Source organism: Canis lupus, chromosome 16, assembly GCF_003254725.2.
Source record: "Canis lupus dingo isolate Sandy chromosome 16, ASM325472v2, whole genome shotgun sequence".
NCBI classification, from domain to species: Eukaryota; Metazoa; Chordata; class Mammalia; order Carnivora; family Canidae; genus Canis; species Canis lupus.
In genome coordinates, this window is record NC_064258.1 from 37,130,086 (window position 1) to 37,202,174 (window position 72,089).

The 72,089-nt window shown below is 41.2% G+C and overlaps 1 long non-coding RNA gene and 2 pseudogenes across 1 annotated transcript; all 3 read left to right on the forward strand.

Moving 5' to 3' along the window:
• The first annotated feature begins 6,328 nt into the window (after positions 1-6,328).
• Positions 6,329-10,692, forward strand: LOC125752611 (60S ribosomal protein L21-like; annotated as a pseudogene).
• Positions 10,693-21,349: 10,657 nt separating this feature from the next.
• On the forward strand, positions 21,350-23,093 carry LOC112671088 (aspartate aminotransferase, mitochondrial-like; annotated as a pseudogene).
• A 13,555-nt stretch (positions 23,094-36,648) lies between these two features.
• On the forward strand, positions 36,649-45,769 carry LOC125752612 (uncharacterized). The gene is made up of 2 exons (XR_007402563.1): positions 36,649-37,788; positions 43,933-45,769. It is a non-coding gene; the product is annotated as an uncharacterized LOC125752612 (long non-coding RNA).
• Positions 45,770-72,089: the final 26,320 nt, after the last annotated feature.

A 72,089-nucleotide genomic window follows, 5' to 3' on the forward strand; every position in this document is an offset into this window, starting at 1 on the left:
CTTGCGGGGTAAATGCAAATATTTGTGTACATAGGCACATTTGAATGACAGCGGCGGATGGTTACCTTTTCCAGAATTAATTATTTCCGTGTTCGTAATGCTTGAGTGCCTATCTAATTGCTGGGTGGAGGGAGAGCAGCGGGATTGTAGCAGCTCCTTCATTCACGAGGAGCCAATGGGTTTGGACCTCGCACATGGTTTGTGTATGCACAGCTTATGTAAAGTTATAGTTTTGAGTGTGAGGGTGTGACTAAGCCTTTCAAAACTATTTAGCTTGCCTTGGATTTCTTTGATTCTCCAAAATCTGACGTTTTCTGCAGATGGAATTCAAGTAGTAACCTTTGTTGCAACGTCATTTCCTCACACATGTGCCAGCTCTTCCGCTAGGCAGACCTCTTGCCCTGGTAAGAAATGCTAGTGATATGGTAACAGCAACCAAATAAAAGATTAGGCGCTGCTGGGGAAAGAATATTACTCATAACTCGGTATACATCCTGTCAATTATTCTGCCCTGATGAGTAGTGTGTGACGGGAAACTAGGAAGTGATAAAAGACCTCTCAACCCCATCTCCTTGAAGAGAAGGTGGAGCGTTGAGTGATTGCACACCAGGCACCTTGCCACACATACCGCAGAGCAGGGACTGAGCTCATCCATCACCCAGACCACTGTAGACAGCCTCTGGCTGTTATAAAGTATAGGTATAAAAGGGTTTGACATTCAGATCTGAGTAGATAAGTCAATAGTATAAAGGGCCCAAGAGGAACGTCTCATCCCAAACCAAAATATTAATTAAGAGTGAGGGGAGAAGCATAATCATGCAAGCAAAAGGGTAGCTTTGCCTAGAAAATACATCTTTTGTCCAATTTCTCCTTCCAGTTTATAAACCATGTGATCTAATCCATGTGCCGTGATTGAAACAAAATTTGTCACATCTCTGAGCATGTCAATGGGTAAGTAAGTAGCTTAATTTTAGAAAAGCAGACCCAGAATTGCAGGTATCCTGGTGGTCTTGACATTGAAGTTCTCATGCAGTGAAGGGACTCCAGGAGTACTCTGGAGAATAACCCACATCCAGTTAGTCCTTGGACATCACCGGTATTGTGGACAAATCACAATTTAAGCAGACACACCATTCTGTTTTCAGATAGTTCTAATTCTTAGGGAAGCTCTGATGTGATAGGTTGGGGTGAGGTAGTGGATACTTTTCAAAGTTTGCTTGTCCCTCACCAAGTATCCATGTGCATGAAGTCATATGATTAGGAACTTGTTTTGATCAAAAAGAGGGGGTAGAGAGAATAAAGACTACACAGGGTTTCCTCCCTAGCCCTTTGGCCTGGTTGGAGCTCCAGTGGAAAAAAAGAATTAAGAGCCAGAAAATGAAGGACCCCTGCATGAGTGGAAGCTCTGCTGTGGAAGCCAGGGACCAACTGGGGCCCCAGAGAGCCTTTGTCTGTGGTTCTCCACGGAGCCCAGCTCGGCTGCAGCCCCCAAGGATGGACAGCTGGGGGAGCAGAGGGGGAAGGAGGGAGACACTTCCTATGGCCATGGAGCCTTATGTGTCGCTCATTCAGCTGTAGCAAGAATGTGGCTCCCTCGGGTACCTGGGCCTGCAGCCCACACAGAAAAGGGAGAGGCAGAGAACCGAAGCAGAATGCAGCAGATGTCTCTGGAGGTACTCTGTGGACAAGCTGGCTATTGGGAAAGTCCTGGAAGCGTTTTGGTTGGGAGGAAACAGGAAGGAGATCTTCTTGCAGGGAGCTAGCTGCCTGTGCGGGGGAAGTGTGGGCGGTTAGGTTGCCCGTTCCTAAGGCTGAAGTATACGCAGGCTGGTGAGCCCAGCAACATTTGGGCTGCATTTATGCCGAACCATGGTCCCTTCCTTTGTGACAGGGGCTCATTAAATTACTCCTCATTTCTCCAGATTGTGAGGATCAAATGTGTGACCGACTTTCTGAGCAGTTTAAGTCACAGCTTGCTCTTGTCAATAGGAATAATGAATGACTCCTATTTTTTTCACAATAGAAAACATATTTGAATCCTCAGTGATGGGGGTGGTGAGAAGCGCTGCAGAAAGAGTAAAAGTGTCCCTTAAAGGAAGAGTGGCTGTGTCATGTATCAGCCAAACCAGGACACTCTTGAGAGTTAAGACAATGTTATTAGTTGTTGTGCTGGGACGAGAGACAAATAACAGGGACTGTTAGGATAAACTGTGCCACACGGGTACCCTACCTGAGGGTACTTGGTAAGACATACCCAGGCACAAAAAAAAAAAAAAAAGAAGACATACCCAGGCACTAAAATCTAGTGGCAATACCTGTGTTTCTCCAACAACCCAGAATGCAGCCTGAGTAGAGCTGAACCACTTTGAAGCCTACTTCTGCTAACACCAACCCTCCCTGACAATAACAAGGGGGTGGCGGTGGTGCAGACTCTTCCAGAAACCTCAAAGGGTATATACAGATATTTCTTACAGATTTTCTTGAAAGAGGGGTTTCAGAGCACACTGCCAGGCATCCAAAAAGACTTTCTCCCCCTTAGGCTCCCTGGAGTCTCCACGGCACCAGCCTCCCTGTCACCCCCACCATGGCCTACCCCCCTCCACAAAAGCGTCTCACAACTGTTCTTCACTATAGCTTTCTCCTCTGTCCCCTCAAACCTGTCCCCTCCCCTTCTGCCCATTTCTCCCTGCCGTTGAACATGTGTAGTGGGGGAAAGCGGGAGATCGTGAACATGCATGCATTAATTTGTTGTGTGTGTTCATCACACTTTTTAGAGCCTCATTACAATAAAAATAAACATTTGTGTTAGGGAAAGAGATGACCGCCGTATGGAACATGCTGGCGGACTGGAACTCAGATGGAAGGAAAAGAAACACAGGAACTAACAACTGCTGAGCACAGGCCAGGGTTGGGGGCTTTGTTCACACAGTGTGAAAATGGGTACTTCCTGTCTTGGTTTGTCTGACACAGGAAGTCAGTAGACACCATGTGTCAGGAGATATATGAGATATACAATCCCATGGAATTTGTAAACTATGTCAGACAGTTCACCTATGCCAAGGGTCAAAAGAGTTGTGTGGATGGGGATTGACGGGATGTGTGCAGATTATTTATTTGGAGATTGCTGCCAGTGTGTCATAAGTTTTGCCCATGCCTCTTACCTCAAGCAGAAGGGGGGGGGGGGTGCTTCAAAGGACCACTTAGAAACCTTGTGTCCTAGCACTAGATAGAGTGGATTTGGATTTGACTAGCGACCAAGGAATGTAAGGTCTTGAAGTGCCAGCTCCCTATTCTGATGGCAGAGTGAAGGAGATTGCCAGGTTGGGGCCTGGCCAACTCAACTTTCTGGGTAGGCAAATAATTCGTGAGCCTTTCTTATTGACCTCATCTGATGAGCCCATGATGCAGAGAAGGAATGAAGTCTTGTCTTTGAATCCCTTCAGGGGGCCTCTAGAAAAGCACCAGCCTTCAGGAGAGGAGAACCTGGAGCTGCTCTCCTCTTTCCACAGGCTTGAGAGGGAACTGAGCAACAAAATAAATTCCATTTGCCCAGGGCGAGGGAACCCAACATGGGAGCTGGTCCTGGTTGGAGAGCCTGGGGATTGGCAACCGATGGCCAGTAGGCTGTACATATTTACAGGGACAGAAACACACTCTTTCCTTGATGTCTTGTCCATGGCAGAGTTGAGTAGCCATGACAGAGACTGTACCTGCAAATCCTGATACATTTACTACCTGGCCTTTTATAGGAAACATTTGCTGATAGTTGAGAAAGATTCTCAGAAGAGTCTCAGAAATGCCCCAGTAAGGGGAAGAGTCAGACTTCCACTGCTCTGGCACTCGGCGAATAACCATCTTAAAACTTCCCACTGCCTCTTCTTGCTCTCCCCACATTGGCCTGATGAGGTCAGAAACCCCTGTGGCAGAAGTGGGATGGACCCGGCCCTCCTTTCCCATTGCGAGGGATCAGCCCTCAGCAGCCTGGGCTTGGGCGTGTGCAGGGAAGGATTAGGCAGCGTGAGACTTTTACTCTTGAGTCAGATTTGAAATTTTGCTTATTACAGAGGCCCGGGCACTATAGATGACTAAACTTGAGAACATGCTGATGACAAGTAAATGTATTTTTCATTCAGAGGTGAGGAAGGAACTTCCACCACTGAGCAAATATACAGGAACAGTGGGAGACAAAAAAAAAAAAAATTCAACTTAGCTTTAAGCTAACAGCCCAAGAGCACAGCCTGTTTAATATATTTCCTGGTTTCACATATATGTCTTCAGAGAGGAAAGCCAGATTCTAGATGAAACTCTCCCACTATTTATGTGATACAGAGCAGTGCTTGTCTTTTCCAGAATTCAGTTTTCTCATCTGCAAAGTAAGGGTTGGACCAACACTAGATGAATCCTTCCCATACTGATGATCTGTGATCGCAGAGCTCGGTGGACATCCTTTGAGATGGATGATGTCTCTTTGGGACTCTTACAATGGTACACGTGACAATCGCTGTCGCCTATGGGTTACTTGCATTTAAATGCTGGGGAAATAGTGCAGTGTGTCCCTACCCTCACCTCTTAAGTCAGTCCTTGAGTGCTTCTTGACTACCCGAGCCTCTTCCATGCTTTTATGGGATAAAAGGAGCTGGAGTACAGAGGTCTTCATGTAAGACCTTATGTTTTTCTGGCCAGGAATTTGGCCTTGTTTGTTGTTTGCTAGAGGTGTGGTGTCTGAGGCTAAAAATTCCTTAAGTGTCCTTGCTTCTGGAGCCCTTGTTGTCTTTCAGGTTTTCTAAAAACTCTTAAATAGGGTCTGAGGCTTGTAGTTTTTTAGCAATATTCCCCTGTTACGGTACAGGAGCCCTCCTGGTGTGGTGGCGACATGTGGGGACAGGGGAGGTGTTTCTAATCCTGTGATTAGGTCTCAATCTGTCCGTGAGGGAGCTGGAGTGGGTGAGGCTGGTGGGTGAGGCTTTGGTAAAATAATTTCCCTCTGGGCAGTCTTTGTTAAGGAGAACAAGAAGCTCTGGGTATATTTCAAAATACTCTGCCAGAAACACAGGGGATTTTTCTTCCATCTTCACAGGAGAACCTGGCAGAGCTCTTGGCAGTCAAATTCATGAAAGTGTGGGGGTCCAGTCCTAGGGGGAGTTTCTAACTCTTAGAGTAAACTGTGGTTCTCTCCACCTACTCATCTGTTTCTCCAGTTTTAGGGGCAACAGTTGAGTTAGGACCTCAGTTCTCTGCTGGGTCTAAGAAGAGTTGTTGATCTTTATTTTGCTCAGTCTTTTTTATCTTGTAATGACAGGAGTGATGAGTTTCAAGGTCTTCACATGTGTGACCCAGAACCAGAAGTCTTCTCACTAATATAGGAAACTATATGAAATCATGAAGGTCTACAATTTTTGTCCAACAAAATGGCCATTTCATAGGCTCAATCAGACTGGAGCAGATGAAGAAGATTCATAGAGTGCAGGGAGACTGACAAACTTGAGATTCGGAGTGCGTTGTTATAGGTACCCCTGAAATTGTTTTAAAGATTTATTTTGATGTTTTGTATTACAATTCCACTTTGGAAATTCAGTTATGTAAATCTCTAAAGCAATTTTCTGAGTACTGTTTCATAGGGAATTCTTACTCCAAGTCCTTCAAACAATACCTGACACATATTTTATTTTAAAATTATAATCACTTTTAGCACTTTTTACTTTACACAGATGTTCACATACCTTTTCTCAAAGGTGGGTAGAAGCTCAGAGGTGGATGTCTTTGTCTCAAAAACTTCAAGACTTCCTTATGGCAGTGGGGCCGGTATAGTGCTGTTATTTTATGACAGATACTCACAGAAGACACGCGTTTGCCAACCGAAATTCACGTACACCAGAAATGTAACCATTTCCTTGACTTAGAGTAATTCTGATTTGGGATTCCCATTCTGAGAAGACCAGTAGAAAATTCTGTTTCTATCATTACCAATGTCACTTTCTCCTCTCTGGTGCACCAAGATCCCAGAAAGCCTGCATGGTACTCAAGAGAGAAGGACCTACATGTGTTTTGAGCTCATCTTGGCTCCCCCCTGGGCCTGTGACCCCTAGATAGGGGCACACTCTCAGCTCAAAAAGAGCTTCTTCCTGCTTTGCCACGAAACACAGGTGTCTCATTACACCACACAGATCCACGCCCACCCCCACCCCGAGGTACCACCAAAGTCGGAGTGTGGGTCTTGAATACATCTGTACTTTATGATCTCACTATAGAAGAAAGAAAGAAAGAAAGAAAGAAAGAAAGAAAGAAAGAAAGAAAGAAAGAAAGAAAGAAAGAAAGAAAGAAAGAAAGAAAGAAAGAAAGGAAAAGAAAAAAAGAAAAGAAAAGAAAGAAAAGAAAAGAAAAAGAGAAAGAAGAAAGAAGAGGAAGGAAAAGGAAAAGGAAGGAAGGAAGGAGACAAACAACAGAAAGAGTTTCTCCCTCCCTGGGACACAAAATACATTGAATTCAGTGAGCTCCAACTTTTGTAAAAGGCCGGTTGCCCTCCATTAGCTTCTGCTTTCTGCCTGGCCAGAAGCACCTGTGGCAAGGGCCAGTTTCCAGAAGATGGAAACAGGAAGAAGAAACACATTTCGATCTTTCAGTGAATTCTCCTGCCACACAACCAACCATTTGGTTAAAAAACCAAAACCTATCCACAATAATTTCTTAATCTGACTTGAGGCAATTTAACTCCTGGAAATTCTTTCTTTCATCTCCTAGATTTGAATATTCATGATAGAAGGCATGTGATGGAATGACACAACACAAATGAGTCTGCGAGGTGACACCAAGTAACACTCAGAGAAAGATAAGTCAGTTTCCTCTGAGCAAAGGCGTCCAAAGACAAGCACATTATAACACGTGATTTAAGAAAGGGAAGAATGTAGTCAATATTGCCTTGAAATTAAGACAGATCTGCACACATAGAGGTTTAACAAGTAGATGACACAATTAACTTGATAAAAAAAAAAAAGACTCAGAGTTGGCTTCCAACAGAAAATTAGAATACTGGGAACAAACAAGATGGAAATGAATAAGGAATAAAGAGGATGGAATGAAGCCTTACATGTAGTTCAAACAATAACTGTATTAAAGAAATTATTGATATTATGTTTTGTCATTGCGTGATTGTCTATAGGAGTTGAAAAATGTTTCCTTAGTCGAGAGAGTGGCACACCTAGACAGAGGATCCTTTTCATTACTTAAAACATACTTCAAATGACCTTACCTGGAGTGTAATTTCAAAGTTATATAATACATATCACAACTGATTATTAATGGTCGATATCCCAGTGTTCTCTAAGACATAGAGATGTCTATGTTTTTAGGTTACTGACATGTACCTACCTTTTTTCTCTTTTTTTCCATGCCTTCCTTTCTGAATATTACAGGCATTCATTAGTATAATCATTAAGTTACTTGGTAGCCCAGAAATTCACTGAAGCATGTGGTTCTCATTTTATATTTCCACTGGAGAACAGCCTCTGAATTCTTGCCACTGGATATGACAAAAATCCGGCCAAAGCAAGAATCTATCTTAGATGTTTTCAGGGTCTCAGGAGAAGGTAGAAGGGGGTATGAGGGTGAGGCACTTCACTTAAGACACTGAAATCATTCAAGCAGTAGGGTAAGGCCCTATGAAGTGTTAGATTTTCTTGAGCAAGCCATCAAATATGCACCTGCACACACACACACACACACACACACACACACACTCACACTCACAGAAGACTAGTTATGTTTCTGGAAATAAAGCAGAAAGATATTCAGATAAACCTCTTTAAGTATAACTCATCTAAAAATCCTAGATGTATATTTATATAAACATGAATATGGGTAGATGATGATGATGATGATGATAGGTAGATAGATGATAGATAGATAGATGTTGTGTGGCTTAGCTGGTAGAGTAAGGAAATTCTCTAGTGTCCTGAAGTGACATGAGATCTTGAATCCACAAGGCATGCACTGGCATTGGAGTTGTCTCTGGACGTATCTTGGTGGCCTGGTGACAGAGAGCCTGAAATTTAACAATCCACACAGGGGGATTGGGAGACAAAGCCCAGAGCCAGAACAATGTGAGACATCATGTATGAGACACCCTTCATGAAACTGTACTTCCATGAGTAGCATGCTCAATTTGAAGGGAGAACTTACTTTGGAGAGGAAGATAGTGAGTAGAACTGCCTAAATACTGTTTTTGATTGCTATTTGACTAGAGAAAGGTAGGGAAAAACTCTTTGTGGGCATTTCTAATCTCAAGACTATACTACAAGTATTTAAAGCAGAATTCCTTCCTTTCGGCTGGAAGGAATTATCTTTCAGTAATTCGCCAAAATGACCAACACAAAGGGAAAGAGGAGAGGTACCCACTATATGATCTCAAGCCTTTTAGAAAACATGGAGTTGTTCCTTTGGCCACATACATGCAAATCTATAAAAAAGCTGATACTGTGGACATCAAGGGAATGGGCACTGTTCAAAAAGGAATGCCCCACAAATGTTACCATGGCAAAACTCAAAGATTCTACAGTGTTACTCAGCATGCTGTTGGCATTGCTGTAAACAAACAAGTTAAGGGCAAGATTCTTGCCAAGAGAATTAATATACACATTGAGCATATTAAACACTCAAAGAGCCGAGATAACTTCCTGAAGTGTGTAAAGGAAAATGATCAGAAAAAGAAGGAAGCCAAAGAGAAAGGTACTTGGGTCCAACTGAAGCACCAGCCTGCCCCACCCAGAGAAGCACACTTTGTGAGAACCAATGGAAAGGAGCCTGAACTGCTGGAACCCATTCCCTATGAATTCGTGGCATGATAAATGTAAAGAAAATAAATGACCTCAGGATTATAAAAAAAATTAAATTTAATTAAAAAAATTAAGCAGAATTCCTTAAGGGAGTGCCCTTGAGGGAATTATGTTCCCAGACCCTTGGAGGAACACCCTCTAAAAGCAGACCTCCCTCCCACAGATGAGGAAGGAGGATGTAGGCTGTGACCAGGAAGATTCAGCAGAGACAGGAAGCTGTAGAGTCAGATGTGCAAAGTTGATAACTACTGGAATTATCAAAGAATATAAAGCAAATATGCTTAGTAGTATGTGTAAAGAGGACAAAAAGGCAAATTGAGAGAATGACAATGTAATAAGAGATTATGAAAATTGACCAGATTGATGTGAAAAAAAAAACCCAAATGAATACATTCAGATGAAAAACTGGAGATTGGAAATGTAATGACTGGATACATTGTCAACAATGGGGAAATAGAGCTGGTGACATATCCCAGATGACAGCTGAGACAGACATGGAAATGGAAAATCTGAGCCATTAAGAGATATGGAGAGTGGAGCAAAAATGGCCACTGTTAAAACACATCTGATGTTACCTAAAGGAAAAACCAGAGAAGGAGGAAAGAAGCATTCCAAAAGACAGTAAATGGGAATTTTCCAGGACTGGTGGACAAACTATGTCTTGGGGTTCCATAACCGCAACCAATCCCAAGCAGAGTCAACAACAGGAAATTCAACACTAAGATATATAATAAAACTGAAGACCACTGTAGATAAAGACTATCTTAAAAGTAGCCAGAGGGAAAGGATAGATTGCCCATTAATTGGCCACCTATGTAATTTATTATCCAAAGCAAGATACTTTTAAGAAGGAAAGGGGATGCTAACCAAATAGGATACCAGGGTAACAGGCATAGTCTGGGCCTGCAACAGGCAAAAGAGAATGCCTGGTCCACCAAATTTATAAAAAATAACAATTTAATTGACAGCAAGGACAAGGAGAGCCAGGAAGACATCAGATAATATCTTCAAAGTGTTAAACAAATTATTCAATTGGAATTGCATATCAGCAAAGTCTCTTTTAATAATAAGGATTGGGGTGCCTGGGTGACATAGTTGGTTAAGCATCTGCCTTCATCTCAGGTCATGTTCCCAGAGTCCTGGGATGGAGCCCCACCATCAAGCTCCCTGCTCAGTGGGGTGTCTGCTTGTCCCTCTCCCTCTGCCCCTCCACCCTGCTCGTGCTCTCTCTCTCAAATAAATATATAAAATCTTAAAAAAGAAACAAGGGTCAAAAAAAGACGTGTTTGGATAAGTAAAAACAGAGAGGTCATGATCAATAGTCCCTCTCAAAAGTAACTTCCTTGTAAGAGAAGGAAAATGAGCCCAGAAAGGGTCTGAGACACAAAGAAGTCAACAAAGAAAATTGAAATTAACATTGACTGATTAAATAATAATAATAATAATAATAGTAATAGTAGTAATGCCTAATGTATAAGGCTACAAAATTAAGCTAGATCTAAATTTCTGTACAAGTATAGCAAAGAAGTCCAGAGGGGAGGTAAATTTTTTAAAAAGCTAATTAAGACTCTCAACGCTTTTGGAGGAAGGTAATGCTATTGATTAATTTTGCATGTTGTTAAATTAAATATCCATGTTATATTTTCTGGGTCACTACTAAAAAGTGTATTACTTAGAAAATACTAGAAAGACAATATTAAGGAATGAAACAGACATGTAATCCAAAGGAGGGCAAGAAAAACATAAGAGGGAGATAAACTTAGAAGAGTGGGGTAGGGGGAGAACAATTAGAAAGTATGAAATAGGGGATCCCTGGGTGACTCAGCGGTTTCACGCCTGCCTTTGGCCCAGGGCGCGATCCTGGAGTCCTGGGATCGAGTCCCGCGTTGGGCTCCTGCATGGAGCCTGCTTCTTCCTCTGCCTGTGTCTCTGCCTCTCTCTCTCTCTCTCTATGTCTATCATAAATAAATAAAAATAAATCTTTAAAAAAGAAAGTATGAAATAATAAACACATTAATTATAAGTGCACTAATATCTCCAGTTCAAAGATAAAGATAGACCAGATTTTTTTTAGAAATCTTATCTATAGGGGCACCTGGTGGCTCAGTCAGTTAAACATCCAACTCTTGATTTCAGCCCAGGTCATGATCTTAGGGTCAAGAGATCAAGCCCCTCATGGGGCTCTGCACTCAGCAAGGTGTCTACTTGGTATTCTCTCTCTCCCTCTGCCCCTCCCCCTACTCGTGGCATGTGCATTCTCTCTCTCTCCCTCTCTCTCAGATAAATCTTTTTTTTTAAGGTTTTATTTATTCATGACAGACACAGAGAGAGGCAAAGACATAGGCAGAGGGAGAAGCAGGCTCCCTGCATGGGATGCAGGACTCAATCCCAGGACTCGAGGATCACGCCTTGAGCCAAAGGCAGATGCTCAACCACTAAACCACCCAGACATCTGAATAAATAAATATTTTTTTGAAAAAGAAAGAAATCCAGCTATATTCTGTTTACAAGAAACAAACTTAGCACTTCAGAGCACAGTAAGGTTAAATAAAAGATAAGGGAAGGTAATATGGAGCAAATACTTACAAAGACATAGGTAGGATGGCTATTTTAATCTTAAAAGAAAGAAACCTTAAACAAAACGCACTAATGATAAATGAAGAAGATCACTATATATTGATAAAAATTTCAACTCATAAGGAAGGTTACAGCAATTCTAAATTTGTATAGAATTCAATAAAAATAACCTCAAAATATATAAAGCAAAATTTAGAAGAATTACAAGAAGAAATTTACATATTAAATTTACATATCATGATAGTTGGAGGTTCCAATATACCCCTGTAGCAATTGATAGATCAAGCAGGCAAGAAAAAGCAAGCTTGATCAAAAGGTCATTATATCTAAAAATCATATTTGGGGCCATAAAGCCACTATCAACCAAATAATTTTTTAAATCTACATGATAGAGATGATCATCTCTGACCACAACACTATTCAATTAGATGCCAATACCAGAAAGGTAATCCCTCACTGCATCCCTCAGAGAGCCCGGTTTTGGGGAAATAAGAATAAATAATCAGTGGGTCAAAAGAAGTCCCAACTTCCTAGAAAACAGAATTACAAAGTAGGGTAAATGCTACATGTCATTGCAGTCAAAGCTGTACTGAGCAAAAGGGGGGAAAACCTTTAAATGCTTGCATTTTCAGAAAAGAAAGAAATATATGCACTAGAATCTAATTTAAGAAGGTAGATGAGTGCCAGAAAAAAGCCAAATAATGCAGAAGAAAGGAAAACACTATTCCTTCCCTGTTACATTATAGTTTTCATTTAATATTGTTGCTCCTCGTTTTCCTTTCTTACTTTTATTGGTCTGATCATAGCACTTTGTGCTCCATGTTCATCCTGTTAATTTAGGAGTTTTACCATCATGTGCCATTCGCATGATGACCTGCCTTTTCCCTGCTCTGGAAAGCAGACCGAGTGTGTCTGTTGCCCTATTATTTCAAAGCTGTTTCTCCCACTGAGACCCGCTCTTTCCCTACTGATTTCCTCTTTCTGATTTCATCATGTTTTGCTCACAGCCCTAATGGAATGAAATCTTTAGAATTCTTTCATTTTCCCCCTTTCTCCTCCATCCAGACGTCTCTTGCCCCCTAATTAAACCCTGGGATGTTTTCGCTTCCTCTTGCACTCTGAAGTCTGAGGTTTTGCTGAACTAGTTGGACACAATTTTACTTAATATTTGTTTTGTGTGTTTGTCTTCGGGGTCCATGTGCAGGATTGACATTACACGTTATATTCTTATCCATTAATATTTAATGATGTATTTCTAAAATCGATGCATTATTCATCTCTAATTGTTTCCTGCTTTCCCTTTCCCCATCTTGAAGTCTCTGTTCCAGTTCATTGGTCTCTGGAAAGATCTTTTTCTCAAGTATTTACCTCAGATGGGGCATTCTGTGATTTATTCTCTGAATTAATGCATGTCCTTAGATATCTTCCACTCATTTTAACAGGTAAACAACTGCAAAAGCCTAGTGTAGGATTCTGGGGGTTCCTTTCAATCTCCTCTAGATTCCAGTGTTGCAGATAAAAAGTCCAGCAACAGTCAAAAAAGGAAAAGCCTGGAAACTTGTTTTACCCAGCTAACGCCTCAGCATGTGTTTGCCTCATCAATCTAACCAAAAATTCTGAACCTTTTTACCCTGTACACTCATCTTTCTTTGGCTTAGGAAAATTTTCTCCTAAGTGATTTAAAATGATTTCTTCTGCTTCCTATGTTCTTTCTTCTTTTAGAATGTCTATGAGTCAAATGGCTGGTGTCCTGCACCCATTTCCCAAATTCTTGGGAAAGAATTGGGAGAGCCTGTCCCTTGTGATTTCCAGTGTGTGACATGTTTCACTCTGTGGTTCATGATGTGGATGGTCCCCTCTCTTGCAGGCCACTAACACAAATCTCACCAGTCATCATCTACCCTCTGCATTCATGCATTGAATTGGTAAGGTTTTTAAAAGCTCTAGGAAATCTTTATATTTTATTTGTTATTCTGTAGTTCTGTTCCTAAGTGCTTCTTTTACTTTTTTTTTTTTTTATTTAAATATGAGAACTGATTTGTCTGATTCAGCAGGTCTCTTCCCTGGGTGTACAATGTGATTGTCGAATCTATTTGTCCTCTTTGGCTTCTGGACGTCTTTAGGTCCTTGATTTTTTTTTTTTTTTTTCCTCCATTGGCCAACTGGAGTTCAGGCCTAATTTTTTAGAGCTACTCTTAAAAATCAGGAAACTCTCAGGCCAAGAGGTCTCACTCCTGTGAGCCTAGTATAGAGGCAGACAGTCCCCTCTGAGGCACCTAGGAGGCATCCCTGCTCTTAGGTCACCCTGGGCTCTCCCAACACCCATGGCAGGAAAGACATGCCCAAACTTTTGTGTATGTCCATGGGGAATCTTGACACACTCAAGTAAGAGAGGATGGACACTCCATCCCTGGAGTCTACATCTTGATTCATTAGCCCTATCCCTTTCTCTGAGCTCAGCTGGCTCAGCACTGCTTCCTTCTTTGAGAGTCCAAAGCCTCATTTACATACACAGTAGATGCTGGTTCTTGAGAGACAAATTTTTTGGATTAGGAAATGGAAGGGGAATCTCATTTAGGTCGCCATAGTATGAAAATCCTCTACCCAGGGCTTTCTTCTGTAAAATGAGAAAATTTAGACTAGTGTTAGATAATACTTAAGAGCTCTTTCAGCATAAAAAATCTACAAAACAGATTAAATAAGAAGAATTCATGACTGATAATTTATGGGACTAGTGTTTGCATAAAAAATAGTTTAGGGAAAAAATAGTTTAGGGCAAGTGTTTTTTTTTTTTTAATGTTTATTTATTTGTTTTAGAGAGAGAATGTGTGAGCATGGGGAGGGACAGAGGGAGAGAGAGAGAGAATCCTCAAGCAGAACCCCCACTGAATGTGGAACCTGCATGGGGCTTAATCCAAAGATCCTGAGATCATGACCTGAGCCAAAATCAAGAGTCAACCACTTAACTGACTGAACCACCCAGGCACTCCTTTAGGGTAAAAGTTTTTAAGAAAAGAATAGTTTTTGAGCTGTAATGCTTTTATGAAAACCTAGATAACATGGTGACAGGAGATCTAGCTTGGAACTAGATGGTAAGATCCTCTGAGTAGTCTTCAAATCTGCTAATTCTGATCATTTATAAACATAAAATGTTTTTCCATAACTTAGAACAGTGCTTCTCAAACTTCCCTGCACCCACAAATTGTCTGTCAATATTACAATGTAGGTTCTGACTCGATAGGTCTGGGGGATGACCAGAGAGTCTGTATTTCTTACCAGTTGGTTTGTCCATACTGCTTGTCTGTGGCTCACATTTCAGCAGCAAGGCCTGGAGTATTTGTAGTAGTGAGTAGACCTCTGGTGGCCATAGGAGAAATATGCCATCATTTTGTCATGCAGCTATAAATTCTTTTTCTGGGAATGTTAAAAAAATATCCCCCACAAAAGCCAGCAACTGATATATCTCTGATATGATATAGATAAAGCCAACATAGTTTATTAGTTTGGATGCTGTTAGTCTAGAATTTGGTGTCATTCCAGACAGACTACATTGCTAGTGATCATCAAAGATGGGATATGTTTATTCAGTGCTAAAGGAAATGCATTAAAAAAGAAAATGGAAACCAACCTAGTGGTAGCCTTTGTATACAAGTAATGAGTGAACTTCAAATGATTAGTCTTTATTTAATTAAATAGTTTTGTCATTCTTTAAGGCTTTTAATGTAATTCTCTTATCCCTGTGAAGGGTGGCCATAATTTAGTTTTTTTATGAAACATTCCCTGATTCAGGCCCATTTCTGAATCAGAAGAGCCTACTCTTTAATTATGAAAAATGAGGGCAGTTTTATAGTAGGTTTAAATTTCTCAGTCTTTTGGCTCCTTTCAGTCTGTGCTTCTCAAACAGAAAATAAAACGTGCTATGCCATTTGACTAACTCCTGTCAGTGTTTCAAATTAAACAATCTATAAACCCTATAAAGGTGTTCAGTTTTGGGAACTATTTTTTTCCATTTTTTTCCCTAGCTGCAAATATGTCTTTTATTTTGAATGTCAATAGATATATTTCCTGGCTTTGCCATGGTAAACAGATTAAATGTTCCAGAAATCATCCATTTTTTTGAGATAACCAAATTAGTATCACTTTAGGAAGGAAGATAAACATCCTACACCAAGAATGTGCTATTTCTCAAACTGGAAGCCTGTCTAATGGAAACAAACTTGCATATTGGTATCGATATCAACTTGAGAGTGGTATAAACTTCGTCCTTCTGTGCAACTCCCTTTTGCCAGTCCTGAGCAGTTTCCAGAAAATGGTTCATTGGCTCATGGAAACTTTCTTGACTTCGGTCATGTTCCAGTGTCCGTGCATATGATCGATAAATCAGACCCCAAAGCAGGTTTCTTTCCTTTGCTGGCTTCCCCAGTATCATCATAGACATTTATGTTATGAGAATTACACAGATCTTATATGTTGTGGGAAGTTCTGGGAGTCTATTCAAACCTCTAATTAGTCAGCTCTAGAGAAACATCCGGAATTATTATGACCACTGACCCGGACATGGCAGTTACCAAAAGAAGGATTTGTGTAGATCATTTCAGAGGTTCCTGTTCTGGTGTTTAAGTAGAGGTTTGGTGAGAAGTGCAGGTAAACGGTTAATTACAGATATATATTTTTCTATCTTTAGAGTCTCCAGAATCACACAAAATTTCACATGCATTTCTGACTCAGGAATTGACAGGTGGTTCATGTGTACAATTGGACATCACCTGGTAACGGCCCTGATACCCATTAGTTACTAAATGAAAGGAAGAACTCTATTCCTCTACTCTGCACTCACAACACTTCTGACACCAGATGCGTGGGGTTTTTCTCCCATCGACCAATCCTCTGACACCAGCTGAGTGCCCTACAACTCAGCAGAAGACCCTATGGGTTAAGGGCTCACTTTCACAAGACAACCCCACTTCGGATGCCAGCTGAAGGTAGAGTGTCCCGGGTCATCTACCCTCCATTCCGATTTGGCCACAACAAATCAGGGGTTCCAGTGACCACCCCACCCCAACTCAGGTTCAATAATTTGCTAGTATGTCTCACTGAGCTCAGGGAAACACTTACATTTACCAGTTTATTATATAATAAAGAATATGATAGGGCACCTGGGTGGCTCAGAGGCTGAGCATCTACTTTTGGCTCAGGTTGTGACCCCGGAGTCCTGGGATCGAGTTCCGTATCGGGCTTCCCACAAGGAGCCTGCTTCTCCCTCTGCCTGTGTCTCTGCCTCTCTCCGTGTCTCTCATGAATGAATGAATGAATGAATGAATGAATGAATAATAAATAAATAAATAAATAAATAAATAAATAAATAACTTTAAAAAAAGAGAGAATATGATAAGGACACTAATGAAGAGATACATAGGATAGTCCAAAAGAGTCCCAAGCACAGAAGTTTCTGCCCCCATGCAGTTAGGATGTGCCACCTTCCCAACACATGAACGTGTTCACCAACTCAGGAGCTCTAGAACACTTTACAGATGTTTACAGAGGGTTCATCACGTCGATGTGATTAATTATCAACTTGTTTTCTGGTCTCTCTTCCCTCCCTTGAGAATAGGGAGTGGAGATGAAAGTTCTGAGATGCTAATCATGGCGTGATCTTTGTGGTGACCAACCCCCATCGTGAAGCTGTCCAGGAACCACCCAGAGTCTCCTCATTTGAACCAAAGACACTCCCAACACCTGGGAAATTGCAAGTGCCATGAATTGGAGTCAAAGGACACATTCGTTGGTTTCAGTTATAGCCGGTAGCCGGTCAACCAAGGTCAGGAAGCAGATGGTTCTCCTTCTGATGTATTGTCAGAAGATCAAGATGGCTTAATGCTGCATCACAATGCCTATGTCACTCACCTCGCTTCAATTAGTCACACAGGCATTTTATCATCTCACATCACCACAAGAAGAAGGATGAGTGCAGTACAGTAAGATATTTGAGAGAGAGACCACATTCACAAAACTTTTATTATAGCATATTGTAATAATCGTCCATTGTAAATATTGCATAATTGTTCTTTTATATTAGTAGTTGCTGTTGTTAATCTCTTACTGTGCCTAACTGATAAATTAAATTTTATTATAAGTATATGTATATAGGAAAAAGCATACTATATATAGGGCATGGTAGCAGCCACGGTTGCAGACACCACTGTTCTTGGAACAAATCCTCCACAGACAAGGCAGGGGACCACTGTACCAAAATTCAAGACACAATTCAAGTACTTATTTTACACTTTAAAGCCCAACTTATTCCTTCCTTAAGATTATTCCCCTTCTTGCCTTTCATCCTGTGGAGCTCTTCTATTAAGTGAGACAGAACAACACAAAGGTAATAATCAGAGTGACTATTCAAGCTAGAATGGGAAGTAGCTCCAGATGGCAAGTCACACACAGAAACACTGAGTGTATTTTCCCTTATCTGTGTACCCACTGTGACAACCATAGAAGTCGTTTGAGAAACTGAGACACTTATGGGTTCTGTGATTTCAGCAGTTGAATAAGAGATGTGAAAATAAGAGGCAGCTGAGGGTAGACTTGGGGAGATTTCACCTCCCAGGAAGAAGTGACTTATAAGCTTGAAACTTCTTATATCCCCAGTATTGAATACTTTGTGTTATTACCTTTGTTTACCTCTAAAAACTAGAAATAGGGCACCTCGGAGCACTCAGTCAGTTAAGCAGCCAGCTCTTGGTTTTGGCTCAGGTCATGACCTCAGGGTTGTGAGATGGAGCCCTGCATCGGGCTCTCACCGGGCAGTGGCACCTGCTTACGATTCTCTCCCTCTCCCTCTGCTGCTCTTCTAAAATAATAAATAATTAAATAAATAAATAAATAAATAAATAAATAACATTAAAAAAAATAAAGCCCAGAAATATGCTTAAAACAGAAGCTTAGGGGAATCCCTGGGTGGCTCAGCAGTTGAGCACCTGCCTTCGGCCCCGGGCATTTTCCTGGAGACCCGGGATCGAGTCCCACATCGGGCTCCCTGCATGGAGCCTGCTTCTCCCTCTGCCTGCGTCTCTGCCTCTCTCTCTGTATCTCTCATGAATGGATAAATAAAATCTTAAAAAAAAAAAGCTTAATTAAAGCTACAATTCACAAGTATTGTTAATTCACACATGAGATGGAATCGATTCAGTCAGATTGCCTTCTTCCTACACCTGCAGAGCCCTGAAGTAGCAGAGTGTTCACAGGGCGGAGGGGAAGGAGAGATGAGTCTCCAGCACAGAATTCTCTCTTCCTGGGGCAGGTGGGACTGGCCTCGGTCTATGGGTTGGGATGGGGCCCAAGAGTGAGGCATCTACTGCTGGCCGTTGCGGTGCCGTGTACAGACAGGTAAATCCTGAAAGTCACGTCCCCAGAGGAATGCAAGATCCGAGCCAAAACAAACATTTGACACTGGGTCAGCCATCCTAGGGGCCAAATAACAAGTAGAAACTAGGGTAAGGTGCCAAATGGGTTAGAAAAACAAACCGAAAGAGGCCAACTGCCGAGTGAGAGTATCACAGGCGGTACCCGAGGAGGCAGCTATTTGAGGCCACGCTGACTGCATTTAGAAGAACTAAAATAGCTGAACTAACACCAACCCCACCGCCCCCACCAGGCTTTCTTCTGTCAGGCTTCCCTGGATTTGCCTAGTAGAAGGCTCTGAAAAAGTCTGAAGCTTGCATTTCCAAGATGGAAGGAGGTCCCTGTTGTCACAGTGGATAAGTCACCAAGAGTGTTGTTGGGACCCAGTGTTCCGGGTAAGTTGTTGAGGTGGGCTAGGCAGTGCAGGGGTCTATGGGGCAGGGTGGGGGTGTTTGCAGAAGGAAGCTAGAGACAGAAAGCTTGAAGGCCCAAGTGGGTTTCTGGTTTCTGAAGTGTTGGGTCTATAAGATTCTGGAGGAAACCCAGGCATCTTGCATTAAGATGCCCTTCTCTAGGGACGGACAGCTATCCATTTATGACTTTCAACCCTCCGCGTACTACAAGGTTTTCTAGAAACCTTTCTACGTGTCACAGCTCCTCCTGCCCTCAGGTACCTATCAGCTGCCAGGCCTGTTGTTATAGAATGGATGTCCTTGGGGAAGGAGTAAGGGGTTGTTACACCAAATGCCACCAAGCTGAGGTGGATGCGCTAGTTATTTTGGTTTCTGTAGAACTGTAGAAGCTTCCCACATTGCCCTTTTACCATGTCAATGTTGATTAGCTATTTGTAAAAGTCAAACATAGTAATAGGGTTTCATGAGCAACTCTCCTGAATGCTTCCCACACTCTACAGCAGACTCTCTCCAGCATCCCTGACCCCTTCCTTCCTTCCCAGGGAGCCCTAATTCTGTTCAAGTATCCACCCCCACCTGACCATGTGCCCCAGGAGAAGTCACCCCATGCTCTCAGCATGAGGCTGCCTCTGATTTGTCCAAGCATCCTTCCATTCCTTTTGACAGTTTCTGTTTCAGGAAGGAACTTATAACCAAATCTTGGCCAACAGAGCTTTAGAGGGAAGTGTGCCAGAGGTTCTGGGAATGTGTCCTCCTAAAAGAGAGCCATGGAAAGAAGCTTCTCTTCCTTAGTCTGTGATGACCTTTAATCTCATTCCTGGAATCTTGCTACTTGCGAGGCTGAAGCTTACACAAGGAGCAGAGTGGACCGAGAGAATCACAGAGAAACACAACCAGGGTTCTGATAGACCACCCCTTCTGGAAGATGATAAATCTTCTTATTGTTTAAGCTGGTTGAAGTGAGGGTTCCTGCTTATTTATGTCAAATCATCCTAGTGATCCAATGATAAAAGGCAGTTGTATTTTCTCCCTGTATTACCAATGAGGAAATTGGAACTGGAAGAGATGAAGGAAATGCTTTCAAATTTGTACGGCTCCTTTGGTAGAGTCAGGATCTGAACCCAGTGTGCCCCAACTCCTAAGCCTGTTTTTCTTAATACACACAACTGGAGTTCCCAGGTGACACAGTTCATCTGACTCTCGGCCAGAAGGGTGTAGGCTGTGGACATGCATGTGGAAGGTTTTGATTCTCCAGGGAGCCCTCAATCCAGGGTGGCTGACACTTTGTCAGTGTGCCTGTCCTGGGGTTGTTCTGGTAAGGATGGTGCTTTTGGAGCCCAGGACGTTTATGGGAGAACCAAGGATTTAGGTGAGAACAAAAGAGGAGCTCACATGGAAGAATTGGATTTCTCTACATTATATAAAGACTCCTATTCATGCTTCGTGAGTCACCTTAAATGCCATTTTTCTCAGTGAGGGTTTCCTAATCCCAGGCTTGGTTGATCATTGTATTATATACTTTCATAGCGCCCTAAATGGCTTATACTTATCCCAATTATAATTAGGTAATTGTTTGATGTCTGTCTTCCCTGCAGACTGCAAATCCCATAGGCCTCTGTGCTTCCTTTTCTCTAAGCCCACCTCCACCCAGCCATTTATTTGGTTTCCAGATGTGAATGCATCTGTTCAAAGAGACAGGACACCTCCAGGGGATGGGCTGGGCCTACAGGCAATGCTGCAGGTGGCCAGGGGTTCTAGGTCCAACGCCAGGCTGCAGGAGAAGGCAGGAGGGCTGGGGCATCCATAGGGAGCACACCACTGTGAGGGAGAGTAGAAAGGACATGGAAGGAAACCAGACGTGGACTTCATCTATTTCAAGATTTTAGCTAGAAATTCATATGTAGAAAGGAGGCATTGCGGGATCCCTGGGTGGCGCAGTGGTTTGGCGCCTGCCTTTGGCCCAGGGCGCGATCCTGGAGACCTGGAATCGAATCCCACGTCGTGCTCCTGGTGCATGGAGCCTGCTTCTCCCTCTGCCTGTGTCTCTGCCTCTCTCTCTCTCTCTCTCTCTCTCTGTGAGTATGGTAAATAAATAAATTAAAAAAAAAAAAAAAAGAAAGGAGGCATTGTGCAACCTCTTTACCATCAGGACAGACAGACACACACACAGAAGGGACTGGACCTTTCTTTTATTACTACCATGAAGTTACATAAGATTTTCTGGACTGGTTTGAACACTTAACTGTCATTTATCATTTATTTCCTATTGGCAAGAATGTTAAGAGAACCCCCCAAATAACCATTACGTATGAACTTTTAGCAAAATATAATCATTCCTTGGTATTGAGGTGATTTTGTTGTTGGTGGTGGTGATTTTGGCTCTTCAAAAGCCAAGTACAGTGCCTAGAACCCAGCATGTGCTCAGTAACTAAGTGTTCAACAGAGGAAGGAAATCGATCATTGACCGTACTTGATTTCTAGGCAGAACATAAACAGAAAGAAATGAGTTTATTTTAACAAAGTGCAGATGACTAAGGATGTTTCTACAAATGGGATTCCCCTCAACCAATATTGGCTGAAGAAGAAGGAAAAGTGCTTCAGGAACTGTAAGGCTGTCAGGAGCACAGAGGAGGTGCAGGAACCTTTCTGTCCAAGGCCGGGGAGGGGGGCCTACTGTTTCTCCGCTTCTTCATCATCGTCAGGTGTTTATTCAGCGTGTTCTCACAGTGTATGATCAGTATCCCGAGGTGTTCAGAAAGAGGTAGAACAAACAGTTTCTGTAGGAAGGAAACACCACAATCACACTGACCTTTTAAAGTCAGAATATGATCACATTAATCTGCTGCTTAATGACATCCCACTTGGGCCCTCTGCTCTGCCCTGGAGCTACCCACTGCCTTCTCCCTCACTCTGCTCCTCCTGCCATGGCCCTGCTGCACCCTGGTCCAATGCCACCCAGGGTCACCCCCACCTTCAGCCCAGGGCTTGCTGCTCTGGCTTCCTGGTGGACCCGTGTGGAGATGGGGCCCCCAGATCCCATCCCAGGGGTCCCAAAAGCCTTTAAGAGAGACACCAACAGCAAGAAGAGGCATCTATCTGGGAGTTGGAGCCCACCAGGGTGATAATGGAAAGCTTCATGTCCTCCTCATGTCCAGAAGGCAGAAGCCCAGATTTCTGAAAAGAAAAAAAAAAAAATTGGACCAAGAATAGCTGCCCATTGCAGAGTTTGCTGACTTTTGTTAAAGCATCAGCAGAGCTAGCCCTGGGTGAGAACAACTAAGTGTTGAAAGTAGCTGGTATGTCACCCTGAAGACCTCTCTTGAACTGGGGCCTTGAGGATTGAAGCCAATTTTCTGCAAAGATTTTTAGAGTTCAGCTGAGATGTCTTTCTGCCCAAATCGTCCTGCAGAAATCACACCCCCATTTTCAGGGACACTGCCACGTAGCTGCAGGGTTATCAACACTATGACCCCGAGATGTGTGGCTTTGACTTCACAGGTGCTATAGAGGGTGTTTTGAAAACGTCACAGCAAAGTGTTCTCCTGCAGGCCTGTGCCCACAGTCCCATGGGAGTGGACCCTCACCCTGAGCAGTGGAAGGAAACAGCAGCAGTGGTGAAGAAAAACAATCTCTTTGCATTCTTCGATATGGTCTCCCAAGGCTTTGGCAGTGGTGATGGTGACAAGGATGGTGGGCTGTACGCCACTTCATCGACCAGGGCATTAATGTTGGTCACCACCAATCCTGTGCCAAGAGCGTGGGCTTGTATGGTGAGTGTGTGGGAGCCTTCACTGTGGTCTGCAGAGATGCTGATGCCAGAAGGGTGGAGTCACAGTTGAAGATTTTGATCATCCCATGTATTCCAACCCTCTAATCAATGGTGCATGGATTGACTAGTCCTGACCTGTAAAAACAGTGGTTTCAGGAAGTAAAAGATGTGGCCGACTGTCATGAGCATGTGACTAATGTGACATTAGCTAATGTTAATTAGCTGAGCTCCAGCCTCAAGAAAGTGGGCTCCTCCCCTAACTGGCAGCACGTCACTGACCAGATGGCATGTTTTATTTCACAAGACCAGAGCTCAGAACCAAGGAGTTCTCCATCTACATGACAAGGGCTGGCTGCATCTCTGTGGCAGGGTCACCCCGGGCAAGGTGGGCCACCCTGTCCATGCCATTGACCAGGCCACCCAGTTATTTCCCTGGTGGGAGGGAACAGACACAACCTTCCTGTCTTTGGCCTCCGCCGTTGTGAGCTTCACAAGGAGAAGGAAGGAGGGCAGCTGGTGGCGAGCAGGTCATTTCTTTGAACCCAGTACTTACACTCAAACGCTGAATGTGTTTCACAGAAAAGAACGTGTAGGGAAATAGGGTGGAGGCGGGTGTCTTATATTTTGTGGCTCAAAAACCAAAGTCCTGCTCAGCCCTTAGCTCCAGCTGTTCCAAAAGAGTTTACACGTACAAGAGAGACACAGCCTCGCCACCCAAAGCGATCCATCACACCTTTGCAACATTCTAGCAGCTTTCACGGCAGCACCCGATGGTGCTGGGGACGCCTCTGTAGATCCAGCAGGAGAGGAGCACCTACCAGAGGCCTTGTGGGCAGGCTCGTCGTCACATTTGCAGTCAGGCTCGTGTTTGTCCTCCCGTGGTCCCGCAAGCTTATCCACAGGCCTCGTTTCAGAAATCATGTTTCATGAAAACCAGCAGGTTTTCATGCCACTGCAGTGAAGAAAAGATAAGATGCCATTTCCTGTCTTATTTTTTAAAAAAAGAAGACGGTTATTCTTTGGAGTACTTTGAGGAATTTTAATGTTCTTCTCTTTTCTCTTATCATTGCTGTTTTTTCCTTAGGCGCAGAGGGATCTGTGACTAGCCTGGATTTTCATCCTGTTCTACCGCTTGGTTGACCATCAACCCCATCCTGTAGGGTTTACTTATTTGAAGAATGAAGAACATGATTTACAGCTCCTCCCCTCGCCTTTCTCCTCAGAGAGTTAGCAGAGGGAAGGCAACTCCACTCTTGGTGCAGCATCCTCTTCAGTGAGTGTTGTCTCCTGCCGAGGTGTCGCCTGTGCCCAGCTGGACCTCTTCCTTCATTCAGTGTGGCTGCGCCGTCCCTCATCTCACCTCACGAGCGGGCGATGCAGGCCACAACCAGGAGGGTGGATATCTGGGCTTTGGTTTTAACCTTTGTCTGCTGCCAGCTGGGCGCAGGCTTCACCCTTTGGAAAGATAATTGCCATCTACTCCAATCATGTAGACTTTTTTGCAGCCTGATTTCTCTGTTAAAGTTACTGGGGATGCCTGGATGGTCTCTGCCTTTGGCTCAGGGTGTGATCCTGAGATTGTAAGATCGAGTCCCACATCGGGCTCCCCACAGGGAACCTGTTTTTCCCTCTGCCTATGTCTCTGCCTCTCTCTCTGTGTCTCTCATGAATAAATAAAATCTTGAAAAAAAAAAGAAAAATAATAAAGTTACTGTAGGAGTGGCTCGGTGGCTCAGCCCTGCTTTGGGCTCAGGTCATGATCCTGGGGTCCTGGATCTAGCTCCACATTGGGGCTCCTGCATCTCCCTTCACCCACCCCGTTCATGCTCTCTCTCTCTCTTTCTCTCTCTCTCTCATTTTCTCTCATAAATAAATAAGTAAGTAAGTAAGTTACTATAGACCTGGGGGAAAAAAGCATCTTGCTTCCCAGAGGATAAAGAGAACAATCTTCCAGCCTATGTGCTCTACCTAAGTCACCAGGCTTTTCTCAAGGCTCTGTCTGCCCAGATCTCTGCCTTTCAACCTTACCAGTCTTTGCATCAAAGGATGGAATGCTTATTCTCCTGTCCTGTCCACACATTTCTGTCTTCCTGAGGTGACCTCACTGTCCCTTTTACCTAGCTAATGCCCACTCAGCCTTCAGAGGTCAGATCAAACTTCATTTATTCAGAAAGAACCTTCCTGAATCCCCTGGAATGGGTCCAGTTGCCCTGCCATCTTTTCTCATGCAAGCTCGGTGCTCCTTTAAAACTACTGATCCAAAGAGTAATTAAGTAAATGGACAATTGTAGGTTTAACATTCATCTCTCCTCTAGAACTCAGACTTGAGGAAAACAAGCATATCTCTCTTATCCTTCTGAATTCCCAGGTCTTAAAATATGTGTTGTATGTTTTTGTTGAGGGAATGAATGAATGAATGAATGTCAAGGACAGTTATGCCCTTATACTCTCCTACTCAGGTTTCTGTTGTGGGCTTTGCATGCTCCATCCATCCTATAAAAGTCCAAGGTGTTCAGGGTTCTGTTTCCAAACCTTTATTTTTCTCTTTTTACTTTACCTTCCAGGGAGATCCCGAAGCAGCAGGTGCCATGTTTATGTTCATGATTCCGCCAAGACCTCTCTGTAGAATCCTCCACCCTCAGAACAACCGCCTCCCAGACATCCTCACATTGACCTCGTACAGGTATCCGCATTTCAATTTTGATGCAAGCCCCTTTGTAAAAAGCCTTGTCTGGTTACTGTCATAATTTCACATCTTACTCCCTCCCTCACCTTTCTCAACAACCAGCAACTCCTGAATGCAGGCCTCTCTTCTTGATGGCTGGGTCTTTGCACAACTGGATTCAAACATATGAGAAAGAGTTTAGGGAAAGATGGAATGGGGGCTTTTCATGGGGGAGTCACACGAGGTAATTATTCCAGGAAGCTTTATTTCACTTACTCTGTTACTGTATTACATTTCCACCAGTGACTCAGATGACAAAACAGCGTGAAATATTCATGAAGTTTGTGGAAGATATATTCGCAAGCTTTTGATTCAAGGGAAATTTAGCACTTTGGAAAGGTAGCAGAAGCAGAATACAATTAAATCAGAGGAAAAGCAGAGGACTGCAGAAAGGGGAGAAATTCAAGATGGAAAAAGGAACATTTGCTGTAAGTGAACTTGGCTATCAAACATCAAGAACAAGAGAATGGAATCCTAGTAGACAGTGGATTTAAATTAGCACTCTAGTACCACACTTTCAAAGCTAATTTGCTTCTAATTGTAGAGACTCTATAAGGTGCATAAGGAGGAGAAACCAATTGGTGGAGTGGAAAGATCGCTGGTCCAAGAGTCTAAAGACAGACACTCAAGTCATGGCTCTTCCATATGATAAAATTTCAGTAGAATCGGAAGTCATTAGACTTGGCTGAAAGCTGAGAGGTCATTCAATCCAGACTTGTCACCAAAAGGCAAGGAAATGGAGCCCACGTATGTGAGGGGCCCCCAAAGCCACACCACAGGAAGTGGCAGAGAGAGCGTTCTGACCCCGTTGTCCCCCCAACCTGGCTACTTCACTGGCTTCTTGCTCAAAAACAGGAGATGCTGTTTCTCCACAAGCCTTTAAATATGCAATGTCAGTGGAAATATAGTTAAAAGGAGCAGTCACTGGCTGCCCTCATTTATGAAGCAATGCTGATCAAATTAAAAATAGCAATTATCATCAAAATAAACCATTTGACTTCCTCCACTTCTCCAGAGCAGTTGGAGAGACTAGAAAAGACCTGAAACAGAGCCAGAAAACCGAGGCGCGGATGGTGGTGTACCAAGCTCTGAGGAATAGTTAGGGACACTTATTTTCTCCAACGACTCTTTATTAAGCATGTATTAAGGCACTCAGGCAGGTGCTGCAGGGATTCGGAAAAGACACACCTCAAACTGAACACCAATAAAAAATAAATTTATAAAAAGAAAAAAAAAAAGACACACCTCAATGGAGCCTCCCAGCGAGCAAGAGGAGGTGGCCAGGACATTCACTAAGGTGACTTACCTGTGGCAGAAATAGGTTCCAGGCCCAATGGGTCCCCAAGGAAGGAAGGGCAACGTCTCCTTTGGGAGAGCCACGCACAGCAGTCATGTTAGATCAGAACTATGTGGAGAAGCTCTTTAAGAGCAAACACCCTGAATGGTGCTCAAAATGGGGAGAGAGAATGAGCTTACCTTGCTGTAGCATCAAAAGAGGTAAAGTGTCTTTACATTGAAAGTTACTCCAAAAATTATTTGCTGTAGATGCTGTTGAATCTTTTTGCTTTAATTTTTTTTAAAGATTTTATTTATTTATTCATGAGAGTCACACAGAGATGCAGAGACATAAGCAGAGGGAGAAGTAGGCTCCCTATGGGGAGCCCAATGCAAGACTCGATCCCAGGACCCCAGGATCACTCCCTGAGCTGAAGACCGACCCTCAACCACTGAGCCACCCAGGCGTCCCTGAATCTTTTTTCTTAAAAATTTTAAAAAAAGGTTATGATTTGACTGAGATGGCTTAACTATGTTAACTAAGGTTTTCAAGACTCATTCAACTCATAAAATGCTATTTTTACAAAAACACAATTACTTTAAAAATTGACTCGAAGCGTGAGCACTTAAACACTCTAAGAGCAGACAATTAGTGCTTGTAAAACAGTGAATCATACTCCACGGAGTCTCCCAAAGACTGTGCTTTATAGTTACCTCCGGAAACTCTGATACTTAAACTTGGAACTTGCGAGCCTTCACAAATGGGAGCAGAACTATTTTTAGAGCAAAAACATAACCAGCAGAGGGCAGTAACAATTACGTACCATCATTTTACTCTGAATGTAGCAAAACTATGAAGTTTTGCCCCTGGCATTAGCCATTAGCCCAGTGTGTGTTTGTTATATTTATATTTAGTATGTAGGGACTTTTATCAGCACTCTTTATTCGATTACCTCCAACAAAAGCAAAAACAATAAGGTTGTTAAAATGCTCGTTTGAAAAAGCACACGATCACAATGGAAACAACCACAGAAACAATAGATAACTTGCAAGAAAATCACATGCACAGAAGACATTAACTCAACATCGCATAGAACAATTTAGTATCGCAAAGAATGTGTTGAAAGAGCTACTCTAATCAGTCAGGAACATTTAGCAAAAGATTGGGAGGAAAAATTACCAAAGTGAAAAAAATGGGAGTGGGGAGAGCTTGGCAGGCTTAAGAAAAACGCTGGTAGGCCACCCAGCATTTCAACATGGTGAAAGTAGCAAGCCACTATGGCTTGGTGACAAGTCATGGTGACAAGCCATAGATGTCCAGGCCTCTTCGGATCTGCACACTATGGTGTTGTGTCCAATGCACATGGAGCAGCTGCAAATTTCTGCAAGAAGACTCAGTCCTGCACAGGGGTACAAGGCTTAGTGAGGGAACGAGGACTGGACTCCGCTCCCTTTTGCCACCTCTGCTGGGTGACCAACCTGCATAAACAAATTGCTGGGAAACTCCAGAGCATGTGCCAGTCGTCCTGGGGAGGGGATGTCTGCGCAGCAGATTTCCCTTACGTTTGGAATTGATCTAATTTGGAAATAGGTGTCGAGTTATAGGTGTCAGAAGTTGTACTACGGAAGGTTTCAGTAGTATAGGCCACCCCTAAATATGCCACTTTGGTGTATGAATTCTTTGGAGCGGGTACCTGGGTGGCTCAGTGGCTTGGCTCAGGTCGTGATCCTGGGGTTCTGGGATCGAATACTGCATCAGGTTCCCTGCAGGGAGGCTGCTTCTCCCTCTGCTTCTGTCTCTGCCTCTCTCTCTGTGTCTCTCGTGAATAAATAAATAAAATCTTTTTTAAAAAAAATAATTATTTGGAGCTGAAGGCACTGAAAACCAGCAGGGCCAAGAAAGATACCCTGACTTCCTCTTTGCTTCCTGAAAGCAAGATAAAAACTCCCCTATGAGAGTTGTCCTCTCTGTATCAGGAGGAAAGAAACATTCTTATCACCAGGGTCGAGGAATGAGGCCGAAGAGGATTCTGTACACACAGATTGTGTTAAACAATTCTTTTCTTCCTTTAGCTTCTCCATGTCACTTAGTTACTTTTTCATAATTGCCTGTCTTTGTTCACTTGGCATAAAAGAATTTATATTTTGACACTTTTTTGAGTCTTTGTTTTTTGGGGGGTTTTGTTTGTTTTTTGTGGAGACTTCCATGTCCATGGAAAAAGAAACGCTTGTGTTTTTCTCCTGTTCATCAATCTTATGTTTATTTATGTTTATTTAATTGTTGGGCCCAGCCAGAGACCCCAAAAAGTTAGAGGTTATGTTGTGCTTCCTTTATATTAGTAAGGAGGAAAAGATGCTGATTTTAAAGGTCTTAAAAGAATAATTTGTTCAGCTACATGCTGAGAACACATTGGAGGACCACAGCCATAAATTTCTTTTAGCCATTAGAACCTACAGAAGGAAAAAAAAATGGTTTTCAGGGTGTGGTTGGTTGTATGCAAATATGGCCCCCAACATTCTCACCTTTGACACTTGCCCTTGCTGCTTCCAAGCGAGTGAAGCCCTGGAACCTATTTCCTCTCCCCTTGAATCCAGACTGGCCTCGCAACTTATTTTATTTAACTTCTGTCCTTGTCAGAATGCAACAGAAATGACATCCTGGGACTTCTGAGTCCAGGATTACAAGGTTGGCAGCTTCAGCTCTCTCTCCAGGGAGCCAGCTGCTGGGTAAAAAGTCCAACTACACTGAGATCGATGAGCTGTAGAGCAGCCCAAGCTAGCAGCGTGGAAAGAGCGTGGGGAGGAAAACCAAGACACACCTGGCTGGGGCCCCAGCCCATCAGCCCACTGAACCCAGACACGCAAGCAAGCCCAGGGACAGCCAGGAAAACCACCAGCCAAACCCTGCATTTTGTTTTAAGCCTGGAAGTTTTGGGGTCATTCATTTCACAAAGCCCAGCTAGGTCATAAAAGCAGAGGAGCTTCTATAATAACAGGTGTGAGAATACAACAAAAACAGATGCCCCCATGGGATTTCATGGAAAGTAAAGTGAGGGATTGGTCAGCAAAAAATCCAAGTATGAGGTAACAAAGGTAACAAGAAAAAATTGCTAGTAGAATTTCTGAAAATGGAATGGGCTATGCTTTGTCCCTGGAGGGACAAGACAGATGACCACGGATACAGGCTGTTGGAAGGGATTCCCATAAGGTGTAGGACACTAGCATAGGTCAGTGGTTTTCAAACTGCTTCAGTGATGGAACGCTAATATACAAAATTAATAAAATACTATGTTAGTAGTAAATATTTTTAAGTTTAAAGCATAATTTCACTTATTAAAAGGGCCATCCATGAGATCAATAAATGCATTCAAATTAAAACAAAGCGTAGGGCACTTGGGTGGCTCAGCCAGTTAAGCATCTGCCTTTAGCTCAGGTCATGATCCCAGAGTCCTGGAATCGGGCCCCACACCAAGCTCCCCGCTGCTCAGTGGGGGAGTCTGCTTCTCCCTCTCTCTCTGCCTGCAGCTCCCCCTCTTATACACCCTGTCTGTGTCAAATAAATAAATAAATCCTTAAAAAAATAGACTGTAATGGCAGCTATATTTATTTCCTCACTATCCATTTCATTTCTATATTTTGTTTTGAATGTACCATATCTAAAAAATTCTAATTAACCTAGAAGTACGCTGAGAGGAACTTAAGTTCAGGGATTTTGCCCCAAAGTGTAAGGAAAACATCCAGGACATGGTAGGTGTTCAATGAATACTTCCTTAATGTGTGAAGAAGGAGTGAATAATGATTTTGTTCAACCTCAGCTGACGATACTTATTCCAAGCAGCAAATGACCATTGGATGGGGGTACCTATTTTGTGGAGGGATGGCACCGGTGTTCCCAAATGGAGGCTACAGATTCCATACACTGTGCTTGGTTTCAGCCTTTGACTGGAACAAGTATGGATACAGAATGGCTCGGGGGGCACTGTAGCTGACTTGATATTTTTAGCCACAGCTATTTTTACTGAGGCTGTTCTATCCACAGATGTAGCATCTTGTGATGAAAATGGCTCCACTTAATAATGTTTTTCTCCCCTTCCCCTGCCACTTGCCAAGACCAAGGTGGCTGAAGCAGACACGGGCAAAGGGAAGAAGGAAATGCAAGAGACAGCACCTGCAAGCACAATGACCTCGAGGACATTGGTAAGAGGAGGTCCTTCTGGGCAAAGTCAAAGGTTCAGTTGTCTTGGAGGAGGTTTTCTGGAATCTCTTGCTTTGTCAATCTTTCTGCTCTCCCTTGGTCCTCCAGAGCAGTGTATACATTCTCTCTCTTAAATGCCACTTGTCACTTTGCATGGCAACTAGGAGTTTCTGTCTGCATTGTCACATGTGCCCTAAGCTCCTCAAGGGAGGGAACTCTGTTGTGGACAACCCCCGTCCCTAGCTTGGTGGGTATAAAAGAAATGCTTGCCCAAAGTATTCCCAACAGTACTCTTTTTCTTGCTATCGATCCATGGTTTTCAAAAGGAATCCTATTTCGGATCGCACCTTAATATCAAAGTGTTTTGAGCCACCTGCAGTGGCTCAGTGGTTGAGCATCTGCCTTTGGCTCAAGGTGTGATCCTGGGATCCTGGGATCGAGTCCACCAACAGGCTCCCTACAGGGAGCCTGCTTCTCCCTCTGCCTGTGCCTCTGCCTCTCTCTCTCTATCTGTATCTTTCATGAATAAATAAATCTTTTTAAAAAAAATCAAAGCATTTTAAACTCAAATGTAGCAGCAGAGCTCTTAAAATTTGCATAAATATTTACCTGTGATTCGTTAAGTGTTTTTTCTTTTGAAGGTTTTTCCTTTTCCTTGCTGATGTTTGGTCTCTGGAAACATGTAAAGGCATGTACAATTTTTGTTTGATTGATGTAGTTTTTACAAATTAAATGTTCATACAAAACTAGGACCTCTCTCTTTAGATTATAAGCATGAGATCTTTGCACACCCCACTGGGGTTCCTCTCTGAAGGCTCCTCACTGCCCCAACCAAGGCTGCAGGTGCCACCGTGGTCCCTGTCCTCTGGCAACTTCCACGGACAGGTTCAGTCACATCCTTCCTTCTTCCTCTTCCCTCCAGAGGATCACATCCCCCTAATTTAGCTGCCCAACTCTGTCAATACTCTTGTAAGACACTCTTTTCTCTAATTGTTCTATCTTGTTCTATGCCACCCTGGCAGACAAGAAATTCTCTCTACTGCCATCTCTGAGAGTGAAAGAAAAACATCTGTGGTAAGAAAAGGCATGTATTTTCTCCAGCAATTATATGATGATAAATAGTGCCACCAATCTTTAAAATCCAGAAATGTCTTCGGAATCAGATTAGTCTTTATCCACCTCCTCAGCCTCACGACAGGAAAGCAACTCCTCTTCAGCTGCCAACGGAGTTCACACTTTAAAAACAAAATCACTCAATAGTTTCTTTCATTTTCATTTTTAAAAAAATTCCTGACAATCCGGTGGTATTTTTCTTACCAGTTTTGTTTGTCAATATCTAGCGCTTTTACATAGTAGATAAAGAGACCACCGGTCTCAAAGACCAGCCTGCAAATTCTTAAAACATTGCTTCCATAGAGAACTGGGTGCTGAGGTCCAGAAAACCAATTGAAAGCACACTCTTGGAACACGATGTTTGCGATGTGGGCAACAGTCCACAGTTATTAGTCTTTGTATTCAGAAAAATTGGTTGTGTTGCTAATTCCTAACTTCTTGTGTGGCCATTTCCTATGGGTAATTTACTCTCTCTGGTTTAGCCTCCTTACTTTATGGGATAGGTTTTTTTTTGTAGAATTTTAAAACAATTTTTTCTACATTCAGCAGTCTTTTCCCTCAGTTACATACACATGTACAATAATCACATCAAAAGAGTCAGGAATCTGGAATATTGAACTGTATTAGACATCTATTTTTTTCTGTCACACATTATTCAGAAAAAAGAAGTCACAGACATAAAGCAAATTCCTTTCTATTCTACTCTAGACTGGATTTTTGGTATTCAGTATTTCAAAGTACTGTGCTTATTTACATTACTTTATGCTTAATTTTATGTAATTCTATAATTTTTATTATGTAATGTGTACATTTGTAGACATAATCATATAGGTACTTGACTATATATCTTATTTTTATTTGTAATTTTCTCTTCTGTGTTATAAATAGGGAGAGCTAATAAAATTACAGATGAAAAAATACATTTATGAAAGTGTATGCCACTCTGTTGAGAGAGGCTGGAGAGGAAGGTCCCACAAAGCAAGGCTAGATTGTTGGTCCCACAAAGTCTGAGGTGGGTGCCTGTAGCACAAATTCTAAGGTGCCCTGCTGGAAGGCAAGTACTAGAAGTGTTGTCCTGGAAGGTAAGCTGAGATGAAAGCTGGGAAAGCAGATCTAAGCCACACTGCCCATGAAGAAGACCAGGAGAAAATCAGAAGCTGAGGTTTTGAGTTGGAAAGGAGAGCATGAACAGGGCTTTAGAGAGGCAGGAATGCAGTTCCTAGAATTAGAGTGCCAGCGCCTGCATCCTGGGGCCATTTAAAGGGGCCAGAGAACTTGAATTTTTCCCAAGAACTCAAACTTGGTTTTATATTGTAAAATTGACCGATGTAAGTAAATATATCAGAAATCTAAATAAGAAAAAAACATGATCATCTCAACAGATGCAAAAAAGCATTAACAAATCCACATCCATTCCTGATGAAAGCTTCCAGCAAACTCACAGTAGAAGGGTACTTGGTCAACCAGATACAGTATATCTATGAGAAACCTACATCTAACCTCACACTTAATGGTAAAGGACAAAGCAGGAATGTATGTTTGAACCACCTGTATTCAACACTATGCAGGAGGTTCTAGCCAGTGCAATAAGGAAAAAAAGAGAAATAAAAGGCATTCAAATTTGGATTTGAAAGGAAGAAGTGAAACTGTCAATTCACTAATGACACAATGGTGTTGAAAATCCTAGGAAATCCACCAAAATTGTGTTTAGAAATAAAAGTGTGCATTTGATAAGGTTGTAGGATACAAGGTCAATACACAGAATTCAGTTACATCATTATATACTAGGAACAAACAATTGGAGATTGAAACATTTAAAAAATACTTTTGACAATAGTAACAAAAATATGAAATACCTTCCGATTCATCTTTGAAAAGATGTGTAAGATCAGTTAATTGAAAATGTCAAAATATTGCTGAAAGTAAACATGTAAATAAATGGATATATATATATATATGTATATATACACACACCATGTTCATGGGGCAGAAGACTCAATAGTCTTGTCTCTTAGGATAGTAGTGGACGTATAGTAATAGTACAAGGTGTCAATTGTCCCAAAATTGCAGTCCCAGTGTACTTTTTTTTTTTTTTTAATTTTTTATTTATTTATGATAGGCACACAGTGAGAGAGAGAGAGAGGCAGAGACACAGGCAGAGGGAGAAGCAGGCTCCATGCACCGGGAGCCTGACGTGGGATTTGATCCTGGGTCTCCAGGATCGCGCCCTGGGCCAAAGGCAGGCGCTAAACCGCTGCGCCACCCAGGGATCCCCCCAGTGTACTTTTTTGATAGAAATGTATAAGCTGATTATATGCTTTATAAGGAAATACAAAATGTCTGGAATAATTTTTTAAAACTTTGTAATGGAACAAAGTTGGGTGACTTACACTATTTGACTTCAAGACATACTCTAAAGCTAGAGCAATCCAAACAGTGCAGTACACAACAATAAACAAAGAGATCGGAATAGAACAGAGTCTAGAAATAGACTCACACACATATGGTCATTTGTTTCTTCAAATTTTCAAGTTGAAAGGGCAATTTAGTGGAGAAAGGGTAGTCTCTTCAACCAACGGTGCTAGAAAAGTATATACCCATATGAAAGAAAAATTATCCTTGATTTGTATCTCACTATACATAAGCATTAACTCAAAATTGATGATAAATCTAAATGTGATGTAATAGAAAATGAAGACTATAAAACTCCTGGAAGGAAAAACATGGGAGAAAATACTTGTGACCATGGGTTAGGCAAAGGTTTTTTAGATACACAACCAATAAATGAAAAATTGTATATCATCAAAGATGATTTCTACTCTCAAAGAAACCTAAGATAATGAAAAGATAAGCCATAGCATCCAGATTATGTAAAGAATCTCAAAAACACAAGTGTAAGAAAAATAATCCGATTTAAAATTGAGCAAAAGATTTGGATGGAACAAAGAAGATATATGAATGGCAGATGAACATGTGAAATGATACTCCATATAATCAGTCATCAGGGAAATGCAACATAAAGCTACAATGAGTATGTGCACACATTTATCAGAATGTCCAAAATTTAAAAGTCTGAGAGTTGAGGATGTAGAAGAAATGGAACTCTCATTCACTGCTGCTGGGAAGGTAAATGATACAGTCAATTTCGAAACACATTTTGACAGTTTCTTAGAAAGATGAAAATACACTTACTGTATGATCTAACCATTCTATTTCTTGTTTAGCTAAAGAAATGAAAGCATCTGTCCATACAAAGATTTGGACACAAATGCATATTTCGGTTTTTATACATAATAGACAAAAACTGGGAACAAACCAAGTATTTATCACCAGATGAATTTGAGTAGTAAATTAAGGTGTATCCATATAATAGAGTAGTACTCTGCACACAACTGAAACAAACTATTGATACATGCAACAACATGGCTAATTCCCGAAATGATTACTCAGAGTAAAAGAAGACAGACACACATACACATACACATAAAGCGCTTAATGTAGGAGTCCATTTACATAAAATGCTAAAGATTGCAAATTAATCTATAAAGACAGGAAGCAGATCAGCGATTGCCTGGCATGTGGGATGAAGCTGGAAGGAAGGGGCGGGAGAATACGTGGAGGTGATGAATACGTTCATTATCTTGATTGTGATGATAGCTTCATGTACACATGTGTCAAAATTTATGAAATTCTATAATTTAAACAAATTCAAGTTTTGTGTATCAATAAAAAAAGTTTCTTTCACATGGAAAGATTTCCAAAATATGCTTTCATGTGGAAAAATTGGAAAGTTTATGGGAGCATTTATAGCACACCACATCAGTACAGGCTTGTTTGTATGTTGAGATCAATTAATCCATCGATTGATTGATAGATAGTATGGCCCTTGAATGAAATTTCTGGAGAATTCACAAGACACTGAGTAAAGAGAAATGAGGGGTTTTTTTTGGAGGGGTGTGGTACGGAGGACAAAGATTTCTTCATTTTGCACTGTTCTAGACCACTTGAGAGTTTTATATGGTTTGTATATTACTTTTATTTAAAAAAGTCTTTTTCATCAGAAAACAGGTCTGGGAAGAACTGGGCAAACAAGACGTATTTCAAGAGTACCCTCTGCCCAAGGTAAATGGAAGAGTGCTCAGCTTTCAATATCTATGGAATTATCTATAAAGCCTGATAATCCTGCACCAACTGGAAACCAAATTTTTGTGTTGCCAAATTGCAAGAAATTGTCAACATTTGCAAAAAACTGCTGTGCTGCTGCATCTGTATCACAGTTGAGACCGCGATTTGTCCCCTAATATTTGTTCTCCCCATTTTTTTTTTTTTTTTATGATAGTCACACAGAGAGAGAGAGAGGCAGAGACACAGGCAGAGGGAGAAGCAGGCTCCATGCACCGGGAGCCCAATGTGGGATTCGATGCCGGGTCTCCAGGATCACACCCTTGGCCAAAGGCAGGCACCAAACCGCTGCGCCACCCAGGGATCCCTGTTCTCCCCATTTTGGAACAGCAATGGAATTTTAATAACTCCAAATAATCAAATAACTGCCTTGCCCAGCTTCTCTCTCCCTCCCTGCCAGCCTGTCTCTCTCCTCTGCCTAGCTTCCCATCCACTCTCTCTCTTCCTTCCCCATGGACACCTCATAGTAGTCAGATGTCGCGCATGATAGCTGCAGGCTACCAGGACAAATGTCCCACGAGAAGCTGGCTGAAGTTTCATGTCCATTTCTACCCACCTGGGAGGTCACATAGCATCACTTTTGCCACTTTCTAAAGGCCTGGCCAGGTTCAAGGGGAGGGAACGTATCTACACCAATTATTGATGGAATGTGGCTTTTACCATCCTGGTCCATGAGGGGAGGCCAGGACCTGCAGAGCAACAAGATGGGGGGCTCTAGGCCATTGGGAACCATCACACCAGCCTTTACCACCTATTGGGACTCTTACTTTTGTCTCGTTTAAGAAAATATTATTTTGAATTTTCCATCACTCACAGCCAACCCTAACCTGTGGTGCTTAGCATGGTCAGCAGGACAAGCCATGAAAACCTTAAAAAGAACAGGTATTAAGAGCAATCCTATAAGAATGCAGGAAAAATGACATTCCACTCGCCTACCGCTCTTGGAAATTGAGTTGTTTTTAGGGCTTTGTAGGGGGACATCTTAAGTTCTACTTCAAGGCAGTCAAGGGGTCACCCTTAACCAGAGTATACATTTGCAGGATTCGAATTGAATTGTGCGTGCAGGTGTGTGGGGGTGGTGCACGTACCTTGAGGGAGGTGAGGCGGGGTGCCTAGTACGCATGCTCCTCTGGCTTGTCTCATTAGATTCTTTGACAAAAACTCACAAATTCTCAGATTAGACTACTTTCCACTGAAGCTGAAAATCACCTCTTCACCCAAAGCTGTGTTTAACATCCGTAAATGAGGTCTGGGGCAGATTCCAAGGGCTGCTTCATGTTAAGGAATTATTCAAACAAGCGAATTATACGGTAAGCGGCTCTATACAACACACACATGAGTAACACAGTGCCACCCACTCCCACCAGGACTGCATTTTGCTACATAAAATAGTCCTGCGGTCACCTTTTTTCAGAAAAACTTTGCAAAGCACCTGTGAAATTATTTTGTGAGTCGTCTGTCCCATGACCATTTCTCAATCAGGGGTTCCCTGTGTCTTACATCCTTTTGTGCGACTTTTTTTTTTTTAAGTCAAGGATCCTAGGAGACTTAATTCTGATGCATTTTAATGCCATTCTTCATTGTTAGTCGTTCTCAGAAAATTATAAATATTTCATGTTGGCTATTGCCAAATGTTGCACATCATGGTTCTACATGAATAATCTTTTGCTGATAATTGCTAGCGAGGCTTATGTTCTTCTGACTTGCTAGAGTTCATGGAGATTTATTGACTTAGAACTAATTAAATTGTTGCCTGCTGCTTTTGAAATTCTGCCACAGGAACATGCCTGTCATTAGCGCAGCCTTGGTGCGGAAGCTGATTTGGATGGAGACGCAGCCGTTAGTTTCCTAAGTGCTCGCTGGGGATGGGGGTGGGGAAATGGGATGGCTTCACAGACATTAAGGTTCTACAGCACAAGAACATAACCATGGGCATTGTTTTGCTGTTGCTCATTTGGGCATTTATTTTTGGTTTCCTGAGGTTTGGGAACTGTATGTTTAAACTTGCTACATTTCCCTTCCAAAATTTCTCTACAGATAGGATTTCTATGTGCTGGTCATCTTGATTTCTTTTGACGTATGACTTTTAGGAAAAATTTTAAAACCAGTATATTTTGCTGCAAGACTGAGAATCCGTGAATTATTTGGGATAATTTTACCAAAAACAAAATACCTAGGCTTTTCGATTTAGGGTATGACTGAAGAAGCTTTAGGAGTAGAACTAACCATCCTTTGTGGTCACAGTAAACCTATGATGTCCTTGGGGCGCCTGGGTGGCACTGCTGGTTAAGTGTCTGACTCTTGGTTTCTTGGTTTCGACTCCGGTCATGATCTCAGGGTGGTGAGATTGAGCCCTTTGTTGGGCTCTGGGCTCTGCGGAGTCTGCTTAAGATTCTCTCTCCCACTCCTCTTCCTCCTTCCATCCCCTGCTCCTACATGGGCTCTCTCTCTCTCTCTCTCAAATAAATCAATTTTTTAAAAAAGCATATCATGTCCTTTCATTTTAAGTTTTTCAGATTAGAACTGATAGAGAAGCCAAACTATGGTCTGGAGTACAACTACCTTCTGCTACCACCTAGTTGTGTGGCCTCTTTGTCACTGCCATGTCATTTAAACTCCTCGGCCTCAGTTTCCATCTCCAGGAAATGGTGAGAGTAAACATACTAACCCGAAGAGTTAGCATGAAGATTAAGAGACCCCCTATTTGGGCAGCCTGGTTGGCTCAGCGGTTTAGTGGTGCCTTCAGCCCAGGGCGTGATCCCAGGGATCCGGGATCGAGTCCCACATCAGGCTTCCTGCATGGAGCCTACTTCTCCCTCTGCCTGTGTCTCTGCCTCTCTCCTTCTGTGTCTGTCATGAATAAATAAATAAATAAATCTTTTAAAAAAAGAGAGACCCCCTATTCACAGCCTGTGAGATGATCAGGAAATGTGGTTGGTATTGTTTATGTTTACTTTCATCATCATAATTATAGTAATAAAACTCACATACATGCTGAGGTTTGGGTTTTATGCAGTTTTCCCATCTGTCATTTCGTTTGACCTCAACCAGACATAATTTAGTTTTGTGTTATTTTTGTGATTTTGGTTTAGAAATGAGGAAACTGAGATTCAAAAGGTTAAGAATTGTTTTGAGACCTGAACCATGACTTCGTGCTAAAACTCACATCGAGCTCTGCTGACTCCAATCTTTCCCAATCGTTTTACAACATCACTGTGTTTTCCCATAGTATCGCTGAATTTAGAACTAGGACGACATGCCAGAAAACAGTTATTCTGAGTCCTTAATTGTAGAGATGGGGATAGCAAGGCCCCCCCAGGAGTAAAGATTTGCCCAAGATCACAGGCTTTGGAGAAGACCCAGATTTCTTGCTTATCATCTAAAAGCCTTTTGCCCCAACCATCATCAGATAACAGAGAAATTCCAGGAAAGCATGAAGGATATGGTGATAACATTCCCACATGAAGAATAAGATTTCCTTTCAGTAACTTGAGAATTTTAATATCATGACTTTTCTACAAGCTAGCTGCTAACAAAAAAGGCAAATAACATCCTTCTCATTGGTGAATTATTGTCACACACCTTCAACTTCCACTTTGTAAGCACTTTGGTTTTGTCTTCTGGTAACTTCTCCCTTTATCATAGGAAACGAAGGATCCCATGGTAGCTGCCCTGCCTCATTGTGATTATGCTCATGTTTAGCACTTTCATGGGCTGGGATGTGTGGCTTCAATCCGGGTCAGTCTTCACATGCAGCTTCTGGAAGCAAAGAGGAATAAGGATGTATTGTAGCACACGTCATCTTGTAGCGTCAGTAGGATAAGTGCACGCAGAAAGGTGGTGGCAACTTTCTTATGCACTCCACAACAAAGGAGAGGTATCACATTTTGTGTGAAGTCAGCTCTCCAAGCTTGGCCCTGGGTTATGGGAGATGGAGGAAATGATTTAAATATAGGAAATATGTCTACTTTCATGCCCAAATTGAATTGCTCACTGGAATGGAAAAATTTCTGGAAAGGGCTTTCTCTCCCAAGTCCTTATTAGATCGCTCCCTCCTCTGACGCAGGAGAACTACGATTCTGAAACCCTGCTCTTGCCTTTCAAACGTGACCCATCTTTTCCCCCTCAGAACCTTCACACACACTCTCTTTTCACCTGTAACCCTTCCTTCCATGCTGGGTTGCTCTTCATGCTCATTAAAAATATGTTCCTCGGCCACTGTATCTAAAATAGTTCCCCCAGCCCTGTTCTTCTCTATATCCTACTTGATCTTTTATGGTGCTGGTCACAATTTTAAATTATTTGTTTGTTGTTGCAATAAATATTCTCTCTCTCCAGCTAGACTTTAAGATCCATGAATCTAGGTGACATTGAACTCGTAAGTGCAGTTCCTAGAAGATGCTTAGTAAACACACACTGCTTGAATATATTTGGTTTGGCCAATTAGATCGATAACTGAGATCATTACTAAGGGTCAAACTGAAGTACAACATTTAGGGAAAACAAATGTAAGATGATATTAAGGTGTGACAAGCACATAAAAACTGGTGGTTTTAAATCAGAAAATTTGCTGATTAGCATTTGTCCTAGTAGGTGTAATTCCAGCGTAGCCTAATTACTTCTGTAATTCCAGAAGTAGCCTAACCTCTGAAATAAAAATAAAAGTGGAATAAGGCTACTCCACGTGCTGTGATTTCTCTGAGTCCCGCCAATTCTCTTGGGGTTTGGGCAAAGGAGCCCGGTGTTTGATCACCGCTGGATCACCTTCCATTTTTGCTGAATTATTTAGCTTTGGGGATCTATACTATATGTACTCTCTTTGCCTTTATCCTCCGCTGCCACAAACACACAATGCACTGCTCACCTCTGATGTCAAGTTCGTGCTGAATCCTTTCGGTAGCAGTGCAGCTTTTTCCTGTCAAGTTCCGTCTTAGATATTTTACCATAAATTCTAAGCTACTTTGGAAGGTATTTTCTTCTCAGGGAAAACAGTTCTATCCCTAAGAGAAATTCTGATGCTGTTAAAAATAATCTTTTGTCTCACCTTGCTGCATTAAAATTCATCTGAGTGGCAAAATCCAAATGAAACTCAGATAAGCAGATTAAGAAACTTATTGTAAGGATCGTGTGGTCTCTAATGGAACTCAAGGAAGAACTGAATAGGGATCCCTGGGTGGCGCAGCGGTTTGGCGCCTGCCTTTGGCCCAGGGCGCGATCCTGGAGACCTGGGATCGAATCCCACGTCGGGCTCCCAGTGCATGGAGCCTGCTTCTCCCTCTGCCTGTGTCTCTGCCTCTCTCTCTCTCTCTGTGACTATCATAACAAGTCATTTCTGAGCATCATAGACAATTCCCACAGAAGAGGAAATCCACGTGAGCTGGCCAGGGAACCCCCAGAAATGTCCATCATGTGAGCTGCTGAGTGAGTGCACAAGATCTGTGGCCATTTCAGGTGGGTCACTGAGTACACATAACGCTTTTACTTATAACTGTTTTTCAGATTTTTAAAAAAGACAATCATTGCTTCACTTGGGGAAAAAAAATGGGGAAAAAAAAAAACCCTTATCATTCAAGTGAGATAAGGATGAGAGAAGAAATAATTCATTTTAAACTAATGATGCCAGAAATTATGTTGCCCTTGAAGTGATGATCTTAAAGGCCTAATATTTACTCGGTGTTGCCTTTCCTAGCACTTTCTGTGCACCTGCTACATGCCCCTGTGAGATATGTAATAAATAATCAGCTCCTACAAAATATGAGCTGCAGTGTAGGAAGGCTCAGGACAGGGACTGAGCAGATATCGGCTCTCCTTGTTCTCCCCTCTGGCCCATAGAAGGCACCCCTTTAGATAAGGAGTAGCGATCCTCTGGTGCACAGGTGGTCTTTCTGTCTGTCTTTCTGTTTTTATCCATCTATCTACCAATCTTTTTAAATAGGCTTTAATTCCCTTTTTTAATTCTTGTATGAAACTATGTGGTGGCCACGGCTGCAGCCTGGGGCCTCTGCTCAGAGACTGTGGTGCGGTCTTCACAAGATTCACAAGATCGCCAGTGAGTCCCTGAGAGGGACACCTGGTGAACACTCTCTTTTTCTAGAGATTAGGGCAGAGGTATCTGTAGGTCTTGGAAGTGGCATCCTAAGTGGCCTTGGCAAAGCGGCCCACGGTGGTGGCACAGCTGAGGCGTATCAGTTGTCCACACCAGATGCCCGTGGCTTCCAGGGCTCGGGGCCCAGGTGCCGTCACTGCCCCAGGCACGAGCCACAGCAGCCAGCCACCCTGCACGGGACCCGCCACCCTGCACGCGACCGGCCATAAGGATGGGAGATAAATCTACAGGATCCAAGGGCTGGGTCAATCAGTAAAGCTCTTGGATGTCATTCTGGGGAAGACCAAAAGGATGCTAGAGGGGGTCGTTGATCAAATGTAAGCCCTCCAATCCCTAAAACAGTAAGAGAATCATAGGCTTTTGTTGGTTAATTGGGTTACTGGAGACCTCTTATCCCATTCTGGCACAGATACTAAGACATTTATATGCCTTGGTTAAGAAGGGAAACCAAGGGGGTTGGGTGCTAAACAGCAAGAGGCTTTCTTACTGGCAAAATTGGTAGTAAAACAAGTACAGACCCTGGGGGGTATTAATGCCAGATGTGAGTTATGAATGTAAGTTCATACTCAGAGGGTTTGGCCAGGGCTTGTGGCAAGGACAAAATGGGAAATCAATTATAATTATTTTCATAAGTTCAATAAGAAACTGTTTTCCTTTTAAGATGACACCATTAGAAATATTAGTTATATTACCAAGGCTTTGATTGAAATGCTATATTTGAGAGAGAGATGCTTAGACTCCGTTATAACAAGATAGGTTTATGGAACTCAGGTTGACTTTATGCAGCCAGTGAAGCCCCTTGGAAAAAAATTGCCCTGGTACCTTGCTTACCGTGTTCCTGGGAGCTTTACCAGGTAAGTAAGGGAGGTCACTTTCGCAGGCTCAGGAACTTTGGGAGATTTGGGGGGACCTCGAGAAAAGAGGAAGCAATCAAACCTGTAGATATTGCTGGCAAGTCTGATGATGAATATTTGACTTGGCTCTTAGACTTGGAAGGCTGTTAAAGGCTCACTCTGAAATTCTTTATGGAAAGTTCTAGCAAAGCCAATTTAAAAGAATCTAAATGGTCAGTCACTATTCTTGCTACCCTTATGCAAATAGGCCAACTTTGTTAAACCTGACTTGTTTTACAGACAACTTAATTTTGCTACCTTTGCTAGAAATGGGGCCGACTTTAGTGAAGAAAGACAAAATTGTTTTCCTAACATACCTCTATGGGTGTTAGATTCTAGTTCTGATTAATTGTCCTTGAGTGTTTATCATTTATCTATAAAAGCAGGCTGGATCCTGAATTCTGGTTTCTTTGCATACCTGGCTAATTTTCTATCTGATTGCTTGCACACAACAGGCCTGACTTTGAAAGCCCACCTGCAGGCCTGCCTCCTGAAATGAGACCGACCACTGCTTCATCGAACCGACCTAATTTACCTTGTTATGAAATGTGGAACAGGCGCTAAGACTCTCCAGGAGAGGTCCTAAAGGATGGCTCTCCAAAGGGTGGGGTTCAACTTACCACTAGGAACATCTGCAATTGGATGGAAGACAGTTTCATTGCTCAAATCACAATTGTGCCCCTTCTCAGCTGGAAGTAGCTAGAGTGATCGTCACTCCTACATGTCAAGAAGGAGGAATGGTGAAAGCCAGGGGTGGCACTGGCTCATGGAGACCAAACAGCGACTGTGCTAAAACAAGACTTGTCATATCTATTGCCTGTAGACATTCGTCTTCTGGCCCCTAGTCTCACGTTGCTGACATTCCTTTCTGGTGCATCAGGAAATGTCTCCCTGTCATGGACCACCACTTACATGGAAGCTCACAATTACTACCACCATTGAGTCAGAGGAAGGGATCACTTTACCAGGTCACTCATGTTGCTCTTTATATTGATGCTGTCAGGTAGGAATGTCCCCTCCCCATATCTGACCCTAGGGTTCTTATGGCAGATTGACCTGCAAGAATGATAGTCGGTAAAGATGTTGACGGTGGGGTGGAGGAGTGCTGACAACACTGACTCCATCTTTGGCCCTCCATCTTACGCTCCCCTCTGGCATACAGATGGTGTCACTTTCTATCTTTCATTTTTTAAATATATTTTAAAATTTATTTATTCATGAGAGACACAGAGAGAGGCAGAGACATAGGCAGAGAGAGAAGCAGGCTCTCTGCAGGAAGCCAAATGGGGAACTCCATTCCAGGACCCCGCGATTGCAACCTGAGCCAAAGGCAGACGCTGAACCACTGAGCCACCCAGGTGTCCCAGATGGTACCACTTTAGATAACTAGTAGAGATTCTTTGCTGCACAAATGGCACAACTTTAGATAACTACCCTGTGACCCATCATGCCCCTCACCTCATAAAAACTGTGGGTGGAGGTCCAGGTGGGTCAAGCCAACTTTGGGGGTAGATCTCTGCTGGATCCCAGGATCCCACTGGCTGGTTAAATTACTCTGAATAACTGTAAAAGGTAGGAGTGGCTTCCTTTCTTTGTTTTTGTATAAAAATGCCTCCTCAGAATTGAAGATACACTGCTGACCCTCTTCCACCTTCTTTTGTTTTTTTTTTTAAGATGTTATTTATTTATTCATGAGAAACAGAGAGAAAGAGAGAGAGAGAGAGGCAGAGACACAGGCAGAGGGAGAAGCAGGCTCCATGCAGGGAGCCTGACGTGGGACTCGATTCTGGGTCTCCAGGATCACACTCTGGGCTGAAGGTGGTGCTAAACCGCTGAGCCACCCGGGCTGCCCCCTCTTCCACCTTCTAACAGAGTTATTTTGCCATTTCATATATGAGAGACCTGAGTCTGGGTGTTAAGAACTCATCTAAGTTTTCACATCTAGCAACGATTAAACTATCTTTCAGGCTTCAAAGACTAGGATTAAAGTGTTCCCCCTGTAATACGGAGGATATTTTTAATAGAATAGTTCCTTAAAAACACTGTGGCCTTATCTAAAAGCAAATTTTTTGTCCAAATGAGAACAGTCTTGAGCACAGATCCGTCCAAATCCCTGGAAGGGGCCGGCAGGGGCTCGGCTCCTCATCTTTAGATGTGTCAGCACCATCTAGTGGTTAAAACAAAGAAGTTACAGACCTAGTGAGTTAACTTTCTTCATTGGACAACTATCCCCATTTTTCAGGGTGACTCAGACTACTTTGAGTCTTCCAATTAAAAACAAAAATGACAAAATGTGTTTATCTCCTTTTTACTTGGGAAAAAGTCTTCAAATACTAAGAAGACAGAGTACAAAAGGCGGGGCCTGACTAAGCAGAGGAAGCGAAGAGCAACAGCCCACTGGAGGCTGTAACTGACGGAAGCGGAGGCTCTGCACCGAGGCTTTATGATGTCTGAGTGCAGGCTTGAGGCCAGAGGCTGGAAGGGGGGGTGAATTAAAACCATCCTTCACCCTGCTACCCTCTAGGAGTCAGGAGGTTTACACTGGGGTGAATTTGAACTCAAGGACAGCAGGCCCTGCTTAGACCAGGAGGATACAGAAGGAAAATCCAGACCCCGAATGGTGCATCCTCAACTCCTTCCCACACTTGGCTCCCACGTTCTTTTCTGGAGGAACCAAAGGGCACTGGGGGAAAATCTGGCAATCCAGAAGTCCCTCCGGGAAAAGGCTGCTGTCTTCCATGAAGCCAGCGTTCACCAACCCATCCCTACTTGTTTCTGTCTCCTTCTCTCTGAAATGAGTAGATGGCCCAAAGTCATCACAACTTTGGAGAAAACATGCAATTTGAAAAATGAAGGCCATCTCAAAAAAAAAATGAAGATGAAAATCAACAAAAAATTAGTGGAAACAATCTGCAAGGAGGGAGACAAAAGTTCCACTTAGTATTGTTGTTAACCTTAGAAATAGAAAGGGCCAGTTATTTCACCAGCAAAAGATGTTTTTTTTGGGGGGGGCGGAGGTGGGGATTGCAGTTCAGGACAATCTGCCACAAAGCTGGAGCCAAGTCTGGAGAACAAAGGAGAGGCTTGCTTTCTTGAGAAGAGGGGTCAGTTGGGAAGGCTGTTATGAGCTGAAAGTCCATTGGAGTAGCCTGGGAGCTCCGAGTGTGGTGGCTTCTCGTTGGCTGAGCTGTTGCCTGGAGGATGAGGAAAGCATCTCTTCCTCTGGCTGGAGTAGTAGAGTAGCATCCACTTACAAGGTCAAGTACATCTCTTGTTGGGTCTGCAATTGATTACAAGCCATACAGTATGAAAGCTCCCTTGCTGAAACCTTCCGACTCCATTTTAGTGAGGTTGCCCATTACTGATGTTTATGTTTCCCCCTTTTGATCAACATCTTTCCTTGAAAGCATTGCTGATCAACAGTCAAGTTCCTTATATTTCGTGGTTTTGTTCTCCATGTCGGGAAGGACCTTTCCTGGCTGCCATGTCTCACATGGAAGGGAAAGTGCAGAGTGGTTCCAACCATAAGCCCATTTGGGTAACAGGGAGAGTTAGGGAGAAATGCTCAGGAACTTCCTGTATCTTCCCCAGAGAGTGAGTGCTGAAACCAGTATCACTTTATTGCACATCCTCTCTGCAAAAGATTGATAAACAACAAGTCCAGAATCAAAAGCAATGTGGTGATTCCAAATTGTGTGTTGGTTCTAGACCAGGGCCCTAGATCTGAAAGTAGCCAACTGAGAACCTTTATTAGCACTTCCTTAGGGAGGAAAAGCTTCTCCTTGTGAAGGCAAACGTGGAGTCACCTATGCTTCCTGGAAGTCTCCTCTTGAAGTGATTATGAGGCAGAAGCATTGAATGAAATAATCAAGCACATTTGGGAAGATACAGCCCATGCACAAACACAAAGCAATAGTTAACAAACTTTTTGCAAGAATTGCAAAACTTCAAAGACATTTTAAAACTGTATTATTTCAAAAGAGCTGTTTAGAACCCTATGTGTGATCAGTAATAGTCTGTAGTTTTAAATTCAGAAACAATGAATTTGGATAGGGATCCAGAGTCCATTAGTAATTCAAGTAAAAGAAAATTTTGTGAATTCTGAACCTTGTAACTCTTCGGAAACGCTCACAGGATCATAAGCTGTTTTTGAAAATGTTATAAATCCAAAGAAGATTCCTCCTTTTGCAAGAGATTGGGAAATGCAGCTAAAGGGTATTTTCTTTTCACAAGAGAGCTAGAAGAATCAACAGTGAGGAAAAAGGTATATAGGCTGGTCTGGACATCTTGGGAAAGCTGTCTCTCCAGATCTTGTCTGTTTCACCAAGAAATCTTTAATCTTAGGTCACCAGATGGCGTGTGGGTCCAGTCAGGGTTTGGTGCTTTTTACAGATGTGCCATATGGATCCAGGTTATTCTCTGGAGTTTGGTGGCCAGGTTTTGGGTAGCAGTACCTGATGAGGGCCTTTCCAGAAAAATTGAAGAGTGTCTTTCTGGAGGTATCTTTTCCAATAGGCAAAATCAGGTTGCAAGGTGTGATGCTTAAGATCATTGTTCCCTAGGAGTGCACTGTGAAAAGACTGCTCTACCAAAGCATGGTTATTTTTAATAGAAGTAACTAGACCTTTACGATATTGAAGTATCCTCTTTATCAACCTGGGTCAAAAGAGGAGCAGTCAAGTGCAATGGACATCCTGTGACTGTCTCAAAGGGTGAGAGTTTCTAAGTTCCAAAGTGGGTGGATCTGAGATTTAGAAGGCCCAATAGCAATGCCTTTGGCCAAAGTAGTTGGAGGGTCTCTATAAATATTGCCAGTTGAGTGTTAATAGTGCAGTTATTGTGTTCAACTAATCCTGAGAATGGAGGATGACATGCACAAATGGATGTGTTGTAATACTAGCCAAACAGTGTAGACTGGCCAGTGAAATGGGTTCCCCAATTACTATGCACTTCAAGAGAGGTTCCCCAGGTGGGGATAAATTTTTTCTAATAGAATTGGCCTATCTACAGGGAAAACTTTGGACCAGTGAGAAAACATGCAAACCATGACTAAAGCCTACTTCTGTCCATGAGATGAGGGAAATAGCATGAAACCCATTTGCCAAAACTCAAAAGGTCTATTGGACAATTAAAAATATCCACAGGTAGTATGGACAGGTTTCCCAGAATTGTATTTTGGACAAGTGTGACAAGCAAGGTAGACAGTCTTGTTGTAGCCTTCTTAATATTTCTCTACAAATATTGGCCCATGAATGCTATGATGGAGAGCAGTGATTTAATACATGTACAAAGTACTTACAAAGTAGTAGGAATTTTAGAATGTCAGGTAGAGCAAGATTGTTGTTTGGTTCAAATTAGAGTTCTCTCTTTTTATCGAAGCAACAGTTATGAGATTTCCAATATTGTTTCTCCTTTTCTGGGGCCAAGTGTTGGGCATCTCTGGTCAATTTTTCCAAATTATAATTTGGAAGAACTCCCTTTGGAGGATGGCAGAGGTTCGGCTATCATCTCCCTGAGAGCAGCATTTTTGGCAGAAATATCAGCAGAATGGTTTCCTTTGGCCTCCAGAGAGTGGAGTCTCTAATGCCCAGGAACCTTAGTAATAGCTAGAGCTGCCGGCAAAAGTATAACATCTGGTAAATTTTAGACAAAGGAGCCACTTTGAATCTTATCTTCATTGGAGGTAAGGAGACCTTGCTGCTTCCATAACGTTCCAAAATCATAAGCTACCCCAAAGGCATACCGACTATCAATATAAATATTTATGGTTTTACCCGTGGCTAAAAAGAAGCTTGTATAAAAGTTAGATGAATAACTCAGCCTTCTTGGGCTGAACTGGCCAGAGGTAAAGGTGCTGCCTCAGGGACTCCCAAGGGAGTTGCAGTAGCACGCCCAGCATGATATTTACCATTTCCATCCTTTAAATAAGAACCATCAGTAAACCATGAAAAGTCTACATTGGTTAGAACTTTCTAAAAATTGTCACAGGGAACCAAAAGGTGATCTGTCAACATTAAGTAGTTAGCAGGGAGTTCATCCATGAAGGAGTAGGGAAGGGTGGCAGGGTTAAGGCTACCGTAATGAGAAAAAGTTAACGGGAGGAGCAGTTAATAGGAGAATGTCCTAGGAGGTGAGGCAGTAGGCTGGACAGGGTTAGGTGGGATGAGGCTTCAGAAGGGATTTGCTGTACAGGACACAAGGATGCTTAAAGGAAACCCTTGGCTGCTCCCTCAGTGGCCTTAATCCAAAAGGCGGTGGCAGGAATGGCTCTAAGGCAAGGTGGATGTCCCCAAGCCACCACAGGGCCTAGTTGTTGGCTACAATACCCTATGGGATGATGATAGTCCCCCAGTTTTAGGCAAGCACTCCAAGGACATTCCCTCCCTTTCATGTCAAAGAGAAGTTGATGATTAGGATGTCTGAGGGCAGGGGGCTTTCTTAGATTTTTCTTTCAGGTCTCAAAGACTGTGTCCCCCTCGGTTTCCCAATAGTAGGTTAGGCTTGTCCCTTTTTACCAAAGTATTCAGAGGCTGAGTCTAGAGAGAGAAGTTTGGAATCCAACTTTTAAAAAATTCCAGTATAGTTATGTATTCCAGTACAGTGTTATGTTAGTTTCCGGTGTGTAATATAGTGATCCTACAATTCTGCAGTCTGTGTTCCTCATGATAAGTGTACTCGTAACCCCCTTCACCTGTTTGACCCATCCCCCCCACCTCCCCTCTGGTGACCAGCAGTTTGTTCTCTATAGTTAAGAGTCTGGGTTTTTGTTAGGCTCTTTTTTCCTTTGTTTGTTTGTTTTGTTTCTTAAATTCTATATGTGAGTAAAATCATGTGGTTGTCTTTCTCTGGCTTGTTTCACTTAGCATCATTCCTTGTAGATCCGTCCACGTTGTTGAGAATGGCAAGATCTCATTGTTTTTTTTAAATGTGTAATATTCCATTATATATATACCCGGCATCTTTACCCATTCATCTCTCGGTGGACATGGGTTGCTTCCATAGACTTAGGTTGTTGTAAATAATGCTGCAATGAACATAGGAGTGCGTATATATTTTTGAATTAGTGTTTTCCTATCTTCTGGGTAAATAATAGTGGAATTACTGGATAAGATGGTAGTTGTATTTTTAATTTTTTAGGAACCTCCACAGTGGCTGTACCAGTTTGCAGTGGCACCAACAAAGCACACATCCTCACCTACACTTGTTTCTTGTGTTTTTGATTTTAGCTATTATGACAGGTGTAAGGTGATATCTCATTGTGGTTTTGATTTGCATTTCTCTGATGATGAGTGATGTTGAGCATATTTTCGTGTGTCTGTTGGCCATCTGTATGCCCTTGGGAAAATATCTGTTCATGTCTTATGCCTGTTTTTAAATTAGATTATTTTTGGGGTAGTGTTTTATAAATTCTTTATATATTTTGGATACTAACCTGTTGTTGGACATGTCATTTGCAAATATCTTCTCCCAGTCGGTCAGCAGCTTGTCTTTTTGTTTTGTTGATTGTTTCGTTTGCTGTGCAAAAGCTTTTTATTTTGGTGTAGTCCCAATAACTGATGTTTGCTTTTCTTTCCTTTGCCTCAGGAGACATAAGTAGAAAAACTTTGCTCTTGCTGATATCAGAGAAATTACCACCTGTGCTCTCCCCTAGGATTTTTATAGTTTCAGGTCTGACATTTAGGTCCTTAATCCATTTAGAGTTTACTTTTGTGTGTGGTGTAAGAGGGTGGTCCTGTTTCATTCTTTTGCAAGCAGCTGTCCAGTTTTCTCAGTACTACTTGTTGAAGAGACTGACTTTTTCCTAGTATGTATTCTTATCCCTTTTGTCATAGATTAATTGAGCATAAAAGCATGTGTTTGTTTCTGGGCTCTCTATTCTGTTCCATTGATCTATGTGTCTATTTTTTGTGCCAGGACCATACTGTTTTGATTACTACAGCTTTGTAGTATAACTTGAAATCTGGGATTATGACACATCCAGTGATATTGTTCTTCAAGATTGCTTTGGCTAATATTCAGGGTTTGTTTTGCTTTTTTTATTGTGGTGGTGTTTCCATACAAATTTTAGAATTGTGTGCTCTAGGTCTGTGAAAAATGCTTTTGGTATTTTGGTAGGGAGTGCACTAAATCTGTAGATTGCTTTAGGTAGTATAGATATTTTAACAATATTGGGTTTCCCAATCCATGAGCCTGGAATATCTTTCCACTTGTTTTGTTTTCAATTTCTTTCAACAGTGTTTTATAGTTTTCGGAGCACAAGATTTTCACCATCTTCGTTAAGTTTATTCCTAGGTATTTTGTTCTTTTTGGTGCAATTGTAAATGGGATTGTTTTCTTAATTTCTCTTTCTACTACTTCATTATTAGTGTATTAGAAATGCAATGGATTTCTGTGCATTGATTTTTGTATCCCAGATTTTACTGAATTCATTTATCAGTTCTAATAGGCTTTTGGTGGAATCTTTAGAGTTTTGATATATAATATCATGTCATCTGCAAATAGAGTTTTACATCTTCCTTACCAATTTGGATGCCTTTTATTTCTCTTTATTGTTTAATTGCTGTGGTCCTAGCCACAGTACTATATTGAATGAAAGTGATGAAAATGGACAACCTTGTCTTGTTCCTGACCTTAGGGAAAAAGCTGTTTTTCCCCTTTGAGGATGACATCAGTTGTGAGTTTTTCATAATATTGTCATAATCTTTTTTTGAGTGTTGGTTGTTATTTCTCCTCTTTAATTTCTGATTTTGAGTCCTCCTCTCCCTCTTTTTGATGATTCTAGCCAAAGGCTTATCAATTTTCTTGATCTTTTCAAAGAACAAGCTCTTAGTTTCATTGATCTGTTTGTTTGTTTAGTTTCTATTTTTTTTCTGCTCTAATCTTTATTAGAGGCATACAAGATAGTATGCCTATAGCAGTGTGTATTAAGTTGATCTAGATTTAAGCTTGAACCCCTTTGTTACTCCTCTTCCTCCCCTTCCCACCAGGTTTTGAGTATATGGAGTCATACTTTACACCCTTTTATTTTGTGAATCTCTTGACTGATTTTTATAGATATACTTAATTCGACTGCTTTGGTACTTCCTACTTTTCTTACTCCCACTCATGTTCTTTCCACTCAAACAGTCCCATTTAATATTTCTTGTAGGGCTGGCTTAGTGGTCATGAATGAAAAAAAAAATTTGTCTGGAAACTCTTTATCTTTCCTTCTATTCTGAATGATGGTCTTACTGGATAGAGTATTCTTTATTGCAAGTTTTGTTTTCTTTCAGCACTCTGATTACATCATGCCACTCCCTTCTGGCCTGCAAAGATTCTGCTAAAAAATCAGCTGGTAGCTCTATAGGAGTTCCATCCATTGTATGTAACTGTTTTCCTTTATCTTGCTGCTTTTAAAATTCTGTCTTTATCACTACTTTTTGCCATTTTAATTATGTGTCTTGGTGTGGATCTCCTTGGGTTGATCTTTGTTGGGGGCTCTCTGGGCCTCCTGGATCTGGATTTTTGTTTCTTTCCTCAGATTTAGGAAGTTTTCAGCTATTATTCAAATGTTCTGCCCTCTTTACTCTCTCTTTTCCTTCCGGGATCCCTATAATGTGAATGTTGCTACACTTCATGGTGTCATTGAGTTCCCTAAGTCTATTTTCATTTGTTATTGTTTTTTTTTTTCTCTCTTTTGTTCAACTGGATTGTTCTCCATTACTCTGTCCTCCAGGTCACTGATCCATTGATGGGCATCCTCTAGTCTACTGTTTATTCCATCTAGTGAATTTTCAATTTCAGTAATTAAGTTCTTCATCTCTGATTGGTCCTTTCTTATGTTTTCATCTCCTTGTTGAGGATCTCACTGAGATTCTCCACTCTTTTCTCAAGTCCAATCAGTACCTTTATAATGACAATTGCTCTAAATTCTCTATTGGGTATATTACTTATCTCCATTTTGTTTAGCTTTCTTGCTGTGTTTTTGTCCTATTCTTTCATTTGGCACATATTCTTCTGTCTCCTCATTTTGTCTAAATCTCTGTTTCTATGTGTTGGGAAAGTCAGCTATGTCTCCAGCTCTTAGAAGTAGTGGCCTTATGAAGAACAGGTCCTGTAGAGCCCTGCAATACAATGTCTGCTATTCACCAGATCCTGGCACTTCAGGGGTGTCTCCTATGTCTGTTGCATGCACCCTACTGTTGTGGCTGAGCAGTGTTTGCCTTCAGTCTAGTCATCTGCAATGGTTCTCTTTGCCTGTCCCTGTGGCATTTAGTGTATCAGTGTGGGGCTGCCTTGGGCTTGGATTGAGTCGGACCAAGCGTTTGCCAGAGCTGAGGTCACAGCAAACTGCAACGTGCTCTCCCTGTGTTGTCCCCTGCACAACAGGGGTGGTGGATGTTGTTGGTGGGTGGGGACAGTCAGGCCAGATGTCTTCCCCCAGCCCACTGCTGGGAGTGTGGTTATCTTTCCCTTTTCCCTTAGCAGGAATCACTCTGGGATGGTACTGACTCCTGTCAGAGCTGCTTGCACACTGCCAGGCTTTTGGCACCACTTTGGGTGGTCCCTTGCCAGACGTCTATTGGAGGGGTAGGTCCACAGGAGAATGCAGGGAGGGTGCTGTGGTGTAGTGGCTCCAGGTCCCCTCTCAGAACCGACCTGGAGCCACTTTAGAAAACTTTTCACACAGGTCTGGAGGGAGCAAGTCCTCAGGAGAGCACTGGGTTGGGATATGTGGTGTCAGCCAGGTGGGTCCTCTGGGGAAGGAAGCCTGCAACAGCCTGGGATGAGGTTAGCCAGGCTGAAGGGGAAAGGTCTACAGAAGTCTGGGGATGGGTCCTATAGTCTGAATAAGGTTTGCCAGGATGTGTCATGGGGGAAGGAGCCCCAGCCTGGTTGGAGGGGGCAGGAGAACACAGGGGCATTGGGCTGTTAGCAGGTTAGGTGGAGAGTGTTTGAGCTGCTCTTGTTCTCACAGGTGTCCATGTATCTAGGCTGGGGAGTGAGGAGAGGGAAATAATGCCTTTCTGCCAGCCCCTTTGTTCTGGAGAAGTCTCCTAAAGTTCTCTGCTCCTCCAGCACATGTTCTGGGATTAGCTAATACCCCAAACTGTTGCTTCTATGCTGTCTCTTTAAGGGTGAGGACTCAGTTTCCTGTTGTCCTCCTGGCTGTCCCAGAGCAGAACCTGCTGATCTTGAAAGTTCTAGGTGTTAAGCCCTACTGATTGTAAGAACTCATGAGATTAGGCCCCCTTGGTTTTCACAGCCAAATGTCAGGGATTTGCCTTCCCCAGGTGAGTTCCCTGTGCCTGGGGGTTTCTAATGTAAGGGTCTGTTTCTCTCCACACCCACAGGTGTCCCTCCCTCCCATGGACAGTGCCGTGGCTCCATTGAGCTTCTCACTGTCTCTGCCCTTCCTACCATCTTTAATGTGGCCTCTTGTCTACATTTAGCGATAGAGCATCTGTTTTGCCAGGCTTTGGGGCATTTTCTGGGCTATGTACACTGATGTGGGCGTCATCTGGGTGTATCCGTGGGATGAGGTGAGCTTAGGGTCCCCCTACTCTGCCATCTAGCCTGGAAATCCAACCATGTAATCTTAGAATCCAATTTTGGCAATAGCCAGTCAGTCTAAGAAAGCCTCAAAACTGGCCCCTCCTTTTAGGTTTTGGGAAACTCAAGATGCCTTGAACTTGATCTGGATCCAAACCTAGTCCTTGTTCTGAGGTCAGATACCCTAAATATCTAACAGGAGTTTGAGCAAACCACAACTTTTCTTTGGAGACCTTGTGTCTCTTTAAGTCCAAAAGCTTTAACAGATGGTTGCTATCTTCCTATGAAGAGGATTGAGAAGGGGAGCAGAGGAGCAGATCACCTAAATTTTATAACAAAGTAGAACCTACAGAAAAGTTTCTATCATCCAAATCGGCCTTTAAGGTTTGTGAAAAGTTATGCTCCGTGTAACTCTGTGGCATTGCTGTTCTGTGATCGCCGTTCTTTCCAAGTGAAGGCAAAAAAAATACTGGCTATCCTTATCAACTAGAATACTGAAACATGTATCACAAAGGTCAATTACAGTGAAAAAAAAATTTTTAGTGGGACTGGATGTCAGTATATGACTGTTGGGAATACTCATATTCCTGAGGAATAGCAGTGCTAGACAAATCCCCATCCTTGGCCACTGAGTTTTCTCACAGATAAAATAGGGGTATTACAGGAACTAGTACCAGGAATAATAAGGCCCTGAGCCTCGTAGTCCCCTATTTAGGGCTTGTTGCCCTGAAAGGCTTCCTTATAGGGTAATGATTAATTCTAGAGAGAGGTCTTGAGGTAGATACCTCCTGATGGGAGGTACACTGTAGATTCCGCCAATATCAGTTGAAGATTCCACCCATAAAGAGGGTGGTAGCTGATCCCATAGAAATAAATGATCAGGGCAGCCTGGGTGGCTCAGCAGTTTAGCGCTGCCTGCAGCCCAGGGCCTGATCCTGGGGACCCGGGATCGAGTCCCACATCAGACTCCCTGCATGGAGCCTGCTTCTCTCTCTGCTTGTGTCTCTGCCTCTCTCTCTCTCTCTCTCTCTCTCTGTCTCTCATGAATAAATAAATAAAATCTTAAAAAAAAAAAAGAAATGATCAGCAATTGCAGACTCAGCTATAGTGTCATCAGAGACAGAACAAAGACAAGATGCCTAAGGGTCATTTATTTCCCCTTGTTCGCTATATTTTGGTTACAACTGTAAAATACTGATTTTTTTCCCCCTTTTGAGAAAACTTGTGGCATGACATTTTCCTAAGAAACGTCAGCCCAGTAAATGAATAGGGGCAGAAGAACTAAGGAAAAAAGAGTGTGAATCTCTCAAAGCATCTAGACAGAAAGGAATAGGTTCCTAGACAGGAACCTGGTGAGGTTTACCAGAGACTCCCACTATTTGAGCTGTTTTGGTGCTCTGAGGCCAGGGCTGCTTTAGAGCAGTGGGGTTAAGCACTGAGGGTGTCGCTCTAGTGTCAATAAGGACAGGGCCTTTCATTCCCAATCTGGAGAGTAGTGTCCCCAAGCTGATTAAGAGAGGATTTGGAAGAGCCTCCGAATTTCCTCAGAGACCCATCCTCGGGACTTACAAGGACATTGAGAAGGTTGGCTACAGGGCTGAAGGCACCTGAAGCTCTCAAATTTCTTACAATCTTTTTTCCAATGTCCTGGTTTCTTGCAATAATAGCTTCTAGTTTTGTTGAGGGACTTTCGTTTGCTGGAGTTGGGCATTGAAAATGTTAGCAGTCCTTCCTCCAGGTGACTGATGGAGCGGGTGAGCAAGCTGGTTTGCCAGGTGAGTTAAATCTAGAGTGGACTGATCTACTTTTCCATTTTATCCTGGTCCCTCTAACTAAAAGAGAAAGATCCCAGTTTAACGCATTAATAAGTATAGTTAAATGCTACCTGGTTGAATTCAACATCTAAAGGGAGCCCAGAATTTTCTTTAAAGACAATTTGGAGTCTGTTGTAATAATCATGAATGGATTCAACAGGCTTTTGGGTATAAGCCTGAATTTTGTTCCAATCAACAGACTTAGGAAAAGCCATTATAATTGCTCAGTGAAGATCTCCAGCAGGTTTTCTAAGATCTTGCCAAAAGTTAGGGATCTGTTTCTCTAAATTCTATTCAGGGTATTCCCGTTGGGCTAGTTTCATCCAACGTTAGCCTGGCCCTCACTATAAAGCATGTGGACCAATTGATATATATCTGAGAAACCGGGTTGGTAAGTCTGAATCACTATGTTAAATTCTTTAGCAAACGTATGGGGGTGCTCCGTCACTTGAGAAAGCTCTTTAACTTGCAATTCAGCCTTAGACCAGGGAACATGAGAAACTTGGGTTCTATATAGATTTTCAGAAGACTTAACTTTAAAGGGGCAGGTTTTAATAGGTTCAGAAGAGGAGGTAGCAGAAGGAGTTTCAGAGACAAGGAAGAAGTGAGTCCAAATGAGCTCCGTGGGTACTGCACCTGTTTGCTTACCCGCCCTGGAGCAGTTGGGGTCTACCCTGAATCCCTTCTCTGATCACCTAGTAAAATAAGTTGTGGCAAAACTCTAGGCAAGTCTGAGGAACAAAGGAGAGGCACACTTAAGGAGAAAGAGTGTAAGTTGGGAAGGCTGTTATGAACCAAATGGCCGAGTGTTTACCAAAACCCAAGTTCAGTTGCTTGCCAATGGACAGCCAATACTCAAGAACCAAGCATTGGTAGGAAAGGAAAGGTTGTCTTATTTAGGAACGCAGCAACCTGGAAAGATGGTGGGCTAATGTCCAAAGACCATCTCCCAAGTCCCAGACAGAGCAGGGAGTTTTTAAGGGAGAGACACAGAGAAGTAGGGAGGGTTTTTGTGCAGGGGAAGCATTCTTGATGTGAACTCAAGCACATATGTGACCATCAGGGAAAGCTGTTTTCTAGCATGGTCAAGCTGAATCTTCTGGAACACCTGGGTCCTTGTTTTCCTAGGGTTAGTGTTCTGTCAAAATCTCAAGCTATATTTAGTCAAATTATAAGCTCTAGGGACCCCTGGGTGGCTCAGTGGCTGAGCATCTGCCTTCAGCTAAGTGCATGATCCTGAGGTCACAGGATCGAGCCCCATATCAGGCTCCCTACAGGGAGCATGCTTCTGCCTCTCTCTCTCTGTGTGTGTGTCTTTTATGAATAAATACATAAAATCTTTTTTAAAAAGTTATAAGCTTTAGCTTATATAACCTGGCAAAGGTTCATGGGTTAAAGACATGTAGGGTTTATGCTGCTTGGAACACAGTTATAGGAGTAAGCTGGGAGTTCAAGGTCTGGTGGCTTTTCATTGGCTGAGCTATTGCGGATGAGGAAAGCATCCCTTCCTCCAGCTGGAGTAGCAGAATAGTATCCATGTGCAAGGTCAAATCCATGTCAGGTCAAACATGGCTCTTCCTGTTGGGTCTGCAACTGACTACAAGTGGTGTGGTGTGAGAGCTCCCCCTGTCAGGACCTCCTGACTGTTTCAGTGAGACTTCTCATTACAAATTTGGACAGTCAGAAGAAAATGTGTGTTTTGTTTTTTAAAGAAATCAGAAAAAATAGAGAATTCATTGGAATTTATAAAAATGGTCATTTAAATAATAAATTTGGAAGGTTAAGATTGAGGAAATTCTAGGAATTCCACGAACATAAAAAAGTAGCTAGAAAATTAGAAGACAAAAGAAATTAGAAGTTGAGAGCAAAGCTAAGTGGGGAAAATGTGTCTAAATGGGATTTTCAAAAAAAAGAAGAGAAAGCGGATGTGTGATTTCAGTGATGTCCCTGGGTGGGGCCTTTGGATCACTTATTATGGTGAGTGATGTAGGAAGGACGTTAGAGTTCGAAGCCAACAGCCAAGAAAGAGTTCTTGGGATGTCTTTGGTGCAAAAAGGTGATTTTAGTAAAGCACGAGGACAGGACCGTGGGCAGAAAGAGCTGTACGGGACCATAAGGAATGGCCCATTATATCCTTTCAAATTGGGAGGGGGTTAGGGAGAATGTAAAGTCTCCCAGGTATTTTGGAAACAAGGTTTCCAGAATTCTGAGAAGGCTGGCTATTGTTAGGAAAAGATCATTTACTACGGCTTAGTAAAAACTCAGTCACGAGCCCCTTCAGATGTATATCATGGGTCATTTGCTTGGGGGATGATCGCCAAAATGAATTTTGGGAGGTAGAGATAAAGGAAGTTTCCAAAGGAATTTTTATGTGAAAGTGGGCTTACAGGGTCCTGAGGGTTGGGCTAAGATTGCCTTTTGCTCCTAGCAAACTATTAATAGTGAGCAGCTGAGTTCCTAGAGGAATGTCACTCTGCCTGTTTCAAGGACTTGTCAATGGGCTGTAGGTAGTAAGGAGATTTAATAATTTTTCTTCTGCCTTTGTTTCCTGCATCAGTGGGTACTTGGTAAACCTTTCAATAAAGCGACTGGTTATCCCACTCTGGGAAATGTTCTCGCAGAGCTTCCCACGTCAGCAGAAATAAAGCTCATTGTCATTTTTAAAAATTTATTTTTTATTTTAGTTCCAGGATATTTAACACAGTGTTATATTAGTTTCAGGTGTATGATATAGTGATTCAACAATTCCCCAGATCACCTGGTGCTCATTTGACAAGTGCACTTGTTAATCCCCATCAGCTATTTCACCCCCCACCCCCCACCTCTCCTCTGGTAACCATCACTTTCTTTTCTATAGTTAAGTCTGTTTCTTGGTTTGCCTCTCTCGCGCTCTTCCCCGCCCCCCTTCACTCATTTATTTTGCTTTTTATTTTCCACATAGGAGTGAAATCATATGCTGTTTGTCTTTCTATGACTTATTTCACTAACATTATACTCTCTCGCTCCATCCATGTCATTGCAAACAGTAAGATTTCGTTCTTTCTTTTTGGTGAATGATGTTCCATCGTATATATATACCCATTCATCAACCAATGGACACTTGGGCTGCTTCCATGTCTTGGCTTTTATAAATAATGCTGCTATAAACATCAGGGTATCCCTTTAAATTAGTGTTTTATATTTAGGTAAATATCCCCTAGTATGATTACTGGATTGTAGGGTAGTTCTATTTTTCTTTTTGAGGAACATCCATACTGTTTTCCATAGTGGCTATACCAGTTTGCATTCCCACCAACAATGCAGGAAGGTTCCTTTTTCTCCACATCCTCCCCAACACTTGTTTTTTTTTTTTTTTTTTCTTGTTTTTTAGTCTAAACCTTCTTACACGTGTGAGGTGATATCTCATTATAGTTCTGATTTGCATTCCCCTGATGGTAAGTCATGATGAGCATCTTTCCTTTTGTCTGTTGGCCATCTAGATGTCTTCTTTGGAGAAAGGGCTGTTTATATCTTCTCTCATTTTTAAATTGGATTATTTGGTTTTTGGGTGTTGAGCTGTGTATGTTCTTTATATATTTTGGATACTAACCCTTTATTGGATGTATCATGTAAAAATATTTTCTCTGATTCGGGAGGTTGTCTTTTAGTTTTTCTGGTTGTTTCCTTCGCTGGGCAGAAACCTTTTATTTTGATGTAGTGGCAATAGTTTATTTTTTTTATTTCTCTCGCCTCAGGAGATGTACCTAGAAAAATGTTATGACCAGTGTCAAGATCTTACTACCTAAAAAAAAAAAAAAAAAAAAAGATCTTACTACCTGTGCTCTATTCTAGGAATTTTATGGTTTCAGGTCTCACTTTTAGGTCTTTAATCCATTTTGAGTTTATTTTTGTGTACAGTGTTAAAAAGTGATATAGTTATATTCTTTTGCATGTAGCAGACCAGTTTTCCCAACACCATTTGTTGAAGAGACCTTTTCCCATTGGATATTCTTTCCTGCTTTGTTGAAGATTAATTGACCATACAATTGTGAGTCTATTTCTGGGTTTTCCATTCTGTTCCATCGATCTATGTGTCTATTTTTGTGCTAGGACCATACTATTTTGATCACTACAGCTTTGGATTGCATAGACATCTTAACATCTTGGTTCATCCAATCCATGAGCATGGAATGTCTTTCCATTTCTTTGTGTCATTTCAATTTCTTTCATCTGTGTTTTATAGTTTTCGGAGTACAGATCTTTCACTTCTTTAGTTAGTTTTTTTTTTCCCTAGGTAGTATCTTATTTTTGGTACAGTTGTAAATGGGATTGTTTTCTTAATTTCTCTTTCTGCTGCTTCATTATTAGTGTATAGAAATGCAACAGATTTCTGCACATTGTTTTTTTTTTGTTTTTAATCCTGTGACTTTAACTAAATTCATTTATCAGTTCCATTAGGTTTTTTTTGGTGAAGCTTTTTGGGTTTTCTATATAGAGTATCAGGTCATCTGTAAATAATAATAGTATATAGTATAGTTTTACTTCTTTAGCAATTTGGACACCTTTTATTTCTTTTTGTTGGCTAATTGCTGTAGCTAAGACTTCCAGTACTATGTTGAATTGAAATGGTAGAGTGGATATCCTTGTCTTATTCCTGACCTTAGGGGGGAAGCTATCAGTTTTTGCCCATTGAGAATGATGTTCACTGTGGGTTTTTCATATATTATCTTTATTATGTTGAGGTATGTTCCCTCTAGACCTACTTTGTTGAGAGCTTTTATCTTGAATGGATATACTTTTTTATTTATTTATTTATTTTATTTTTTTTTTAAAGATTTTATTTATTTATTCATGATAGTCACACACACACACACACACAGAGAGAGAGAGAGAGAGAGAGAGAGAGGCAGAGACACAGGCAGAGGGAGAATCAGGCGCCATGCAGGGAGCCCGACGTGGGATTCGATCCCGGGTCTCCAGGATCGCGCCCTGGGCCAAAGGCAGGCACCAAACCACTGCGCCACCCAGGGATCCCGGATATACTTTTTTAAATGCTTTTTCTGTGTCTATTGAAATTATCATAAGATTTTTGTTCTTTCTCTTGTTGATGGGATGTATTATATTGATTGATTTGTGAACATTGAACCACTTTGCATCCCAGGAATAAATCCCACTTGATTGTGGTGAATAATTGGTTTTAATGTATTTTTGGACTCAGTGTGCTAATATTTTGTTGAAGATTTTTGTACCTATGTTCATCAGAGAGATTGGCCTATTCTTGTGGTGTCTTTATCTGATTTTGGTATCAGGTGATGCCTCATAGAACGAGTTTGGAAGTTTTCTGTCTTCTATTTTTTTGGAATAGTTTAAGAAGAATAGGTATTAACTCTTCATTAAATCTTTGGTAGAATTTACCTGCGAAGCCATCTGGTTCTGGGCTTTTGTTTTGGGCGAGTTTGTTGTTGTTGCTGTTGCTGTTACTGTTTCAATGTCCTTGCTGGTAATCAATCAGTTCATGTTTTCTATTTCTTCCTACTTCAGTTTTAGGATTTTATATGTTTCTAGGAATTTCTCCATTTCTTCTATGTTGTCTAATTTATTAGCATATAATTTTTCATAATCTCTTACAATTGTATTTACGGTGGTGTTTCTTTCATTTCTGATTTTGAGTCCTTCCTTCCTCTTTGTGGTGAATCTGGCTAGAGTTTTATCAAGTTTGTTGATCTTTTTGAACAAAGCTCCTTGTCTCATCAATATCTTCTACTGTTTGTTTTTGTTTTTGTTTTTTTAGTTTCTATGTCAGTTTTTTCTGCTTTAATTTTCCTCCTTCTGGTTTGGTGTTCCATTCGTTGTTCTTTTTCTAGCTCCTTTAGATGTAAGGTTAGGTTGTTTATATTAGACTTTTCTTGCTGCTTGAGCTAGGCTTATAGTGCTATAAACTTCCCTTTAAGAACCACTTTTGCTGCATCCCGAGGTTTTGGACTGTTGTGTTTTCATTTTTGTTTGTTTCCATGTACTTCTTGATTTCTTCTTTGATTCTTGGTTGACCCTTTCATGTTACTGAATATCCATGTATTTGTGGTCTTTCCAGATTTTTTTTTTTTTTTTTTTTTTTGTGGTTAATTTCTAGTTTCATAGTGCTGTGGTCAGAAAAGATGCATGATATGACTGATCTTTTTGAATTTGTTGAAGCTTGTTTTGTGATCTATGTGATATATTCTAAAGAATGTTCCATGTATACTTGAAAAGAGTGTGTATTCTGGACAAAGCTCATATTTAAATGCTTCATAATACTCTATTGTCCATAACTAAATAGCATATTTAACTATCCCTTCTTCTACTGGTGAGCATTTGTATTTTCTATTTCTTGGCATTATAAATAATGTTGCTATAAACATTCTATAATCCTTGTCCTTGTCTCTAAGAAATATACCTCAAAACAAAATTTCTGGATTGCAGACTATGAACATTTTTAATTTAAACTGCAAAGATTCCTTCTTCCCAACACACTAATTTATACTGTCACCAGCAGAGTTCAAGGGTGCCATTTCCCCATCCCTTAGTTAATACTAGATGCTAATGATCTTTTAAATTGTTTTCTAACCTAATAGGTTATAAAAATGATGTATTATTATTATCTTAATTTGCATTTTCCTGACAATGATTGAGGTTGAACAATTTATCATTTGTATTTCTTGTCCTGTATTCTGTGGGTTGGCCATTCATATGCTTTGAAGATTTCTATTGGATTATTTTTTCTTACCAATTTATAGGAGCTATTTATGTGTTCTGCATAGAGCCTTTTATCTTACAAGTTATCAATGTTTTATTCTAATCAGTTCTGTCTTTTGGATTTAGGATGTCTCAATTATACAGAAGTGTATAATAAGTATGTAGTCAAAATTATCTAAGTTTTTGTGTCTTATCTGCAAGGTTAAAATACACTTTTATATATTTTCCTACAAATCTTTTGTTACTTCTTTATGTTTAGCACTTTATTCTTCAGGAATTAACTCTGGATAGAGTAACAAACAGTCTTATTTTCCTATGTTTTCCTAAGTGAATTAACTGGCAGCAACACTATTTATTGAATAACCTAAGCTTTTCTCATTGAAGTGGAATGACTGTATAATGAATGGTATGAGAGTGATCTGACCCATTGTTCTACTTGTCTATTCTAGGCCAATGACATGTTTTTCTTATTACTCATCATAGTTTTATGTTATATTTTAATGCTGGTTTAAGATATGCTCCCTCTTCTTTTTAAAACAATTATAAATTAACCTAATTTATATTTTTAGTCCTTTTTTTTTTTTCTTTCTGGAGTGTTGAAAACCATTTCAATCATTTTAACCACCCTTCCTGTTCTTTTCTCTAGGATTGCTGTAGAAGCAAGGGGATGAGATGGCCACAGGGCACCATCTCAGGGACCTATTTATGTAAAATTGTGGTATATTCACTGCATTACATTCGGCTTCTTTCCTAGAAAGCCTGGAGTTTTACTTTTTTTTTTCTTTTTTAAATTTGTTGAGCCATTTTTTCCACTAGGGCTACTATCCAAAGGAGGAGAATCACAGCACAACAGAAATAAGTAAAAATACAATGATATATCGAACTATTTATCACAAAAGAAGGAAGTCTATGTTCTTTATTGAGAGTTTAGATGGGTTTTTCCAAGACTGTTGGATCCTTCACATTTAGTGAATCTCATATCTGCTTTATATTTCCCTTCCAAATGTTAGATGGCCCAGTCTACTCAGTGAATGCCTATATTCTATTAACATGACATTGAACAGATTCCTTGTAAACTATAATCCTGGTTTTACTGTGTCAAAGAGTTTTTGTCCTTTTTCCTGAATTGGCTTTCATTATAAAGAGTTCTTCATTTATCTGATAATACCTTTTGATGAGTCATCAAGATTAAATAGCACCACTCTGAAAATTCCTCTTGCCACCCAAACACAGGGTTTTGCCCATTTGACTCAATCATCTATCTGAATTTGGTAAACAAATTCTCTTAGGTTACTAGAGATGAAATCTTCATGATTTGTCATTTAGGTTTGCCCTAAAACAAAGGCATTAACACCAGACATTCTACAAAGAAGACAAACTGATTACTAGTTTTTTGTTCTCATCATGTTTAACTCCTAGCATTTATTTTATCAATACATAAACTAGTTTGAAGCAGAGATAAATATATGTATTTCTTTGCATTTATGGGGTAATCAAACATTATACGTGTCGATGCATGGAAGCTTATGAAATTTCAGATGGTATCTGAATCATTTCTCATCTAGGAGGTTGGCAGACACATCCCAGGCTAACAGTGAGCTTTTATGCCCAAGTGTACCTGTCTTCCTCAGTAATTACTGTAGTTTATAGAGAATTCTAGGTTTCTGTTCATGCTGCTCCGAGTTCATTCCTCTTCACCAATTAAACACATTTCATCTTTAAGACAGGCTAGAGTCCCTGATTCCAGGAGCCTTGCACAACACCATAGCCAACCCAGCACTCCAGAGGATTAAGTGACCATCTTTATAATTTACATAATGCTGGCAAATCGAAATTCAATAAAAAATAATAATAAAAAATTTACATAATGCCCCGGGTGTTTCTCCATTCATTGTTTCCACTATAAAGAGCTCTCCCTGAGGGCAGGGATTTGGTGTTATTTTTGTTGCCATGCATTTGGTGGGACAGACTAGGTGATCATTGCATGAATGAATACAGAAAACACAGTTGGGGACGCCTGGGTGGCTCTGTGGTTAAGCATCTGCCTTTGGCTCATTCTAGGACTCCTGGAGTCCTAGAATCGAGTCCCCCATCGGGCTCCCGGTAGGGAGCCTGCTTCTCCCTCTGCCTGTGTCTCTGCCTCTCTTTCTCTCTCTCTCTCTCTCTCTCTCTCTGTCTCTCATGAATAAATAAATATAATCTTAAAAAAAATAAAAAGAAAAGAAAAAAAAATCACTTTCAGTTGCCCTGAAAGAATATTAAAATGTGATTCTATAGCCAAAGCTCTCCTGGACCTCTGTGATTTCTCAGATTGTGGGGTCAAGGACTGGCTTGAATTTAAGATGTGATGGATGTCAGAGTGGACCACAGCAATGACCGTGTCAAACACAGTCATTAAGAGGCATAAAGAACAATAACATGGTAATAGATCATTGAAGGAGAATCCTCAGGTAATTTCCTGAGCCTAAAAGCAGGGGTCAACAGTATCAATGAAAGGAGAAAACCTGCCAGCTCAGCTAGCTCACAGAAATGCAGATGTCTTTAGGATCAGACAACTGTTTTAAAAAGTTCAATTTGAACATGGCTCAGTCGATTAAGCATCTGCTTTGGGCTCATATCATGATCCCAAGGTCCTGGGATTGAGCCTGAGTTGGGGAGCCCGCTCCTCCCTCTCCCTTTGCCCCTCCCCCTGCTTGTGCCGCTCTGTCTCTAATAAATAAAATATTTTTTTAAAAAGTTCAATTTGACAACTCACTGCAATATTTCATACTTTACACCGTCAGCAGCAAGAAAGTATCAACCAAATGAGGTATAAACTAGTAAGATTGGGTTAAGGATGAAAATGTGCCTGCCACATCTTGTCTTTAAATGGTATCATTTTAAGAGACAGCATGAAGCTTGAGATTTGGTTTTTATTCATCTATTAGTGTCAATTGTTACGAATTTTGGATCTTTGAAAGCTCATGGGGGAATTTTTAGATTTATTAATATTTATTGCTACAACTGAGGAAATGTGGCAGATGGTGCTTCCTACCGCATTGTTTTTCTTCCAAATTTCTACCAATTTAGTATGAAGAAACTTCCAGTGAGCCTCTTCTGTCTAAAAACATGTCCAAACAGTGAACAGAGCGCTTGTAGGGTTGGATAATTGGAATGATGGGAAAATTCTGCTTCTTGTTTTTTAAAATTCTATATTTAATTTTCTTTTAAAGATGTGCATTATACTTAACACAAATGACTGAACAATCATCTAAATCAGCGTATGGTGGATAGTCCACCTAACCCTCACTTTTCAGGGTTTAGGCAGTATTCTTCACTGCATTTACAAGTCTTTCTCCCAGGGGGGAGGAGTCGTAGCCTTGACACCCACCAGCAAGTCCCCTTATTTCCTCTTATTTTCCACCCCTCAAGGGACTCCTCAGGAAAACAGGCTAGAAAGAGCTCTGAAAGCTGGACATTTCAGCCTGCAGTTGATCTTCCTGAACACTAGGTGGCATTTGTGTGTCTCTATAGGGAAATCATCTAGGCAGAAATTTTTAGAAATTAGAAACATTTGACAAATCAACAGATTAACCCAAGGAGAAATGGAGTATAGGTGTTTTTTTCACACACTTTTGTGAACAGATCAGAAAATTTTATCTTGGTAAGAAATTCTATTTCCTCAATTAGGAAAAGAAAATATTCTAATTTCTGTCTGAACATCCCCATATTTAAACTCTAAATTCGTATATAAGATTACGGCCATTGACTTAACAATCAAAATGTATATAGTATATGCATACTTATCTCCTTCCAAATCTTTCGGTGCCCCTATGTGGTAAAAAAAAAAAAAAAAAGTCAAGACCTATCTTGGACTTACCCTCCCCCACAGAGTAACTGAAAAACAGATTTCCTTCCAAATTTTGGGTTACGTTGCAAATCAATCTTCCATCAGTTTAACACAAGACAGCACAAACCTCAGCCCTAACCAGTTCCTGGGTTTTCCCAATAGTTGAAAGTGATGCCACCACACTTAGATTCAGGATCTTTTTTGACCTTCCTAATGTGTGTGCTGGGTCCTCTTAAGACATACTCACAAATGCATTACTGATAAGCGCAAAAAAAGAAAAGATGTAACACACATGTCTACTAACAGGAGAAGAAAGAAATTGTGGTAGGTTCATAGAATGGAATGCTATACAGCAAGAAAAATGAACAAACTATAATGTTGATTGAAATAAACTGGACAAAACGATATTTCATTTTCATAAATTCAAAAATAGGCAGAATGAATCAAAGGCATAGAAGTTAAGGAAATAGTTAAATCTGGGGAGGAGGTAAGGTTAGCAATTCACAGTGAGTACAAGAGGAACTTCTAGGTACAAGTTATGTTCTTATTCTTCAACCGGATACCTTCATTTTGTTATCACAAAATGTTAAGCTATACATTTATGGTCTGTTCACTTTTCTACATATCTGCTATACTTTGAATTAAAAAGTTAAAACACATATAAATTTTTTCTTACCACTTCTGAACAACCCAGAGATTTAAAATCAACAGGAATGAGATTTTATTATCTAAAAGCTATCCAATAGCAACAAGTTCAACAAACGGTAGATTGGACGGCTGATTTCATCTACTACTTAAAGCTATTTTGATATTCTGGCTGTGGATATTTTTCTTATAAACTTTTGAATGCAGAAACAACATGGGGTCAGTCTAATGTGAGCAGCTCTTTGTGGTCTATTATGCAGGGTGAGATGAATAGATGAATATCTGATAAGGGATGCTTTCTAGGAGAAGGTCCTAGTTCTTTCTAATGCCTTTATAATTTGACACCGCTGCCCCTTCAACCTGGCTTAGGCCCCCATCACCCCTCCCCCATTCTCTTTTTGGCCAAACTATAAGCCATGAAAAACTCCCCGTAGTTTTGCTGACCCTTTTATGTGGACAACCCCCCCCCCCCCCCCACACACACACACACCTGTCCAATGCTGGCCTTTATCACTTACCTGCTATGCTCTCTTCATCTACTTCACAGCTGCCACCTACTCCCCAGATAGCACAGCCAATCCTGGCACATTAATTGGGCACCTAACTCATCTATAGACTTTTTTCCTACTAAACTATAAGCTTCAGAAGGCTGATACAAGTAACGCAAAAACCTGTCCCAACGTTGAGCACAAGGTACATGTTAATGCATATTTTTAGAGCCTAAGTGACAAGTGTGTCACTTACAGACTTCTAGATTTTCTCTATTTGGCATTCCTAACCTTCATAGTCAACAATATGAAACACAGGTAGCATTAGAATCTGCAAAATTAAGAATGAAAATAACTTAAGGACTGCATTGTCCTAATAAATACAGATACCTATGACTTCATAAAGTTTTTATTTCCTTGTAGATCCCATTGTTTTAATTTTGAATGTTAAATTTAAAACGTTAATTTCAATGTAATTAACAGAGTGTTATTAGTTTTGGGTATACAGTATACTGATTCAACTCTACATTATTCAGTGCTCGTCATGATAAGTGTACTTCATCCCCTTCACCTATTTCACCCACCTGCCTCCCCCTGGTAACCATCAGGTTATTCTCTATAGTTAAGAATCTGTGTTTTGGGGCGGGGGAGGGGGGGCGCCTGGGCAGGTTAGTCAGTTGAATGTCAGACTCTTGGTTTTGGCTCATGTTGTGATCTCATTTGTTGTGGGATGGAGCCCAGTGTCTGGCTCCACACTCAGCAGGGAGTCTGCTTGAAGAATCTCTCTCTGCTCCTCCTCCCACACATATATGCATTCTTTCTCTCCCTCTCTCTCTGAAATCAATAAATCTTTAAAAAAGTATTTTTTGTATCTTTTTTCTTTGTTCATTTGTTTCTTCCACAGATGAGCAAAAACATGATATTTGTCTTTTCCTTACTGATTTCATTTAGCATTATACCCTCTAGATCCATCCATGTTGTTGCAAATGGCAAGATTTCTTTTCTTTTTACGGCTGAGTAATATTCCACTGTCTGTATGGGGGTGTGTGTGTATACCACTTTTTCTTTATCTGTTCATCTATCAATGAACACTTGGATTGCTTCCATAATTTGACTATTGTAAATAATTTTGCAGTAAACATTGGGGTGCATAAAGCTTTTAGAATTAGTGTTGTATCCTTTGGGTAAATACTCAGTAGTGGAATTACTGGATAATATAGTAGTTCTATTTTTAATTTTTGGAGGAACCTCCATACTGTTTCCCACAATGGCTGCACTGGTTTGCATTCTCATCAACAGTGGGACCCATCAAGGGTTCCTTTTTCTCCACATCCTTGCTTGTTTCTTATGATTTGATCTTAACCATTCTGACAGGTGTGAGGTGATAGCTCATTGTGGTTTGAGTTTGCATTTCTCTGATGATTAGTGGGAATTAGCATCTTTCCATGTGGCTGTTGGCCATCTGTGTATCTTTGAAGAAGTGTATCTGTTCATGTCTTTTGCCCATTTTGAAATTAGATTATTTGGGTTTTTTGGTGTTGAGGTGTGCAACTTCTCCATATATTTTGGATACTAACCCTTTATCAGATATGTTATTTGCATTAATCTTCTCCCATACAGGAGGTTGTCATTTAGTTTTGTTGATTGTTTCCTTTGTTGTGGTGAAGTTTTTGTTTTGATGTAGTTCCACTAGTTTATTTTTGCTTTTCTTTCTCTTAGGGAACCTATCTAGAAAAACGTTGTTATGGCCAATGTCAGAGAAACTACTGCTTGTGCTCTCTTCTAGGATTTTTATGGTTTCAGGTCTGACATTTAAGTCCTTAATCTTTTTGGAATTTCTTCTTGCATATGGTGTGAGAAAATGGGTCAGTTTCATTCTTTTGCAAGTTAGCTGTCCAGTTTTTATGATACCATTTGTTAAAGACATTGTCTTTTCCCCCATTGGATAATTTTTCCTGCTTTGTCAAAGATTAATTGACCATATAAACATGGGTTTATTTTGAACACTCAGTTCTGTTCTATTGATCTATGTGTCTATTTTTGTGCCAGTACCAACTGTTGTGATTATTACAGTTTTGTAATATAACTAGAAATCTGGGGTTATAATATCTGTTTCTGTTGTTCTTCAAAGATTGTTTTGGCTATTTGGAGTCTTTGTGAGTCCATACAAATAGAAAATTGGGATTATTTGTTTTAGTGTGCTGTGAAAAATGTTAGTATTTGATAGATTATTTAAATTATATATAAATTATATAAATTATATATATAAAGATATATAAAGTTTATATATAAAGATTGCCTTAGGTAGTAGGGACATTTTTACAATATTTGTTCTTCCAATCCATGAGCATGGAATACCTTTCCATTTGTTTGTGTCCTCTTCAATTTCTTTCATCCATTGTTTTATAGTTTTCATAGTACAGATCTTTCACTTCCTTGGTTATGCTTATTCCTAGATATTTTACTCTTTTTGATGCAATTGTAATGGGGACTATTTTCTTAGTATCTCTTTGCACTGCTTCATTATTAGCATATAGAAATGAAGAGATTTCCACACATTGATTGTACTTTGTCAAATGCTTTCTCTGCATCTATTAAAATGATCTTTTTAAAAATACATCACAGCAACAAGAGAAAAGATCATGTTGATTGATTTGCAAATATTGAATCACCCTTATATCTCAGGAATAAATCCCACTTGATTGTGGTGAATGATTTTTTTTTTTTAATGTGCTGTTGGATTTGGTTTGCTAATACTTTTTTAAAAAAATTGGCATCTGTGTTCATCAGAGATACTGGCCTGTAGTTCTTTCTTTGTAGTGCCTTATCTGGTTTTAGTATCAGGTTTTTTTGTTGTTGTTGCTTTTTAAGATTTTATTTATTTATTCATGATAGAGAGAGAGAAGTAGAGACACACAGGCAGAGGGAGAAGCAGGACCCCATATGGAGCCTAATATGGGACTTGATTCCAGGACCCCAGGACCCCAGGACCCCTGAGCCGAAGTTAGAGGCTCAACAACTGAGCCACCCAGGTGTCCCTCGGTATCAGGTTAATGCTGGCCTCATAGAATGAATTGGGAAGCTTTCCTTCCTCTTCCATGTTTTGGAAATAGTTTCAGAAGAATAGGTGTTAGCTGCTCTTTAAATGTTTGCTAGAATTCACCTGTGAAGCCAATTGGCCCTGGACCTTTGTTTGTTGGGAATTTCTGATTACTGATAGAATTTCATTGCTGGTAATTGTTCAAATTTTCTATTTTTTCCTGATTTAGTTTTAGGAGCTTCTGTTTGAGAATTTATACACTTCTAAGTTGTCCAGTTTGTAGGCATATAACTTCTTTCTGTGATGTTGGTTGTTACTCCTTCATTTCTCATTTTGAGTTCTTTCCCTCTCTCCCTACCCCACCCCCCTCTTTCTAAATGAATCTGGCTAAAGTTTTACCAATTTTGTTATATTTTCAAAGAATCAGCTCCTGGTTTCATTCATCTGTTCTACTGAGGTCTTTTAGTTTCTATATCATTTATTTCTGCTCTAATCACTATTATTTCCTTCTTTCTACTGATTTTGGGTTTTGTTTGTTATTCATTTTCTAGCT